General features: G+C 27.9%; 3 protein-coding genes across 3 annotated transcripts; 1 reads left to right on the top strand and 2 right to left on the bottom strand.

Annotated features, from left to right (window-relative positions):
- Positions 1–14,109: 14,109 nt before the first annotated feature.
- Positions 14,110–22,164, top strand: LOC132935284 (uncharacterized). Its single transcript, XM_061001780.1, has 9 exons — positions 14,110–14,369; positions 14,808–15,042; positions 15,133–15,240; positions 15,373–15,587; positions 15,710–15,803; positions 16,955–17,040; positions 17,147–17,308; positions 17,376–19,136; positions 22,123–22,164. The coding sequence occupies exons 1-9, from the start codon at positions 14,349–14,351 to the stop codon at positions 22,162–22,164; spliced, it is 2,724 nt and encodes a 907-aa protein (XP_060857763.1). The 5' UTR covers positions 14,110–14,348.
- A 5,525-nt stretch (positions 22,165–27,689) lies between these two features.
- On the bottom strand, positions 27,690–33,367 carry LOC132935275 (glucose dehydrogenase [FAD, quinone]-like). The gene is made up of 6 exons (XM_061001768.1): positions 33,175–33,367; positions 32,842–33,012; positions 30,146–30,864; positions 29,742–30,032; positions 28,730–29,231; positions 27,690–27,823 (listed from the first exon to the last, which is right to left on the bottom strand). Exons 1-6 carry the CDS (start codon positions 33,365–33,367, stop codon positions 27,690–27,692), a joined length of 2,010 nt encoding a protein of 669 aa, XP_060857751.1.
- Positions 33,368–43,740: 10,373 nt separating this feature from the next.
- Positions 43,741–51,551, bottom strand: LOC132935268 (uncharacterized). The gene is made up of 15 exons (XM_061001756.1): positions 51,489–51,551; positions 50,209–50,381; positions 49,962–50,100; positions 49,807–49,881; positions 49,599–49,696; positions 48,962–49,039; positions 48,692–48,900; positions 47,686–47,876; positions 47,372–47,482; positions 46,136–46,247; positions 45,809–45,949; positions 44,795–44,926; positions 44,154–44,362; positions 43,951–44,055; positions 43,741–43,881 (listed from the first exon to the last, which is right to left on the bottom strand). The coding sequence occupies exons 1-15, from the start codon at positions 51,549–51,551 to the stop codon at positions 43,741–43,743; spliced, it is 1,977 nt and encodes a 658-aa protein (XP_060857739.1).
- Between the last annotated feature and the right edge of the window lie 20,538 nt (positions 51,552–72,089).

The raw sequence follows: 72,089 nt of genomic DNA, 5'->3' as shown, positions 1-72,089 counted from the left end.
GGGAAACTATTGTGAATTTATATTTAATTTAGAACTATTATGAATTATTTAATTTTGGACACATTTTTTGACTATCATATTACTATTATGAATATATATTTAATTTAATTTTCGGCATATTTTTTTACTATATTATTAATATTAATTGTGAACATAATATATTTATTTTAATTTAATTTTTTGAACCACTGAAAATAAAATATTTTATAGTACCAATATTCCGCCTATTTCATTTCTTTTGTTCAAAACACAATCACCGTACCAATTTTCCGTTTACCAGAAAATAAATGTCCGTCGCCAGTTTACCTGCAACTCGACGGTTCCGGAAAATACGTCCCACGCTCAGCGTTTGGACCGCATTTTGTGCGTATTTTTATATCATTTTAATGACATATATTATTTATTTTTTTTTTATTAATAAGAAACCCGCGGCTACATATTGGCTATTGGGATATAAATTATTTTACATGTTAAACTTAATTCTAATGGTTAAATATAAATAAATATTGTCAATTTACAATTTATGAGGAATGACCAGTTTAATATCACGCTTTTCATTATCGGGCACAAATTCCATGCGCGGCGGCATCGAAATTACTGATTAAAGACAAAGGCCCCTAGACATTGCCTATTTCAAATGCCCTTATAAAAAGCCAGTTTGTGGTTTCCGTACGCGCTGACGTCTCCGACGCTCCGTGCCGGTTGCCGTTGGCTTGGTGCTATACGGTGGAGGGTTTATCGTCGTGGGGTGGAGGAGCGGAGGTCGCGGTTCTATTGTGGTGACGTTCAGTTGTGGGGTGTGGTGGAGAAGTGTCGAGGTGACCGTTGTATTGCGGGCCGAATTTTATGCTTATGAGTTATGTTTGTAGAGAAGCGTCGTTCACAAAATACTACAATATTTTTCTATACATTTGGGAATATTATAACCACCGCCGCCGGAAGTTAAAGGGTTATCGATAACCACACATTTAAACACACACACACAGACAATATGCTCATATCAATATTATGTACATCTATGGATATACTATGAATTGTCTATAATGCTACTTGCGATGTTTTATAATTATTATTTTTCTCATCGCTCATGCATCACGCACCACCAAACAATATTATATATAGGTACGATACACCTATGTCGGGCACGTGGAATAATAAATACGATATTACCTATCTACGTATTTGACCGAAAAAATGTGACATTACTAAACAATAAATATTAATAGTGGCTTGGCACGTCGCAATGGCTGAAATCAACAGACTAGCGATATATTATGTATATAGCTGTAGGTATGTAGGTAAATTATTATTAATAATTATAAAATAAAATTGTTCCCAATTTTATATCACGAAAAAATTACTATAAATAAAGAACTATGTTTGCCAACAATTTTGTTTGTTTGTTTTTTTTTTTTTTTGAGCATTTTAGATTACTTTTTTTAATTATTTAAGTATTTAAAAAAGTAGTAATAAGAAAAAATATTTAGCTTTTGTAATTTAGGTATTTCAGTTATAACCTATTTACGTGGTTATCTACAATCTATATAATATGTTCTTAGTATAATACCTAAGTAGGTTTGATAAGTGACAAGTAAGAATGATATGAATAATAAGATTAGGGAAGATACCCAGAACAAAGTGGACAGCAATTTTCAATAATTTGCTATAAAAGTTGAACACTTTATACATTTTTACAAGGCTGGGCAAGTTAATGATTTTTTTTAACTCAGCTAAGTTGAGTTAATATGCACCAATCACAAAAAGTTAAAAGTTAAAAGTTAATTTAAGTTTGGTTAACTCAGTTAAGTTAAAAGTTAAAATACACTTTTTGTTAACTTTTTAAAAGTTAAAAAAAAGTTAATTTGTTTATACAACAGCAGTGTACTGTAAATGCTTATAAAAAAATTGTGCCTGTGTATTTTTAATATCTTTAAACTGCTATTGTAACAATATAGTAGGAACATTGCATTCAATTTCCACTCATTTTTTTTTTATTTATATTGACCTTAAAAATGCCATAAATATTTTTTTATACAAATTGTAATTTATAAATGAGATATAATTACTATGTTATTAAAAAAAATTGAATATATGAAATATTGACTCCTATGATGCTACTATGATGTAACACGAACTGACTGATTATTTGTTATTTGACCGAATATGGGTGACGCTCCACAGTTATCATAATAAATTAAGATAAAATAAAAAATAAATCGAAAAAAAAAATTTTGAGCATTGCATTGAAATAAAAATTGACAATGTGTATGGAAAAACCCGATAAACCTTCTTAAATATCAAGAAAATATAGATATAGCGGCTATAGATAATATGTGGCCAATGTGGACATAGATAATAAATCAATTATTAACGTACGTTTCTCCAGCCCCCCCCCCCCCCCATATCGAATTTCAAACTTTTTTTCGGTTAAATATTTAGCGTGCAATTAGCGTGAATTGGCGTGACTGGTTTTGAAATTTGCGTGGCACTAGGTCAGGTTTAAAAATGTAAACAAAGTGGGGGGGGGGGGGCTGTAGAAACATTTCTACAGCCCCCCCTCATCCGAATTTTGTACTTTAAGTACTTTTTTTTGTCTCAATATTTAGCGTGCAATTGGCGTGAATTTGCGTGACCTATTTCGAACCTTGCATTCAAAGTACCAGGTACCAAGTACCAGGAGCGATACCATTTTTTAGATATTTCTCCGCCCCCCCCCCTAAACGACAAAAAAATTCTTGGGCTTTGCAAATACGAAATACGAAGAACATACGAAATAATTTACGAAAGTTATAAACTATATAAATATATAGGTAATTCGCACTCCCGCTTAAAAAGTGACACAACTGAAAAAATGTGATTTTACATCTTATCATGGCATACGTTAGGTAAATATCATACTTTTATTGTACAAAAACGTCACAAGTCTATTTCTATTTTTCACCAGCAGATGGCGCAAATGTCACTTTTGATAATGTAACATTTTGCTGATACAATATTATCAAAAGTGTCATATCTCACTTGCATTTTACCACTTCAAGTGAACGTTTATTATTATTTTGTTAAAAGTGTACTATTTCGTCTTGTGCCAGTTTTGTTGATGCAAAATTTTTCCAGAAGAGGACTATTTCGACTTGTGTCATTATTCACTAAGGTAATTTAAAATAATATTTTATTATGATATTACTTTTAAAGCATTATTTCGACTTGTGTCGTTATTAATTTAGGTAATTTAAAATATTATATTATTCTTAAAGTATTATTACGACTTATGTCGTTATTAATTAAGATAATTTTAAATGTTATTTGATTTATACAATTTTATTTTTAGTTGTGACGTTAATAATTAGTTAGCTATCATCCTTCTTCAGTTGTATTTCGAGTTATGACAGTTTTTAATACATTTTATTAAACAATTTTAAGTTATGACACGATATATGTTTCAGTATTTACAAGTTGAAAATATTAAAAAAATATTCTTTCAATGTCCAGTCGGGCTAAAAGTATAATGAATCTTCTTCAAACACAAATAGCAAATAAATCAATGCCTGACAAAGAGATAACGACACTGATAAATAGTAATAAAAATAAACTATTCGGTTTAAAGTGAACTTGATTTTAATCACACAATAATTTTAATTTTAATTAGGATCTAATGATAATCCATTAGGCTTACGTGATATGTGTGCTCCAGATGATATTCCACATTGTAGTACACTTCTTAAAAAACAAAGGGAAGACAAATCAATGCAAGGCAATGAGATATTGACACTGATAAATAGTAATAAACTTTTTTTTATTTGGTTTAAAGCGAACTCAATATTAATTACACAATATTTTAATTGTAATTAGGATCTAATGATGATCCATTAGGCTTACGTGATATGTGTGCTTCAGACGATATTCCACATTGTAGTACACTTCTTGAAAAACAAAGGGAAGAAAAATCAATGCAAGGCAAAGAAATATCGACACTGATAACTAGTAATAAACGGTTTTTTTTATTAGGTTTAATATGAACTCAATATTAATCAGGTAATAATTTATATTTTATTTAGAACCTTCTGGTAAGTTATTAGTCTTACGTGAGCGAGATGAAAAGTGTAGTACCGGAAAAAAATTATCAGTAAGCTACGAAATTTCACCATTAAACAGTGACTGCAGTGATTTTTATGATTCAGATGTAGACCCGGAGTACTATTGCAAAATTTTATCACCAAAAAAGATCAACAGACCTTCAACCGGCGATTCTTCAACTAGCGGTTCTTCAAGTAGCAGTTCTTCGTCCAGCGATTCCTCATCTTCGTCCAGTTCTATTGATAACCATGCAGTTATGTATGAACAAAATTATGAAAATGCAGGAATAAATAATAATAGCAATGAACGTACAGAAATAAATTCCAATGCAGAACTTGAAATTATGAGAAAAGGAAAAAAGAGAAAGGTGAATTCTAATCAATGGACTATCAAAAAAGCAAAAATTAACCGAAATTCTGGATTAAGCTATACTTCAGCTTCTAAAAGTAAAAAGAAATACGATGTGAGAAAATTGCGTCCTCCTTGCGGTAATCAGTGTAAACAAAAATGTACTTCAAAAATTGATGAGACTCAAAGGCAGAATATTTTTGAAAAATATTGGTCGTTAGGTGATTTGAGTAAGCAGCGCAGTTACATAGCAACCTGTATGCTATCCATCAAGCCCAAATACAGATATTCATCAACTGAAAATCATCGTAAGCTAAATAACGCATATTACTTTGAGATAAACGAAACTCGTTTTCGTGTATGTAAACATTTTTTTAAAGCTACACTTGATATAAACGATCGTCCAATTCGAACTGTAATCAGTAAAAAAGGAATCCCTACATCTCTCCAAACAGAATTACGCGGAAAACACATGAAACATAAAACAATTTCAGATGAATTAAAAAATGATGTCCGCCAACACATTGATTCCATACCTAGAATTGAATCTCATTATCTTCGAGCACAAACAACACGAGAATATATCGCTGGAGGATATTCACTATCAAGTTTGTGGAGAGACTACCGAGATGACTGTTTAACAGCTGGTCGTTCACACGTTAATCTTGTAATGTATAGTAAAATATTCAACGAAGAATATAACATAAGTTTTTTCACTCCCAAAAAGGACCAATGTGAATTATGCACTTCCTTCCAGAACGCTGTGGGTGAAGATAAAGAAAAATTTAGAGAAAAGTACGAAACACATCAACGGGAAAAAGAGTTGTCGAGAAAGGAAAAAGATGAAGACAAAAAGAAATCCAATACAAATTATATAGTATCTGTTTATGACTTGCAAGCAGTTTTGCCGGCTCCACGTGGTGACGTTTCTGTGTTTTATTACAAATCTAAGTTGAATAGTTTCAATTTTACTATCTCCGAGTTAAATACTGGTCAAACTGAATGTTATTTTTGGCACGAAGGAGAAGGAAATCGTGGAGTTGAAGAAATTGCTAGTTGTGTTCTTATGTATTTACAAAATACAATTAAAGATAAAGAAGATAATGGTTGCACCGATTTGTTGGACTTTGTTTTTTATTCGGATAATTGCTGTGGTCAGCAAAAAAACAAGTACATGATTGCTCTTTATGTGTATGCTGTTATGAAGTTTCCAAATATCAACTCGATTACCCATAAATATTTAATAACTGGTCATACACAGAATGAAGGGGACTGTGTTCATTCCACAATCGAAAAACAAGTTAAAAATTCATTAAAGTTCGGTCCCATTTATGTACCATCTCAGTATGCACAACTAATACGAATGGCAAAGAAAAGGGGAAAACCATACAATGTTAACGAGTTGACACATTTAGATTTTTCGGCAATTAAGGCACTGGTAGATGATCTCAAACTCAATTTCAGTCAGGTGAAGATTTATCCCGTGAAGGTGTGGAAGATTGAAAAGGATTCAATTCATACGTTTTATTTTAAGAATTCGTATTCGGAAGAATTTCAAACTGTTAAATTAAACAGGAAAAGTAAAGGGAACTCGACAATACAACCCCTAGCAGATTTAAAGCATGCATACAGGGCGCCATTAAAAATTAAAGAAAATAAAAAAACTGATTTGCTGACATTAGTAAAAAACAACCACATTCCGCAGTTTTATGCAGATTTTTATAATAATTTAAGGTAGACTAAGATTACATTTATTGAAAACAAGGTTCCTTATACCTAACTAAGTCAAGTTATGTTATTATTACCTGTAAGTTTAATTAATGAAGTTAAATGATTTTTCAGTTTTGTTTTTAATTATATTTTTATTAAGTTTAAGATTTTTTCAGTTTTGTTTTTAATACATTTTAATAAGCAAAAGACCAAGGTTCCTTATACCTAACTAAGTCATGTTATGTTATTATTACCTGTAAGTTTAATTAATGAAGTTTAATGATTTTTCAGTTTTGTTTTTAATTATATTTTTATTAAGTTTAAGATTTTTTCAGTTTTGTTTTTAATACATTTTAATAAGCAAAAGACCAAGGTTCCTTATACCTAACTAAGTCATGTTCTATTATTATAACCTGTAAGTTTAATTCATGAAGTTCAATGATTTTTCAGTTTTGTTTTTTATTTATTTTATTTTATTTAATCTTTACGCAATTTTATTATATTTGATAAAAATAATAAAGATTCAGTTTTAGTTTTAAATAATTGTCTTTCCTTAAAATAAACAATTATAACGACAATTTTAATGTAAATTATTGCATTGAAAACGTCACAACTCAAAACTTTATTTAAAAAATGACAAATTAAAAGTGACACTTGTCAAATAAAAATGGCGGATTAGTAAAAAATTAAAAAAATCTAACAATTTTAGGAAAGAGGAGATATGATAGGGAGTATAGTGAAAAAATCAAATTAATTGATCAACTTATGAAGTTACAAAACGTTTTACAAAATGTTGTACTTTTTCAATTAACTTTATTGAAGAATCACATTTTTTCAGTTGTGTCACTTTTTAATCGGGAGTGCGGTATGTATTTATTGTTTATTTATGTAATAATATGTTTTTATTATTATGTAATTATAATTTCGTTAATAAAACAAAACCATTTTAAATTTCAATTTCAATTGTACCTACCTAACGTCACTTTGCCTATCGCCTAAGCCTACGGGATAACCTAGCTAATCAGATGATTTTTCCTGCCAAAATTCGAGCATTTAAACTGTTTCTACTCAGCGTCGAAGACTAAATTAAACCTTATTTAACCGTTTTAATTCGTATGAATATTGTGTGTAATAAACCTTAAATCGCTTATTTGTACCTACGTATTCGGTGAATTACCATTTTTAGTATCAATAATATTATATACCTACATAATGTAGGTACTCAATTATATTATATCCATACACTTTTTAAATATTATTTATTAAAAGAAAATTAGTGATCTGACTGTTATTATATTGCATATAATTAACAAAATTGATCACAGAGATGACAATATTATGGTATGAAGAAAATACATTAGAAGTTTTGTTAAAAAATAAAATAAAATTGTTATTATATTATTATATACTAATATATATATGCATTATGCATAAATGTATGTATTAGATATAATAAATAATAAATTATTATATAAAATATAGTTTATTTCTTTTATATATATTATTATACTCATAAATAATATGTATATAGCTATATAATTAAGCTATATGCTATATAGTATGTAAATAAATATATTAATAGAGCATTATATACAATTGAACGTTAATTATTAAATGTAGACTGTAGAGTATATTAATCATTATAAAATCCAGTATAATATCATAGTATTTAGAATTATAATGGTCAGTTTAATATAATATTGTCTTTTATTTATTTATTATTATTATTATTATTATTATTATTATGTATGTATTTTTGAATAAATTAATTGAAATCATACTACAGAATTGTGTTTATGTTAGGCTATATACGTGAGTACCTATATTTATTAGTGTAGATTATAACATTATGCTAAAAAAAATAGCCGTTTATACCATTCATTTAATTTAATTATTTTAATGGTTATTGGTTACACAGTTTGTGTGGTTAATTCAATATTGAATGATCAATATGATAGAGTACTCATAGTAGTTAACTTACCTGTCAATAGTAACATTTATGTATATATAATATAGTATGTGTAGCAGTACAGTCAGACTGATGTCTGATACTAATGTTGTCGATGAACAGGTATATACCTATATAGTATACTATATATTACATTACATATTATAACATGTAAGCTACTCATGATGTAACTGAGTAGCTATTTAATTACCTCTTCTAATTTATTATAAAAAGTATTGTAGTACCTATATTATCTGTAGGAGTATTCGGAAGTTGTCACAGTTTTTATTTATAAGCTTTTAAAGTTCAAATTTTGACTAAATACTGAAAAATCACAAAAATTAGCAAATTTTTTTGAGTTGAGAATTCATAAAAATTTTTCTTTTTAAATCCAAGATTTCAAAATGTAATATAAGATCACTCATAAACTTGTCTACCTTTATCAAAAAAAAAATGTCTACAAGAAACTTAAATTAAATTTTTATGAGCGTCTGAAATTTATATTTTTACAACATTTGATATTCACTCGATTTCTCATGTAACAAATTTCTTATTTTATTATAATTAAAAAACGAATGACTGTAGATACTTGAAAATTTCACTGAATGTTTATATTAGCATTTTCTATATACCATAAAATTTATAAAATATTTTGACTATTTTTGAGCGGTTTACGGACATTGTCAGTTTTCAATTTTTTTAGTATTTTTTCTATAAATATCAATACAATTTTATTTGTTGGGTAAAAAAGCGTGAACATTTAATATAAGGCTCCTGATATATCGTTCTAATATCAGTTGAAAAATATTAAAAGTCCATAGGCACAATTTTTTTTTATAAGCATTTAAAATTCAAATTTTGACAACATTTATTAAGTTTATAATTTGTTAATTATTTTGTAGTTAAAAATGTATAAAACGTTTAACTTTTATGGCTAAGAATTGACAATTTAATACAAGGCTCCACGTTAATAGGTTATATATAAATTACTTTATTCACAATAATATCATCAAATATACTTGGTAAAATCATAGGCTGACTGACCGTTTTCGCTCAGAATCGTTTTTCTTATACAATGATATTATATCATTGAATTCAAATTTAACACCATCCATTACAGTTACCCACTTGTAACCTACTGTACAGCAGAGCGACATCCACTTATCCACCTTTTATTCTTTCGAATGTCAAAAAGACCAATGTCAAATCTAATTTGGTCATAATTTTATCAAAATGTGACATTGGGTCTTCTTGTACTAAGCCACAGAATGATATTATAATACAGTACATTAACATCGTATTTTGACCAGTTAATTCGTAAATAAAATAAAATAAAAATAAAAATTGTTTTCCGTTTTCCACGCTTACAGCCCGTCACTGCGCACACAAACTGATAATAATATAGAATATCGATAACAGTTTCGGGGTCAGGTGAACCGCATACAATTTTTTAGAATAGTATCTCTCTTGGTGTGATACGATGAAAATGTAGCATTGAAAAAAAGATATCATCGAAGCAGTCTGCGGCTATGGAATTGTACAAATGAATGTCTGAAACATTCCGGATAATTTTGATAACGACTACAAAAACCAATTGTCAAGAAAAAAAATAGTAGAGAGATGTTATTTCGTTATTAGAAAATGATTTTAAATTCATAATTAATTGTGATCAACAAAAAATTTGTAACTGCATACAAAATACAACAAATAAAATACATAATAGTTTATCAATAATACCATAAGTATAATATTGTAACCGAGTTTTACTATGATAATTAAAACAACATAGAAATAATACGTCATTGGTCATTATAAAATATAAAAATAATAATCGCATGCACGACGATGTTGACGCGGAATGAATGGCAACCAAGATATATAAATACGCCTCTGGTTATGCCTATATTGCACATAATAATTTTGTGTAAAATATAATAATATATCCAAACGAATTTCTATTGCAGGTCAGCGTCTGATTTGTACACCAAAAAAGAGCCGTGCGTACTGCGGTAATTGCGTAATAATACGTTATTATATTGTATGTCCATAATGTTATCAGTTCCACCTCGAAGAGTATTGAATTACCAGAGATTTCGATTTCCATTTGCATAATGAACGTCTGTTTACTTAAAGTCTCGGAAATTGCATTGCCATAAGACACTTTGTAGCAGGAATAAACCATATTTAAAATTAAAGAATAAAGGGTATTCTCGATGATTTTCGTAGAATGATGTAAATAGTGTGTCTACACTCAACACACAATGTTTTTATCTTTAGCCACATATTATTATAATATTATAGTCTACTGGCTTAATATTATATTATCTACAATATATTATGCCTATACTCTACGTTTCTGTAAACGAATAATATTTCAACATAAGAGAGCGGTGCACTTGAAATAGTTTCGAGTACCTACCTATATTGTGACTCGAATAATGCATTAAACTCTTCGAACTATAGACTGCCGAACTGGGGGCGCATACGCTACATATATGTCATATAATTGTTATTTCGTTCGCTGTACGTGTACAAGATAATATAATATATTTTAGGCTTTACACTCGCATAGTATGTATTGTTATAATATCACAATATACTTTCAGTCCCTATACAATAATATCGCTTTATTGTCATCTCGTACTGGCGTCATTCGGTCGGTCCAATTCTATATAGGTACCTAACGACGCGTTTTTTTCGTTAGAAAAAGGCTCTCCCCGAACAGTATATTATCGTGAAAGATAATCGATAAATTATTGTCTTGCAATCGGTGGCACAGCGATCTCATTTTGTACATACGTGACAATGTGACGTCGGAGGGCAGTTTTTTCATTATTTGTAGAAATGAGACATACATAATACAAAATAAATACTCGACTCGACTGATGATTTTTGGTTTTCGATGACCCGTCGTAAGTCCAATGAGAAAGGCCAAACATTTTGACTGTCCACAACACACACACACCCACACCACGTACATAATATTATATTAAAACATCTAATAAACTTAAATTATAACTGAAAATTATTTTCTCATTTCCCATCCACATAATATGAAAACGATGAAAATGGTCATTACGTCTAAGTGAATTTAAAACGAGACTGGGTGACATCGGCAACACCACCCGCTTACCAAATGAGGCCACCGCTATTATTCAAACACTATATTTTTAAATCGAAATGTTTGTAAAATTATCGTGCACTATGTACCCATAACAGCAACGCTACAACAGCGGGAAACAACGTAATTCAACACAACGTGCTTTTTATATATATAATTTACTTATATATAGGTACTTTTGCCATGGTTCCTACATAATATAGTCACTGTGTGCAGTGTTCGGATTAGATAAGTAGTTTTTTATCTAGATAAAGATAAAGATAATGCAACTCTAATATATCTAAATAAAAAAAAGGTACACATTTTTTTTAAAATATGTTTTAAATTTGGGTATATTTTAGTTGGGCACAAGGAACATAATAATAATAATCGTATAAATAAAAATAATTACATTATTTATAAACCATAAACTTGGTTTGAAAATCTGTATAAATATTTAAAATGCGTTTGTTCAATTTCGCGATTTTTATCAATAAAAAATGTATTTAGATGAATTCATTTAGATTAGTAAATAAATTATCTAAGACGTTCAGATATCTTGTAACTATTTATCTAGATAAGATAAAAGATGAACAAATAATTATCTAGCTGATATTCATCTAGATAAATTTATCGAGAAAAGTCCGAACACTAACTGTGTCTGACCTACATCGGTGTCTAAGACCCAAACGACACAATAGACATTTATCCTTTGCCATTGAGGGTATAGGTGTGTATATTTTTTCCGGACACGAAAACACGTGCAAGAACACAATTACCAAGACTGGAGTACTCATCCGATATTTTGTGCTAGTGGTTACTTGCCATGCCGTCGGATCGGCATACTTGTACAATTATATTATTTATCACTGTTGCCGTTCACTGTGAGGACTATCGACAAAATTTGACACGAGTCAAAGGAACGGTCAATATATTATGCATGTACTACTGATCGCGCGACCTGTCCGTGTAGATCGAGAAAACCAGTAGCATGCTAACTTTGGTCCTGAGGTGACAAAGTCAGTAGGTACCTATTAATAATAAATAATATTATATTATATGAGCAATACTTAACATTTTGTAGATCATAGTCCCTTGATGAATAATTTTTAGAAATCGTGGACCCCCTACCAAAAAAATAATAATACCTAAAAAATAATAATAATCCAACAATATTGTAATAATATATGCACACACTATTATTGATGTATGTTATGTGTTAATGCTGACACGGACCCCCGACATGAGTATTGCGGCACCTCAGGGGGCCGCAGACCACATATTAAGAACCGATATTAAATTTTTTAAATGTAGGTAAATTGTGATAGTTTTTTTTTTAATTAAAAAATTGACAATGTTTATAAGCACACATTTAAGATAGAACAGTTAAATAACGATTAGTATTTTTCGGTAAATCTACGTACTACTTATATTGTATAATGATACCCAAGTATACCTACGTTTATTTATTAAATTTATTCAAAATCAATTTTTGTGATTATAGATAATTATATTAATATAGGTAATATTATTTTTATTTAATTAATATCACAAGTTCTTTATTCATTGTCTAATTTATTTTCATAATATTATGTAGTATAATATCGCAATATAATATTTCGCTTATTATTTTTTAGTCCACCCACCATTTAAAAATGCATTTACAACTGTGTAAAATGTAATAATATAATCTTCAATTTCACGATAGGGCTATTATTTATAATTATATTATAATACTGTTTATCTGTCCTAAATAAATCCGTCATTTCTTCTGTTTTACTTAGGGATGCCAAATTTTTTACACAACCGTCGACCGATGTTTGGTAAGTACTTTCATAATTATACAACCTAGTACCGTACCTAGGCGGAGAATGTCAATACAACTGCGGGCCACGTATTCCTCCCAGGGTTGTGATGTTATTTTTCCGTATTATCGAGGACTGCGGGGATAACTGATAGGGTTATTATGTTTAGAACATGAATTTAAAACATTTTTTTTAAACATTTTTTTTCATTGATTTAAACAAATAAAACATAATAATATGTTTAAAACAGTGTAAAATCCATGTGATTGTTGTGTTTTTTTTTCGGTTCATTATTAATAATAAATATCCTTCAGAAAAAATGTTAAAGTATTAAAAAATTATATTTATTAAGTACTATCCATCATTTAAATTTTTTTTTTAATTTTATTGAAAAATTACCAAATTTAAAATGTGTTTACGAGTTAAAAAGTTAAAATTTAGTTTAAAAGTTAATTTTATTTTAACTTTTTAACTTAACTAGTTACTTTTGCTTTTCATTAGCTTAACTGTTAACTTACTAAATTTCTTTCTTAATTTACGTGAAATTAACGAGTTAATTTTTCTTTTTAAGAAGTAAGTTAAGTGAATTTATATTGTTTTAATTTTATTCACTATTTCAGTCTATTTCGTTTTCATGTCAAAAAATATGTATCATAAATTGTTTAAAGTTAAAAATGTATATCATTCGAATCTTACTTATATGGAAATACTGTATGAAGTACCCACCGTGCAAGAAACTGTTACAAACATTCCAGGAATATACATTTTAAGTTCCAATATTAACATAAAAATGGTACATTCCCTGAATGTTACTGTAATGTTCCACAAAAATATGAGTTATGTACATTTTAAGTTCCAATGTAAACATTACATTGAAACGTTCCCTACAGACCTACATTTATGGTTTTATAAAAACATTGCTTTGTAAATGTGTAATGTTCCAAATACGTTACGGGAACTTTACAGAAATACACTAGCTCTTGTCGATACGATGATAATAATGGGTAATTTTGTATCGTTATATCTAAAAATAAGTATTGGGATACACAATATTGTAATCGGTTATACGTAAAATACTGGTTATCGGTCATCGGTGACTTTCGAGTTGCGGGCGGCAGCGTCAATGCGTCATTTCTCTACTTCTCATTGTCATTTATCTGCTCTGTCTGTCTTTACTCTTTTAGTGTTCTCATAAGTACATAAGTACTTAATATTTGTATTATATTTATTATTTACGTTAAATTGTGGCGAGACTTGACCGGTGAGGATACTGTAAACGACGGCGTCGATTTGTTTTGTTTTAAGTGTTTTGAATCGTGATTAGTTAATTAAATAAACAATATACGTTCCGAATACTCCGGCTATGGCGAATGTGAATAAAAAGGTAAGGTCTATTTCATATTACATTATTATTTATAAGTTATAACAATGTCTTTGCATGGTTGGCAGGCACGCCACTGGTGAATAATACTTATACACCTAGGACTAACGTCTAAGTTAGGCGTGCATATAATGCGAGTTTTTTGATTTACAATATTTAAGTTCGTACGCGACGACGGCATGATGGTGCGTATAGTTTTAATCCGTCGGGACGTGCTAACCTAAATAATGTAAATCGAAAAACGCGCCTTTGGTGCCGCTCTTAGCTCGTGTTTTTGGTTTACATTGTAAAGTTCATACATACCATACTGACGAGAGAAACGCGCAATAGTAGTTAAAGTGATTGCGTAAACTGAAACACTGTGAACCATACGCGTACCTTTGTAACTTATTGGTTATTAGTGTAGTTAATGTAGTTAATCTTATTATCATGGAATTCTAGAATTGGTCAATGAAGTGGGTTGTTGCAAAATTCACAGGCACTAAAGATTATAGTGTTCTTCCCATAAATTGGCTGGTGGTAAATGAAAATGAAAAGTTAGCCACTAGCACAATCAAATTTTGTAAATGGCCACCAATAAGAACTGTGACTAGCGATGATTTAAAAAAAGCTATAAAACCAAACGATACATGGTCACAGTATCAAATTAAAATTCTTGGAGGTAACAAAACTTACGGTAAGAAAAAAAACCATATTTAATTGACAGTATCTTGATGAGTAAACATACTAAAAATATGAACTAATTAGTGCTATGTTTAACTACTAGAAAACTTTGGTAAAGCGTGGCATATACAAGTAGTGACATCTGACAATGAAGAACAAGTGGCAAAAAAAAGATGCAGGACTCCAGATACTGATACTACAGACGACGAAGGTACCTAAAGTGGATTATAGAATTTTTTTTTTTTTTAATGTTACATATTATTATTTACAATAATTCTCAAAAAACCATACAGTAACAGCACTTTGATAATGATTAATATTTAATTTAAATGTTTGTATCTAGATATTGGTTTTGTTATTGCTCCAGTTATATCTAATAGTTTATTGATTGGTTCTCAAGACATGAATTTTATGGATGATATACCACAATTATCTACTTCTCCAATATATACAGATATGTCAATAACAGAGCCACAAATATCAGTTGCTAAATCAAAATATTCAGACATGTCATTAACAACTGATCATTATTCTAGAGAAACATCCAGCTTAGAACAGGTAATTAATTTGTATACTTTAATAAATTATGACAATATATTTAACACAATATGTTATTACTTTATTAGTTATTACTTATTACTTATTGTTGTAAAATGTTATTGTTTATTTTTGTAAAACAGGTTCCTAATTTTGAAGCATATCCAAATGATTTTAGCACCTCGCAAATTGTAGCATCTTCAAATGAACCCAGCACAAGTACAAGAACATATGAAGGTAAACTAATAGTCAATAATATTTTATAGCTATAAGTAATAAAATAGTAACTAATAATAATAATTATTATTAATTTTTAACTAAATATCATCAAACACTACAACTTGGGGCGGGGTGGTTTTTAACTTATATATATTGTAATTTGTGGGTCACCATACAAAAAAATTTAAGAAAAATTGCTCTGCTAAATATTACTTTCATCAAATAAAATAGGAGGATATCCAGTCATAAATAAATAATTTTAATTCTTATTATATATCAGAAACCCAGCAAGGTATTTTAAAAAAGATCCTGGATGAGATGATAACTAATCGCTTAATGAATGAACGTATGCTGAACCAAATTAGTAGCTTAAGAACTGAAGTAGCAACTCTCACTTCTCAAATAACACCAGTTTTGTCAAACATTCCAGACAAAAATTTTTTAGATCAATTTCCGTTTTCTTCCAAAATAAGTGTTTTGGAATGTGAAAGCAAATTAAGTTCAGATAGTGATATCAATGAAAAATTTGTAAGTAGATATTAGAAAAAATTGCATTACAATATTTTTTTATTTGTTTTTATTGCATTCACAACTTATATTTGATAGCAATTGATGATTTGCTCTGTTGGTGGTGTTGATGCAAAAAGTAATATAAGAAGAATTCTCTCCAAATTATTTACTAACAAATTTGCGATTGAATGTTCATGGACAGGTAGAGCTTTTGAGAAGGATGCAACTAAGTTCAGAATTCAGGATTTAAAAATTATTGCTATAATGAAAAGTGTGTTGTGTTATTTTGGTGCTATAGTATTGTGTACTGAAACATTTTTTTTTGATAGGTTTAATCAAAAATCAGTATCTCCAATATTCAGATTCAAACTTTGAATTAGATGTCCAGTGTTGGTTTAGAACTGCTAAAACGAGATTTGACAGAGAAAAACAATCTGAAAATTTACAATAATAATTGTTTTAAACTAACTTTAAATTTTACCAACTTTTAAATTGTCATTTTGTAGTTTTTCCAACAAAGTAGTTCAGAATTTAATATTTTATTTTATACATAATAAAATGAGTTGTTTTATTATAATTTGTTGCATTACCTAACTAAATATTTTTTATGATTCATTTTATTTTTGTTTTAAACAAATACTGATGTTAATTTTTTTTAGGGTCGATAACACCTCGTAGAAGAGTGAAAAATATTGGATGCATATCTAATCGGCAATTTAAAAGGCGACTTAAGAATGAACTTGAAGTTAGTAATAATAATAGTAAAATTCTTAAATCCATTGTAACCCTTTTAAATTTTTTTTTGGTTGGTAAGTTAACAATTTTATCTCACAAGTACAATTTTCTTTTAGATTTTCAATCAAACAGTAGATCCAATTAAAGTAACAAAACATTTCAATGAGCATAAAAAAGTAAAACCATCCAATGCAGAAATTAGTTTGGAACCATTATTTATTGAACACTTACAAGAAGAAACTCTGTTACCTGTAATGGCAGCACGTGCATCTTATAATGTTAGTATTAATGTAGTTAATTTTTTTTTTTACATATTATTAATACATTTTTATATATTGTTTTTAGGATATTTCAAAAAAAGTTAAGCCAATTTTTGAAAACAAAGTTATTACTAAAGAAGATTTAAATCAAGACTTAATAAAACGACTTTGTAAATGGGCTGTAAACTTTAATGTATCTCATGGAAGTGCAAATGAAATATTATCTATTCTGCGTAGTATTGGTTTCAAGGTTCCAAAAGATATAAGAACTATTCTACATGAATATAAAGTTAATCATCCTATCATTGAAATTCAAAATGGTTCATATTTAGATATAGGTATATTAAATATAATTAAACCTCATTTAGTTAAACAGATACAATATATTCCTAATAACATGACAATTAAGTTAAGTTTTAATATTGATGGCCTACCTTTAGCAAAGAGCTCAAAAACTCAGTTTTGGCCTATCTTATTATCCTTTACTAATTTACCTATTTTTGTGAAAAAGATTTTTCCCGTAGGTATTTACCATAGTTATAAAAGCAAACCTGGCAACATAAATGAATATTTTAGACCATTTATAATTGAGTTACAAAACTTATTAACTTGCGGTATTAAAATTGAAAATAAACAAATTAACTTTGAAATTAATCATTTTGTAGCTGATGCACCAGCAAAAAAATCATTCTTATTAAATGTTAAGAACCATAATGGGTATTTTTCGTGCAACTCTTGTGAAGTAGAAGGAGATTATATAGAAAGAAGAGTATGTTTTTTAGATATGTCTGCTCCGCCACGTACTAATGATTCATTTAGATCTAAATCTAATCCTGAGTATCACAAAGATGGGTTAAGTCCTTTAATCGAACTTCCTATAGATGTGACGAGTACAGTTGTCCTCGATTATATGCATTGTGTTTGCCAAGGGGTAATGAAACGTCTTCTTGAGTTTTGGATACGGGGGAAAAAACCTGTTAGAATTATAGAAGAAAAAAAATCTAATATTTCTCTATCTTTATTCAATTTAAGAAAGTCAGTACCATCTGAATTTGCTCGCCTGCCAAGATCTCTTGATGACCTGGAGTATTGGAAAGCTACAGAATTTCGACAAATTCTTCTTTATACAGGAGTTATTGTATTAAAATCAAATATAAAAAAAGAATTTTATGAACACTTTCTTCTTTTAGTTGTATCAATTCGAATATTATGCTCAGATCAAATAAGTGATGAAAATAATAATTTAGCATTGAAGCTTTTACGACAATTCGTTGAAAACTATTCTTCGCAATATGGTCCTCAATTTATTAACTATAATGTCCATAGTTTAATCCACTTACCATTTTATGCACACTTGCACGGATCTTTAGATAATTATAGTTCATTTAAATATGAAAACTATCTTCAGATACTAAAAAAATCTATGAAGTGTTGTAGATACCCTCTTTCAGAAATTCAAAATAAAATATTTGCATCTGAAGGAGAAGAACTGATGGCAGTTTTGACTTATGATGAGAATAATTTAATTAAATCTTTTAAGATAAATGAAAATATTTCAAATTTTGGAACCATTTATTATAATCAAATTACTTTAAGTTCAAATAATTATGTTCTTAGCTGTAGTAATCCAAAAGATCAGTGTATTATCTTAGATGATGGTAATATTTCAATAATTAAAAATATTTATAAACAAAATTCAAAAATTGATAATACTATAAAACTAACTGTAGTAAAAATATTAACCATTAGCGATTTATTTATAAAACCCGTGCCCAGTAGACATGTTGGAATTTATTTAATTAATACCAATCATATATCAAGTCCTTATGATATTGTTTTAAATACTGTAAAGTATAAATGTTTTTTTTTCTCAGCTTGTTAATAATCAAGCTGTTGTGATTTCATTATGTCACAATGTTTGATATAGTTAGTAGTTGTACAATATATATAATATATAATGTTTAAATATTTAATTGTATGTCAACATGAAAATATATTGTGTATTATTTAAATTAAATAAGTGTAAAAATGTAAAACTAAAGTTTAAATTTAAAATCTATACCTATATTTTATTTCAAAATCAATTATTTTTAATTTTGTATTAAGGGACATACAATATAATAATATTATTTACCCAACTAATAAAAACAATAATGAAGTAGTTGAATTTTATGGTACCATAATATGTAATACACATAGGTACTTATATAAATTGTATATATATTTTATATCTAGGTTTTATATGGAAATTTATTTTAAAATAAACTTATTTATGGTACAAATTGGATTTTTTTATTTTATTTTTAATTATATTTCAACTAATCTAATAACTGTGTATATTTTATGTAATTGTTAATTATCTAAACTTAAGTGTTTCCATTGGTTACTAAATTGATGATAATTTATTGGCATAATGTGTTATTTATTTACAATTATTATAATTTATAATTATACTTAAGTATAAAATTATAAATGTATATTAATATGTTTCATTGGATACATATGAGGGGGGGGGGGGTCTGCAGCAAATGTTCCTATAAAGTTACAACAAAAACATATCGGGAACATAATATTTCAAACTATTAATCGATAGTACATACAAACATCCCGGGAATAGTTTTTAGAAAAATATTACTGTAGTGTTTCAAAAAAAACCATTCAGGTAACATAAATCTGAATACAGTTACATAATGTTTTATATAATGTTTCAAACAACATGGCATAAGGCGTTTCTGGAATGTATTTGGAACTCGTATGGAAGTTCCAAAGGAATATTCCATAGTTCCTTGGGAATGGTTCTTTTACATAACTGTAACGGTTTTTTGCACAGTGGGTATTAACACTATATCCTATAATTTAGTTTTGGGTTGGAAAAAAATTAAGTACGCTAGCGTTGTATAGACAAATTAACTTTTTTTTAACTTAATACGCAGACAGTGTGTGAAGAAAAAATTGTGTCATTGTCACTACCTATAGTCTCCAACTGAGCAAAAAATTGTAATATTTATGTTATATTAATACATACTTATTTCAAGTTTACTTAAAACGTAAAAAAATGATTGTATTAATAACGTAAATTTAACATTACATGAACTACAAATATCCTTGAAAATTAACTCACTAAAATAGTTATCTATACTATAAAAGCAAGTCCATATTTTTTGTAACGCATACAAATCAACACCGTTCAACGTATCGTTATACATTTTTTACCGTTAAACCTGAGATCTGCCAATCGGCGTGTACATATGAATTATTCCGAAAAGTAGAATTCAACAATCTAAATATATCTAAACTATATATATATATAATAATATATCTATATTCATATATTTACGTGCAAATATATGCTATATATATGTGTGAAAATCGAATCTTTGTGTCGAATGTACTCTGAAACTAGTCATCCGATTTCCTTGATTCTTTTTTTTTTTAATGAAAGAGTGCATCGGTGACCAGGTTATAGGCTTAATTTCAAGGTAATTTTGTAATTACCCACCGATGTGTGAGCCTACCTGACTGGTTTATTCATACCTAGACCGAAATATAATTCATATATATTTATAAAATAAACAAATCTGATGCACGACTGCACGAGCAACAGTCTCGCTATTTGCAAACAACTATCCAAAAAAAAAAGTGAACATAAATTTGATGTTAAAATAAAATTATGTTTCATCAAACGTCAAATACCGTTATACCTGACAGATCTACCAATCGGCGTGTACATATGAATTGTTCCGAGAAGTAAAATTCAACAATCTAAATATATCTATACTTCTGTATTCTGTGCTATATTCATATATATTTACGTGCTAAATATACGCTATATATATATTAGATATATATTATTATATATTATATATTAGACTGATATAACATATAAATATGTTATTTGGTAATATATTTTGCATTACAATGGTAAAATATTATTTCCATGTGTAATATTATAAAATATATTCAAAATACCTAATCTTCAAAAATAGTATTCGAATACATTATGATAATTGTATTCCTTTAAGGATTATATACAGATTACTGATCAAACTCACCGCACACTAATTTACACACAACACGCTGACAAGTGCTAAGTCACCTTGTTAAATTCCCTATGTCCTTAATACTATATTCTTATAACAAGATCTTAATGCAATCCCTATCCCTTTATAATTTTAAATGCAGCTCATGTTTATTATTATTTTTGTTCATAAATTGAAACTTTTATTATCAACTATAGTAGTATAAACTTTTAATAATGTTTGCCTTCTAATACATTGTCATAACTTGACGACGCCGTAGTCCACTCCGTCCGACCGTCTCCCTAATATATTATTATAATCGCACGAAACACGCATTATTGTTTTAATTGCTTACACAATATCTATAATGAAAAACTAGAGATTGTAAAAAAAAAAAACTCATGGCCTTTGACAATAAATTTTAAACCATAGATATTAAAAACAAAAAAATAATACAAAAACAAATAGAATAATATACGAATTTCATTTCTGTGAAAATATAGAACGCTGTTGAATGAATATTTTTAAATATAAATATATACGATATACCTAGTAAAATTATAATATTTAATTAATACGTTTTATAAAAATACAAAATAATATTTTATATAACATATTATCTTATAACAATAAGCAAATATATTTAGTAACAATATAGCTCTGAAAACTGAATATTTTAACAACAACTGCTGTACTACTCTAGACTCTAGAGTACTAGTAAGTGGTTGAAAATATCGGAAAATCACAAAAATGCTGAGTTTTCCGCGTTTCAATTAAAATACAATATTGACATGTTTATATAAACTGTTTTAGTATTTAACTCCCAATTTAATAATCAGGAGTGAATTGAAATAAATTGGAAAATACGTTAGCCGTCCGTGCTAAACGAAAAATAAAATTATCACCCCCTCACTATATTATAGGCTGGACCGAGCACAAACGGCTAACGTATTTTTCGTGATATTTTAATTCACCACTTATTATAGGTAAAATAGGGTAGAATAAACGAGGTTCAATGAAAAATGATTTATATACCTACACCCAGAGGTAACGATGCGTACCATTTGTATTTTGTATTTTATTTTTTTTAATTATGTACCCATCTATTATACCTATTTTACATTAGGAACATGGCATATAATATACTACGATATACACCAATGATGGTACCTATGGATGGTTTCAGTATGCGACGGTTGCTTTCAAGTAAGTGTATGATAAAAGTAAATACGATACAAAAAAAAATTATATAGATACCTATTGCAATATTAACGAACATTTTTGATTTATAATATTTACAAGTTCCATTAACGTTTGGAAAACAATATTTTTTTTCTTCACTATAATATATAATAATATTTATTACATTTATTACAGTCAAAAACTGGGTTAATCCGGCACTGAAAATAATATATTGTACAATAATAATATGTAAAATATTACAATATAGGTACCTACCAGTGATGACCAATATTTTGTTGATTAAAATTTACTAAGAATGTATTTTACGTTTGAGGTTTGAATCACGTAAAAAATATTTATAAAAAAAATTGTATTTGTAAGTCCTTACATAGGTTACTAATATTAATAATAACCATACTCATACAAATAATAAAATTAAAATGTCGAATTAAATAAATATTAGTGTTTCATGTATCACGTTAAATTCCTTAATAATTTCAAAATATTAAACAATATAATTATACTGTAATGAGTGTAATGTTGGCGTAGAAGTGTGGCAACTCATATCGTTGGTCAGTTGATTATAATCTGAAGAATAGTCAATGAATCCTAAAAAGGAAGACGTTGCTTTAATTAATGTTCATCAGAATGTATAGCTGTGAATCTCTCACGTAGTCGATATTCAGTTTTTACAACTATCATGTGAGAAAATACCATATCACATAAGCTGCTGGTTAATTCGCAAAATAATAAGTTCCTGGTTTGTTCCAACAAAGGGAGATCGGCTTTATAATCGTTCGAGACCAACTAGTCGATCTTGGTCGTCCATATTTACACCGATATTATATTATGTCTGTACCTTTGTGTATTATGCATACCTATACTTACATTAAGTTTAATGATAATATTAAGAAAAACCATTTAAGCACGAAACCTCCGTCTTACCCTAAAATTGTTTATTTTATTAAAAATAAGAAACCGCTATTGTACATGCATAATATATTATAAGCATTACTAGTATTAAAAATGTTAACTAGGTTCAGGGTTTAGATTGTACATAACGTTTGGAAAATGAATAATTTCTTTATTTAATTACTATAATGTTTGTTCTATACTATACTGTCTATACTACACTATTACTATGTCTCAGAAGGCATATAGCATACATACAGAGGTTCATAACAATATGACCCTCCCGCGGTCCCTGGCATTTTCATTAATAAATACTAAGATATCTTTGCTATACTAGATAGCGAACATTTTTACATTTTACATGAAAAAAGTGAAGCCAGTTTGAATCTCATAGTTTAGATATCTATGAATAAATGTAATAAAGTTATTAATATATCAGTTATCATCGACCAAATGATTCATTATTATCAAAGAATCTTCTACGTCTCTACTATCCACTACATTAGGTAGTAGACTATTTTTTTTTAATCACTTTGTAATCTATCAACTACTTCATTTATATACTTACGTTATTTCACGGTTGTAACTTGTAGATAATATTACATACCACTTAGGTTAGTTAAAATAATAATTACAAATAACGAATATTTTAGACCTAAAAAACAGAATATTCTTATTAGGTATCACTATATAGGATATTATACCTAACTAGTAAATAAAATACTATTATAAAGAGTGAAAAGAAGATAGCAGAAGAATAATCATTAAGGTCATTAAAGTTCACACTTTTTTTAAAAGTTGAATTTTGTCTGGAGTGACCCGTAAAATGGACACGTACCTATTAGATTTCATTAAAAACTGATGTTATAATTACAATGGTCGACTTCGGACAATATAGATTATAATGATATGCTCACACACCATTATAATAAATAAACTATAATCTTATAGAATAATAAATAACGGCCAGACTGTCGTTTGTAGAAATCGGTCACATCCAATAGAACCATTATAAACGACAAAAAGAGACAATCCGTATGATATGTCTACGGATTATGAAATCGGCACGCACTTATAACGGTAAAATGTAGGGTGTGTGACTTTATTATATGCCACCAGACTGCCAGAGAGAAGGAAAGGCAAAAAGTGTATCTGCCGCCAAAGAATAACCTAGTTCCGATGCTCACGATAACCTTTTTGAAAAAGCCGCCTACCACTCTCTGGTCAGCATATCCTTGTCGTCCCTAAAATCAGTGCATGATCACCAACCACCAGAGTAACAACCTCTCAAGTCTCAAAAAAACCAATTTCAACGAGCGACAACTGGACTCCTTATGCAAGCAATAATCAGTGCCAGTGCGTTCTTTAATTCAATTGTGTATTTGAAGTATTACTTTGTTTCATCTAAAACCTAAAACTCCTACAATATTATCTACAAACAGCAGTCTGGCCGTTATTCTATAAGATTTTAGTTTATTTATTATAATGGTGTGTGAACATATCATTACATACAACCTGCACTTTTTTGTGTTGTGCCCTCGCAACACCGCTCATGGGCGAGAGTGAGAACAATACAAACATTGAAATAGAAGAGAGATTTAAAGAAAAAAAAAATTGAAAGTTTGAAAGTTTTAAAGTCGAAAGTTGTAAGTTTGAATAACATTTAAATTGGACATTTATATATATTATTACACAATATAAATGGGGAAATGTGATTAAATTAAAGCTTACATATTACATAGGAAAAATTAGGAAGATAGAACTGAAACTGAAAGTTCGTACTACCTGCATTCCATTGTTGTGTTTTTAATTTTGTTAATGATTCTTATACCTATATCTTATACTTTAAGTACCCTATCTGGTGTTGTAATGATAGCTATACAATTTTTTTAAATGTAATATTTGTGTACAACGTATGTTGACATATGCATTTTCTTACATATTTTGTTTATTATTCTATATTTAAAAAAAAAATGTAATGAATTGAAATAAAAAACCCCATACATATACCTATCGCAAATATAACATAATTTATTAAATATTCTAAAAAAAAAATTATTTACTTTTCTATAAACATGCCAACTTAAAATTTATTTTTTAGTTTTCTATTTTTACTTATTATGTTGTAATTTTTTTATAACTAACACCATCAACGACATTTTAAATAACATTAGGATTATAATTCTTATATACGGACGACCTCCTACATTGTTGACATATGATCTGGGCCTGGTTAATGTGTAGTCCGAAGTCACCCACGTTTGGTAATAATTAAGACGGTTTAACACTACAGTGTGAGATCAAGTTACTTAACAATTTGCACATATAGTGTACCAATTACCATTGATTTTATAGTATATTATAAAATCAATGCAATTACCAATTAACACAGACAAGTTAACGGGTGTAGGTAATCGAAAACCGCAGTCAAATATTTCTATTTGCTGTTGTGCTTCAGTAGTCAATGTAGTTATGTAATTTAAAAATACAAAAATATTATATTTTGTATTTACCTCCATAACATGTAATTTGACACCATTATGTCATCAATAAATATTATTTTCTATTGAAGTTACAATAGATATTAACGTAGAGTATCAGTTTTCAACTTTTATTAAACGTGTGTTCTAAAATAGTTATAAGATTACTAAAAAAACATGGTGTTGTCCAAATTCACCCCACATGTCCGAAGTCACCCCTTTTTACGGTAGTCATAAGTACAAGACTCTTTGGTTCAAACATTTTAAAGGGGGCCCCCTGCGCACAAAGTCTGCGCACGCCTATGATTGTACCATATTAATTATCTTATGTACACCTTATTCTTTTGTAAAATTTAAATAATTTGTAATATGTATTTTGAAACGCTAATAACCCCGGTAGTTAAGGCGTATTTTTTAAATAATAAAAAAAAATGTTGAACTATTTTAAACTCCAAACTGTATTATAAGTTATATATGGCATTACACCACTTACTTACAATATATGTTAAAAATATTTAATGAACCCGTATTCAGTATGATTTGACTTGTCATATGTATGTAATAATCAATAAAATAATGATACCTAATGATTATACAAAATCTTATAAAATACGTAACATCAAATATGTATAATAATAATCAATATTAATTAATATGCTTAAAATAATAAAATAAATATAATAGGTTGCTAAGAACTTGTGTTAAATCTAATTATATTTCCATGATATATCGAATTCCCAACGCTGCCACTCAGATGTAGGTACAGTAAATTTATTGTAGGTGTCATTGTTATCGTAACGGATGAGCTAAATTATATACAATTATTTTATTGTATACGGAAAACAGTTATGGTATTACTTAGGTAGTTATGTGGTATCATTGTAACTAAAGTATGTTGAGTTAATTCTTACATCAAACATTGAATTCAAAAATAATATAGATTAAAAGTTTTAAGTAACAACGAAAGACATTTTTAAATTACAACAATATAGGTAGTTACAATAAAATACGATTAAACCTCATCATTGATCGGAAACTGTAAAGGATATATTAAATTTGAATTTGATTACATTAATCATTGAGTACAAAAAACGTCAAGGAAAAGACATATTGATATGTAGGTACATAATATAGTTTAGAGATATATTATATTTTCTATAAGGATATTTAATTATATATTTTAATATTTATATTGCCATAGAAAATTCGTAATTTACTTTTCTACTAGTAATAGAATACCTATAACGTAGGTTGAACTAATATTTTTTTCAAAAACAATTTCCATATTATATCATGTTTTATTTTATATTTATTATAATATTTGTACCTATTTAATATTATTTTACACAATGATATTTTTAGCAGAAGTGGAAGGTTTTAAGTTTAAATAGTCATATTTATACGTAGTGTATATAGTCATAAATTTACAACAAGAGATCATTTTTAAAAGTTGGTTAACATATCGAATACTAATAAATAGTAAATAAAAATGTCCAACAACGAAAACACGATTGATAAGTGATAAATTAACAGATGATATAATACCAATCATCGTTTATACTTAATTTATAAACATTAACATAGTAATTTGTAAGTCTTATTTTATATATTATTATATTGTTACTATAAAATATAATAATAAACTTACAAAATATTTACTGTTAAGACTACCTCCGTGAATAATATTTTAAAACTACAATAAATAACTTTAATCGTTATTCTATGTTTAAAATTTAAATAACTAATTTGCTATTAAAGTAATTTATTTTACTTTTACTAATATGATAGTTCGAACTATTTTTTACCTTAAATATCGAATATTAAATTGTCATCGTCAAGTGTACAATATAATAATATACGTACAAATTTCCAAGTTGCCACCAATAATCGTTCTTTTTCGTTGAAATATCTAATTTCGACCAAATTTGAAACCCAAATATCTATATAAAAAACAGTTTTGTTCATGTATACATTTTTAATGTTTGGGTTTCAGTAATAAACACTTATGAAGAACCTTGTATTAGATTTTCAAGCCTTAGTTACTTATTATACAATTAATTGAATACGTATTTTATTAATCTCTAACTACAAAATGATGTACACATTTTTTGTGAGGACACATTAATTATTCTAAACAATTTTTTGGTAAAAATGTATAGATAATTTAGGTCAAATTTATTTTAAAATTATGTCAATACATATAAAAAAAACATATATAATATATACAACTAGAAATCTTATTTTTTGAAATTACAAGTAAAAAAACAATCAGTTTTGGCTATAGTCATTACAAGATTATAAAATGTACCTATAATGGAATAAGTACAATATTTCATATGAACAATCATACAATTTGTAACAATATTATTATTTTTCTTATAATTACTTTGTCAATGTTATTTTATTTTAATGTAAGTTGTGATTTTATTTTGTGTTAGAAAATAATTTTATAATGTATTAAATAATTAATTTGACTGTCTACCACCAACAAAACTACACAAGTATTGCGAATAAAGGAATTAGATTCGTTGTAATTATAATAATGTTTAAATTTTATCTTATTATTACAATAAAAACGTTTTGAAAAATTAAAAATTAAAAAAAATACATATGGTAAAATGAACGTATATTTAATATTTATAAACTTAAATAAATTAAATTGAATCAAAATTATTTCTAATAAAAATAAAAAAGAAAGAACCACTACGGTAATATTAAAACGATTTCAGTGCTATTTTTTTTTTCATTCAAATTATTATAATAATATTATTATGCGTTCAAAACAAAAATAAAATATTAAAAAATCAATTTTTCGTATATTATTTTCGCTTTTCCTGCTGTCATACAGTCATAGAAACGGGACGGTTTATCATTACGCCATGTATCCTTAATCATATCCGCGGCCTTTTCAGCTATCATTATGACCGGCGCGTTGGTGTTGGCGGCGACCAGCGTTGGCATAATGGACGCGTCCACCACTCGGAGCCCATAGACGCCGTACACTTGGAGCTTTGGGTCTACCACGGCGGTCTTGTCACCCTCGGGACCCATTTTGGCGGTACCCGCTGGGTTGTACGTGGACACGGTGTAGTGCCGAACCATGCACTCCCAGTAGGCGTCCGAGTGCCGTGGAACCGACTGACAACCGGGGAACGGTACGTCGTGCAGACGGCTGTCGAACTTGCGGAGAGACGCGGTCTGGGCCATTTCCAACACAAAATTTACGCCCCTCACCAGCGTGTCAACGTCCTCTCGGGCCGTCAGGTAGTTGGGTGAAATCTTGGGAGAGTCGAACGGGTTGGCGCTCCGCAACAGTATTTCACCGCGGCTCTTGGGCTTCAACAATATCTGCAAATATACAATAATATGAAATGTTGATTATCTCCACAGTAATCGCCGATGGGTGGGAAAGTGTCAGGGTTCAGTATATACCTACTATTATTGCCTATCGGACTCTGAATATTTTCAGTTCAGATTTAGACCACTAAGAAAGTAAAACCAGTGAACTTATTTCCAGCTACAATGTAAGTCTATGAAATTATTATTTTATATTTCAAATATCTAAAAAATTACATTTCTTGAACAGCACTAAGTACTAATAAATATCAAAAACAATTTGTGCAATGAATAATACGTGTTCAATATATACGTGAAACATTTAATGCAAAACAAAAAAATACCAAAGTACCTAGCCATTATCGATATATAAAATATTTAAATATGAGGAATATGTTTTGATGAAGCACTTGTGTGTATAAAGTATAAGCCCTATTAGTTATTGAGTCAACTACGATATACTTTATGTAATTTCTATCTGATATTTTTGTTTTTCATATTTTTTCAATACATTTTACTTACAGGTAGAGCGGACCAAACGTCTTTGTGAAGAATCGATTTATACATCGAATCATAAAAAAAATCTTTTAGCCCATGAGCTTTCCAAGTGTTGTTTCCACCAAGACCAGTGATGGTGGAACCAGACACTAAGTTCAACCCGATGTCTGGTTGCTCAGTAGACAGATTGCCGTGTTTCGAATTTATAAACGCCAATCCTTCAACACCCGCCATGATCGTTAGTAGCCCTTTGCGCATCGTCGCATAGCTGAATGCCGTATTGACGTTTTGCACTCTGTTATGCGTTACTGAAACCTGTACAACAAACGAAAGAGCATGTAGTTATATTATAATTCACTGCATTGGGTATGTCATTACAATAGTTTCATAACATTCAAATAAAATAACTTTTTATTAAAAAATATCACCTCTCGGTTGGTCAAAAACGTCAGTCCTCCAAGTCCGATATGATCTTGAAGATTTTTTCCAACATCTAAACTAGAAATAATGGGTATACCCATTTCTGCCAGATGACTTTTAGGACCTATGCCGGAGACCATGAGTAACTGTGGAGAATTTATAGGGCCTGCTGACAGCAACACTTCTTTTTCTACCCGAACGTAGTACCTGGTGTTATTTTTTATCAGTTCAACACCGATCGTGATTTTCGTTACAGGATCTATGACAACTCGTGTGACAAGTGTGTTGAGTGTCACGTGCAGGTTTCTTCGCATCCTGGCTGGTCCCAGGAATGCCTTCGCCGTACTGCACCTTGAACCATTTCTGATGGTGCCTTGTGGTACCATAAAACCCGTTTGTCGTTTGCCATTAATATCGTGTACATCGTAGCCCATTTCTCTCCCGGCCGCCATGAACGCTTCAGCTAGTGGGGTATTGGCCGGCGCTTCCGATACCGTGAGATAGCCGCCAGCCGAATGGTACGGAGTACGCGCTAAGGACGAATCTTTGTTGTCCTCAGATTTTTTAAAATATTGGAGCACGTCATTGTACCCCCAACCTGTATTACCTTGTTCTAACCAGTTTTCAAAGTCAATTGGGTTTCCACGCGCATACAACATATTATTTAATACGCTGGACCCTCCTAAAACCTTGCCCCGAGACCACCTACACCTTTTTTCATTCATAGCTGAAATATAAAATAATAAATTAAATAAATTACGTAATCCACAATATTTAAATATGTTCCTATATATGTATATATGTATCAGGGCCTTGCACCCGAATCAGTTATTCGGGTTTCGGGTTTAGGGTGCTGGATGTATTTGGGTGTTCAAACACCCGAATAAAAAATTTAAACAAACATTTGGGTTTTCAAAACCGTTATTATTCGGGTTATTATTGGTTAATATGGGTGCTGAGAAGTCTGGATTAAACAGAACTTTTAATGACCCCCCTTCCCCCCCCCCCCAAAAAAAAACAGAAAGTGTTTTCATGTTTATGTTATTTATAATAAAATATAAAAGTTTTACCCAAATTCGCAACGTTTGTTTTTAACTAAACTAGGTTAATTAATGTACAGTAGTTACCTTTTTCTATGAACTATAAGAAATAAGACAATGGGAAACTAATTATTTAACTACCTATTCGTTTTATTATAGGCATTAGAGTCCACGTAACTCATTTTTTTTTAGTATATAACATGTCTAAAATCTAAATAGGTACTGGACTTAAATTACATACTAGCATAATTAAAAAAAAAAATTGTACTTATTAAAAATATTCAGAAAAATTTTATTTGATAAGCAAACAAAAAACAGTCATCAAAAATCAAAATGTTTACAAGGCTTTCTGTGGTCAAAAAATAGTTAACTTGCTAGAGCCTAATCCCATTTAAAAGTAAATACAAAAACATAATGAATAGGTATATTTTACAAAATCCACAGTTACAACAGATTGATATTTTAATTTTGCATAATGTTACGTACCTATATTATAATAGAATAGGTATTGATTATTTTGTGATGACTTAAAAATTAAAAAAAATAATCTTTATAAATATTATGAATAATATTATTATACTATAACTAAAAGGTAATATAAAAAATATATAGGTACTTATAAATTGTACGATGAAATAATAATACAAATGAAAATTGAGTAGGTACGTAGTGAGAGGCGCATCGTAGACTCGTAGACCGAATGTGATACAAATTACAAATGTACAATTTCCCACATACCAACGCCAAGTCGATGGATATAATAAATAATAAAATATTAAAATGTTTAAAATAGATGTCCATAGGGGCGTTGACTGTTGAGCCATAGACAAATAAAATAAAATATAAATTATGATTTCGTGATTACCGAAACACTGTTAAATAATAAATATAGCCGCGTATTACGATATTCGAGTTACTAAATTAGATATTATAGGACATAGGTAATTCCGCTTTGGAAGTTCGTCGCAAATAATGAAATAACACATGTTATTATTAGTTATTAGTGTTTGGTATTTTGGTCACGGCTGTCAATACTTTCAGTTTTGTTGAGACCACGTCTATTTTATATTGCTATTGGCTATATTTGGATTTATTTTACTAATAAAGTAATAAAGTAATAAATTATATCATATAATAGGTATAAGAAATAATTAAATACTTCGTATTTTAATCAGAATCAATTAAATTATTAAACATTTTAATGGATTTTATTTTCAAGAAATTACCTATGATTGTTTGTTAGATTGTTCCTGTTATTATTATTATTGATTATTTAACTCTACAAAATCGAACTCACCACAAGAAATACATACGAAACGATATGTCGCATGAAGAATGAGAAAAAAAAATTATTCGGGATTTCGGGTTAACCCGAATAGTTATTCGGGTTTTAGTTAACACGGGTGTTTTGAAAACAGAATCATTCGGGTTATACGGGTTTCGGGTGTTTGATTTTTTAAAGGGGTTTAGGGGTGTTAGGGGTTCGGGTTAAATCGGGTGCAAGGCCCTGATATGTATGCATGTAGATTACATTTACCTACTATATTGTCATGTTTATAGGAATACCTTGTATGAATGGGTACATTATGTGAAATGTATATAATGTTCACAAATGTCCGTCAATATTTCTTTATAGTAGGTATAGGTACTTAAGTATTACTCACCCAAACACGCTGTATCCTGAGACTCAGTTATATATTGCCAATCACTATCGGATAGTTGCTGGTGTACAGTCAACAAAGGCACGCCCGATAGTATAGTTTCGTGTTCTCCAGCTTCTATTACTAGTACACTCCAATGTTCGACTTCTGTCAGTCTATTAGCCAGCACCGCACCTGAGTAATTGTTGTATTTTTAATTCATATTAAGTGTGTTTTTTTAACTTTGAACAAATTATCGACACGATATCATGATAAAAAATATTACGAAAGTATAAAACGCATGTATTATACTATTATAATTTTATAAATCAACGATATAATATGTATTATTTTTACCTGCTGATCCACCGCCGACAATAATGAAATCGTAATTGCTGAGTATTGAATCCCCAGGCAAGTCTATGATCCCCGATGCAGTTTCATCAAGCAGATCGCCGTTGTAATAATAAATCATAGTTGCAAATAAAACGGCCAGGAAAGACATTTTCCTTCTAACTTGTGGAACAATTATCGCTTCTATCTCTAACATTTTTTTTTTTATGTCCACCCCACTGAAATAGTGTAATAACGCAAGCGCAAAATGAACACTCGCCTTGTCTCGATTGATAATTGTGTAGGTTTTCACGTTACGCTAAGAGGCTTCACTTCTATATGACCTAAGGGCTGTATAAACATATGTTAAATTAGGTTATCATATTATTATGATATTCAAAGCATTTATTTGCATTTTGAAACACTCGATCGGAACTTGGTTATTACATGATAAAAAAAGTAACGTCCAATCACAACACGATTTGTTCGACACGATACGACACTCTGAAATGCAGCCGCGAATCCATCTTTAGGTTTTAATATTTTACAACCATAAGTACTTTACTTAGTAAAATTACTAAGTAAAGTACTTATTGGTAGATTACATAATAAAAACAGATTTTTAAATAGGTAAGTACTTATATTATATTTATAAATTCTTACCGATCATTTCAAACTGTCGGTCTATAGATTACAGTTAAGATAAATTATATTGAATATAAAATCCAATACTATGGATAATAATTGTTATATGATATAACCTTTTATCGTAATATGTATTTTTAAGAAGCATAATACTTTTTATTTTTTTTTTTTATTGATCCTTAATTCCGGCATCTACGGCCATTAGCTGTTAGTATAGTTGTATTGTGGTGGCGGTAGGGTTTTGAAGTGGTGAGTGTTTGTGTTTGGCAGAATTTTTGATTGGTCACCCGTAGTTATCTGCCATGCCCGGGCGGGGGATGGTGGCACTTGTTCTCCGGACACCGTGACTAGCCCGAAGAAAAATGCCGCCCGTGACCAAGGAATCGAACCGACGCCGGCTGCGTCGCAACCGACGCTTTAGACCGCTCGGCCACTCCGTCCCCCAGCATAATACTATTATACTTATAATACACCTAATTAATATTTATTTTTTGATTGAAATGTGTATGTTGTGAGTTTTTGGTGCCAGAAACTACCCACGAGCGAGGGGGAACACCTCTTAAATTGTAAAAAGCTCAAAACAAGTCAAAATATTTTCAAAGTTGTATTGGCAATGTCAATTATAAACAGCCAGTGAATGTTTCATGTATCTATGGTAATTTGTTTTAGTGTAACAACACTAAAAACCGAAATTGAATTTGTCGTAAACCATTTCTGCGTAAAAATTCCCGTTTTTCCTTCATTTTAATTTGGTTTTTCCCTGTGCTTTTGAAACCTATTAGGAATTTTTACCCCCAAAGTACCAACTAGATTCACTTTCCTATCAAAAAAGATACCGCTGAAGGAAATCCAAGTATTTTTACTGTCCCAAAATAGATGACAGACATAACAAAAATAAATTAATTAAAAAATTAACAAAAAATAAAAAACACACATTATGGTAAAATCAATACATCCATCGTTTCGCTTAGAATATAAAACGTATTAATGATCAATTTTAAAATAGTAAATCTGAAAATACTCATAACTCGCTTTAAAAATAAAATATAATAAAAAATCTAATATAATTTTTAAACTAACGGAGGTACACGTGATCTGCCGAGCGTAAAATTTTTAATATTACGCACTTGTAAAACAGAGACAACACATACGGGTGTGCGACCAAATCTTTTTTACCTTACACACTTATTTGAAAAACATTGTTTACCAAAATATGTGATTTTAATGATTATTTTAAAAGTGTTTGAAAACATTCGATGACATAAAGTACCGTTCAACAGTCATTACAATTTATTTGATTGTAAATTGTACAATTTTAAATAATTAAATAATGTGATTAAACATTTTCAATTTCACCATACTGAAACATGTATTTGTAGAAAACACGTTTTTACCGTATATTTGGCTTGTGCACGATATACGAAAGAGCTCAGGACATTTCTACGGTTGTACGAGTAGCCATTACAATTATTTATTTGTTACAAAACATTTGCCGGACCACACAATAGCAGGTAGTTCTCTCTTTTATTACAATAACGATCACATATGGCCCAGCGGCCAGCACCGAAAATGCACGTACCAACTATTTAGAATGAAATTATTTTATCATTGAGGAGGGTCGTAAAATACCTTGTAGCATCTTCTGTTGAAGTAAAAATATAATGTTACTTTGTATTCTCTCTGCAGTATCGGACAGTGAATAATAGAAACGCCGACCATGCCCCGGACCAGAAGAGGCCGATAGACGCAGGAAGGAAACCATACAAATACTTTTAGAAGTAAAATGTTGCATTTAATTTTTGTTATTGAATTGAAATAAATCGTATCCTGACGTATACAGGTACCTACTATGAATTGTCGCAGAGGTGTAGAAGTGGGGGGTTAGTGGGGCTATATACGTTATGGTTATATAATAAAATGTAATATGTAGTATAGGAACACGTTGTTATAGGTTATAATGTAAATTAGTGTAGGTATTTGGTTCATATGTAAATACATATATTTCCTGAGATTAAATAATTATATTTTGGCAAGTGGTAAATTCGTTTAAAATGATTTGTAATAAAATGAGAAGCGTTATACTTTGTCTAGCAACTGTTTGACGATTCGGACCTTTATATTCTAAATTGTGTTAAGGTAAAGTCAATGAGGTCTTAAAAGGAACGGTAGTAAAATGTTGGTACCTCACCATAAGTTGACACGCCGCAAAGGCCAAATTGAATTTAAGATATTGAGATATTTTATACTAAATATAGTATAAAATGTGGGAGGTGGATTTGAGTAAAAATTTTAATTTAAAGAAATATTGATAATAAAATACTACGATATACCACTAGTCACCACCGGGAGTTGGCAAATGTAAATCGATACAAAACTACCAAATAATATTAATAATTATCAAATTAATTTATTTATATAATGTAATAATATAGGTACTTACAAGTCTTAGAGACTACTGCAGCTACAGGTTAAAGTTTGGATTCTGTGTGAACTGGCTATAGTGTTGCTGAGGCACTGGATCATTTCAAACAAAAAGTGAATTCTCGTCTGGCGATTCCCAAAATGTAACGGCGGTCGTAATTGCTCACTCGCGCTACCTGTGCCATATCGACCAACTTCGTTCATCGTGAAATGTCTCGTTTCCGCCAAAATTTGAAATCACCGTCTCTGCCAATCTATTTAACGAGTTGACATAACTTCTAATTTGACTTGATATCCATGATGCATAGGTACCTATTGTTGCCTCCCTAAACATATAAACTTCCTTCATTCTTATTGTAAAGTAAATGGTTTAATTCTTATCACTTATAATACCATAATTCCCTCCAATAAACAGGTGGTTCATAATCATATGCGAGTTGCATCACAAGAATTTATCATATTATCTAGATGTCTCCCATACAGAATTAAGTTGTGGCTCATAAACTTCACTATATGAAATACCACGTATCCAAATAGATGAATTTATGTAAGTACACACTAATTGTAATTAACGTCTAGCGGCGGACTGGCAAGGGTAGAGTGTGGGGCGATCCCCGTCTGGGACTGGCGAAAATGTTGGCTGCTTTAATAAATTTGGGCTGGTAACTTATACATAATTTATTATTATTTAGACAAATTGATATGTGATATGTAATTCCCTCAAAATTATTATTCACTATCTTTTTGTATTGGATAATTTTACTCTAAGATTACAAATGCGTTTTGTCTGTAATGCGCGTGGGCTGGAGAGAGACGGCAAATAGTGGGCTGACATCCTCTTAAACGAAAAACGATTCTGGGTCTAGACTATATTACTAAATAAAATAGAATAATATAAAGTATTTATATTGTTGTTAAAGACTAATGCAAATTATTTTACTCATAGAAAAATGATTTAATTTTTTTCGTAATCATTCTAAATAGTAGAACGTTGTAAAAACGTCCTAAGTGTGAAATACAACATACACCAAACATTTAATTAGAAAATGTCGTTGTCATCGTCTGTAATGTGTATACTATATAATACCCTATATTTGAAAAGTTTCGCATACATGATAGGTACATTTATAATTATAAATCACAACTCAATAATTAAAATTGATTTTTTTTATTTAAATATCTAATTTCGTCCAAATTTTGACGTAAGATATCTATTAATAAAAAAAAACTGTGATTATAAAATATAGGTATAGGTAGTTTAGTTATTTTTATTAAAGTATGAACTATTAATGAGAAATGTTGTTTTCAAATTTCAATATTTTTGATCTATCCAAAATATTAATAGATAGGAAAACAACTAAAATTAAATGAAAATATTTTGGACATTTTGAAAACTTTACTATTGACTTTTAACCAAATCTTTATTTTATAATTGTTTATAATAGATGATAACGTTTTGAATTTTTTTGGGATATTTATTTATAAAAATATGTACAAAATTCTTTGTAAATATATCTTTTTTTCAAATAATATTTTCTATATTCTACGAACTTATAACTTATATAAATAATATTTGGATAATATGAACATTCAAAATCAACTTAATTGTGAATATTAAGCATAATTTAAGTTAATTTTAAGTTAACGTAATTATAAATTAGTTAAGTTAATGTTAAGTTAATTAAAACAGCGAACTAGTAAGTCATATGTATAATATATTTGTGTTATCAAGCCTTGAAAAACGTTTTGTATATATTTTTGTTTTTTGTCAGTTATTTGCTTAATCAACATATTTCTTAACAATTATTTCCACAATTTGATGCCCATCTAACACCTGTATAGCTAAACTAGTGCTACATGCATAAACTAGTAAATGCATCCGATATGCCATTTTCACTAATATTTCAATAACGTATTCATCTGCGGGCTAATAAATAATAATAATTGTTCAAACTGTTTACTTGTATTATATTTTGTAGTTAATCTTCTTCTCATAAGTAATAAGTCAATAAATATAATATCATTGTAGAAGAAAAACGATTCTGAGCGAAGAAGGTCAGGTAGTCTATGATATTACTAAGTATATTCGATGATATTATTTTATACCTTCATTAAACCTTCATTTAACCTAACCAACATTTTTAATTACAAAATAATTTTTAAATTTAAACAAAAATACTTATAAAAAAAAATTGTGCGTATTATATTTAATATTTTTAAACTGCTATTGTAACATTATAATATTCAATGTATTCAATGTTCATGCTTTCTGGACAAACTAATTAAATTTTATAGATATATTTTATAGAAAACAATTTTAATCAGAAACGAGTCAAAATATTTTCAAAATGTTATGGTGTATAGACTAGTATCAGGCTTAGACCTGCTGTGAACAATGATAGCTATAAACTAACTAAGCTATAAAATTTAAAGAGGGTCTTGGTTCAAAATACTGCATATATTGTCCAAAAACCGCAAAACCTTGAATAATTCTTATACTACACGGGTTAAAGTAGCAACCCTAGCGTACTCAGCGCAGTCTGTGGTTGTTTAATCGTGTGACTAATTTCGGTACGTTTTTACACGCGGGCGGCCATACGAGTTTGGTCTCCTTATTATAGTCTTCGTGACTGCAGTATTATGTTTTTGATAACATTATCAGTAGGTATACTGATGTTCATTCAACTTTTTTTTTAAATTAATTTGGTTTAGATACCTAAAAGAAATAGTTATATCATAGTACTGTTGTAGTTCATGATTTACCTATACTTTATAGTATAGACATCTGTGGTTTACTAGAACGCATTCAAAACACCATGTCATACTTACTTTTACAGTTCTATGTATAATTACATTTTGCCCCCTGTAGATCTCATTCTATTTAGGTAATTGACATATTTTATAGAATTTTTATTTGTTACTTTTATTACAGTTTTCACAAGTATATAAAGTGCATGACTTGTGAACGTGAATATTGATCTTTTGTTCAACACATGTTAATAATTAATACTATATGTAAGTATTTTTGAATTATATTTTATTTTGTATATTTAAGTAAAATAAAATGTGTACTTTTTTTATTCAAACAATTTATTCATCAAAAGTACCTAAAAACTGAAGTCAGAATACCTAGCTAAATTAGTTGCCTATAAGCTGCGGAATAAGATTGTGTGAATAGGGCAAATCGGTTAACACAACAAATGTAAGAACTCAGTTTAGTGCGTCGGTTAGTTTCTATATTTTTCGGTGGTTCAGAGTTTCAGATGATAGAAAAACAAGATCCTAACTTATTATTTTTACAGTTATAAATTTATAGGAATTATTTGTTTGTAGCTTACTAGCAATCAGGATATAAAAATAAATAATTGTTTTAAACATGTTTTAATAGTGTTAGATATGTCAGGAAATGAAATGGATTCAACCTGTGATAATGTTTTGCAAATTCTGGAAACCAATGGATCTGAACAAATATATTATGTTACATTCTCAATACATAGGTAAGTATATTGATAATGATTTTATTTGCTTATGATATAAATATTATTAACACAACAATATTATTTTAGTTTTTAGAAATGGAGATTCATGCTTTATTGGATCGGTAACTGATGGTTGATCAATATTGTATGTTGAATGTGATTTTATCTGCTTATAAAATAAATATTAGAAGGTGCCTACCATAATAATATTATTTTTTTTTTTAGAAATGATAATTCATGCTTTATAGGATTGGTATCCCAGGGTGGATCAGTATTAAAAAGGCATACAATTGATTTAGTAGCAGCTACTCCATATTTCCGTTCTATGTTTAATAGTTTTGAGAAGAGTAACAATACAAATCTTGTTAATATGAGTTAGTTTTCACCGTTTCACTACTATTAATGGATTATTTTAAGTGGTGTATGTTCAAATTTTCAAAAACACAAATGGATACTTCAAATTATCTTTCTATAAACTATTTTGCCAACTTACATAATTGTACAAAGTACTTGTCAAGTTCTGAAGCAATAACATGTTTTTGTTAATTCATTACTTAATTCATTACATCTTGAGATATATATATATATATAAATAATGATAAATATTTTCAGATAAGTGGTTAAAGGTGATGAGTTCCTATCGTTATCTTGTGAAAAATGTATTGAGATTATTTCCTGTAGTGACCTTGCTGTTCCATTTGAGGAAAAAGTAAGCTAACTTAAATTGATAATTGTTGTTTAGGTACTTGTATTTTAATATTAAATGGATAATCAACTTACCTAATATTTACATTTAATATAATATTATAATCTTATATGTACAGCTACTGCTTGAATGTAATTGAATCAGTCGTTTGAGAAACCCGGTTAGTCCCAAAACCCAATGTTTCGAAAAAATAAAAATAACTTTTCTTACTAGTAGGGTTTCTAGAAAAGCCTTAAATATTAAACAATGTGAACTACTTTGAAAAATAATCCCAAATTTAAATGTTATTTTCATAAATAATCCTTCGTTATGAATTCATATATATTAATAATTATTGTTATAATTTATTTGGTTAATGATTTTGTATTAGAAGCATTACAATTTCATTTACAGAAGTCAGTTCAGCATTTCGTCATTCAAAATATGATTCAGTGCAGAGGTTTTTGATGTCAGTGTTCAAAAATGAAATATGTTTACTAATATGACCATTGACTACTAACAGAGTGATATAGTCTGTGGGTATATTCAATAATTTTTTTCAATAAGGTGAGCAAATATTTAATTTTTTTATTTAAATTTGTAAAATTTTTAATTTAATTTAATTTTGTAGACGGAAGTTTTAGATGGTTCAAAACATTTGAAGTCTGTTGAGTGTTATGATCCCACACATGAACTACCTAGTTTCAGAACTGTCTGTATGTCACAAAGGAGTTAGTTTAGAAGTTTAGGCGGCGTTATGTATGCTATCAGTGGTAGTGATGGATCAAAATTTAGAAAACAGAATTGAGGCCTGTAAACCAATGATAGAGTGTATGTTATTTTATTGATAATATCAATTTTTTCCAATACATGCCTGGTGAATATAATAATTATAATTTTATTAATTAATCTTAAAAAAAATATTGAATTTGAATAACAATTTTATATATGAGTCATCTCCTTAGATGATTTATTGTTTGTGAATGGTGGAGAAACCAATAAATCTGAAGAATTTGTTAATACTATAGAAGTGTACAACCCAACACCAATACCTGGTCAATGGAAACATTGTCAAGAAGTAACATTGACCTCTATGTTTTAAGTAGAATAGTTTTTAATAGGCCACTACATTTTATATCTAATTAGCATTGATAATAGTCTCATTGTTGGTAGTTATAATACACACATATTTATAACTTATGATAAAACATATTACAGTAAAAACTCAATTAATAATCACTGTCGGGAAAGGGACTATGATGGTTAACCAACTGATCATATTTTTCAATGTGTGTATATTTTTTCATACTAAAATATTACAAACATACATACTGTATACAATTTGCATTTGCCGTTTTTTTAGAGGATGATGCATGATGTTTTTTTATTTGTTTTGTAATTGTTTAATATACTTTATAGTTCAAATACAGTTGTTATTCAGTAGGTTTATTCGTATTAGTAAATAAAAGTTTTTACTTACTTAACTAAGATGCTAATAATATATTGTAGTTAATTTTTGAAAAATAAAAATTGGACAAACCATTGCCTCTCTTAAACTACAAGGATTTTATATGTTGTTTCAGAGTTCAAATAATTTTGTTTTAATATAATATAACTTTACAGTTAGTATTGCACAAAACTATTTTCAGTACCACCGTTTCTACTATCAGTATAATATATGAAATCAACTCAATATGTGATTTTAATGTACATTTTTTACATTAAAACAGACAATTGGGAACTAATCCAGTCACCCAGACTATAAATATGAAAGTGAATTAATTAATTTAATCGGAATAGTGGGAAATATAGCCATTTGATACTAGTATTTTTGTTTGAAATAAACAACTTCACCTATTCTAATTAATTCAAAACATAATGAAGTATAAAGCTATTTATATATTTTTCCTATATTTTTTTTTCTCAGAAATATGCAGGTAAATTTCTTCTATCCTGTTTATCTACTTGTAGGTCAATACATGAGGACATAACTGTTACACCAGAAGGTTATCATTTCCGTAGCAAAAATGTTGATTCTATTGGTTCTTTATTCCGTTGGTATGAAGAACATTTCCGAGATGTAACATCAGTAGCGTCTCAATCTGCAGGGCAAACGTATTGACCTTCTCCGCATAGAGGTATGTGTATACTGTATAGTAGCATTAATAATTAATGATTCATTTTTGGTTCACTAGTTTATTAACTATGGTCCTCTAAAGTTTAGTATAATATGCATTAATACTTTTAACTGAAATACCTAATTTACAAAAGCTAAATAATTTTTTCTTATGACTACCTTTTTATATACTTACATAGTTAAATCGGTAATCTAAAATGTTCAAAAAAAAAACAAACAAAATTGTTGGCAAACTTGTAGTTCATTATTTATAGTAATTTTTCGTGATATAAAATTTGAGAACAATTTTATTTTATAATTATTAATAATAATTTACCTACTTAAATAACTTTTAGATTCTGAGTGCCCCGATGAATGTATTGATTTTAAAATGATGTGTTTTTTATTTTTATTTTTTAGACTCTGAGTGGAACGATGAATGTATTGATTTTACAATGATGTGTGTTTTTTATTTTTTTATAAAAATATTAAAAATACATACGTTCAATTTTTTTTATTAGCATTTAAAGTTCAAATTTTGACAAAATGTATCAAATTTAAATAATTATTACCTATCTGTATTAATTGCGCGATAGCTTATAAATAATAATAATCATGCCAATAAAGGTATGTTGATCGACTAAGAGCCAATTGTAATAATTGTGGGAATGGGTACGTTCATAACAATAATAAAGCCTAAAAATTCTGTGATGTTACATAGTATATGATCTAAGGTTAACCCACATTTTGAAGTATCAAAATGACCAAATAAATATAAATATTTCATAAAATGTTATATTACAATATTATTTAATATAAAATAAATATTTCTACTATGCCGCAGATATAAAAATGCCAACCTTAAAAGTAAAAACTGACATCAAACGTTATTTGTCCTTTGCTTTAACATGCTTTATATAATACAATGGTGAATGATGTGTTCAAATATTTTTTAACGATACACCTCTTTTACATTCTTTATATTTAAAAATTATAAATTCAAATAACCGCCTACTAATGAATAATTACATATATAATTTTTATACAAATTGAATTTTGTTTAGGTAATCCATTTTAAAAACATAATCAGATAAATTGATAAATTTATAGATTTAAGATTTCATTTATTAATCAGTTTCATTGCAGTATCCTTCAAGGAGGGATACAAAATTGAAATTCATGAATATCATAATTAAACATTTTTAAAAATATAATACATTATTAGTAATACTTCTTTTCAATCTTCACCACTGAAGAATAGTCTCTCTAGGAGAATCTTCATTATAAAATAACTTTTGGATTTCATCATTAAGAGACACACTTCTATGTAATTCTTTTAATACAACTTCTTTTCTATTCCTTTGTCCAGGTTTTTTATCATGTTTCTATGAATACAAAATATTCATTTTAATTATTAAAAATAATGTACTGGTATACTCATAAAATAAACATACCATAGCATATATTTTTCCTTTCAATGAAGATAGATATGTTTTAATATTAATATTTGAGATATTGTTTAAACCGGTAAGGGAAACTCTACGAACTATTGTTGGTATCTAAAAAAATATCATTGTAATTTTTACAATAAATTTATTTAGCCATATTATTAATTATATTTTTATTTACTATTAGTATTAGTATATTTTATACTCACTTTGTTTAATGAAACATAGTTTGGCAACGCAAATATATTTTTAGATGGAATCAAATGATTTTCCCCAAAATCGATTAAGGTACATTTTACCATATTTGTATTGTCATCTGGTATCAAAACCATAGCTCTATACACCCCTCCGTTATTCTTTGTAGAATATACTGCCACAAAATCGCAATATTTTACGGCTATTGGTTTGTAATGTTCGCCTATAAAAATAAATATTAGTATACACTATACACATCAAAACAAATTCAGTTTAATATTTACAAGAAGTTTATATACCTATTAAATACAACAACTATTAAAAACAGTACCATTTTTATTTAATAATAAAATATCTAAAATATGGTTCATTACCAATCTTAGATCTGAACAAATTTACACCAGTTTGGAATCATGTTTACATAAAATATTACACATCTACTTATTCCAAAATTGTCAATATTAAAAAATTATCACAAATAAGCAAATATAAGTAGGTACTATTTCTAAACCATTAGTTTTAGTTTTAATCGTTATATCCTTGGTATTATAAACTTAAGTAATAGTTTACTAAATTACTTGAATTTTCTTTGTTGGAAAATTGCTTTTTTTTTTTGTTTTAGAAATAATACATTTTACTGAAAATTGAATCTTACTATTTTCTCCTTTTAGTTGGTCCAAAACATTTTTAAATTTTTCATATAATTTTATGTTTCTTACAAAAATATTCTCAACATTTTTTCCAAATAAAAATTCAACATGATCACCACTTTGCCATTTATTTGAACCTGAAAATGGAAATACACATTTTATTAATAATTTTGTATACAATTGAAAGATACACTATGAACAATAAATAAAATATATTTAGATAATTGAGAATTCCAAACGTATTTTTAGGTTCCATCTTACGGTAATAGTTATGTATTTAGAACACTATAATTTTGGAAAAAAGGTTTCCACAAACTTTTTTTAATAATTAAGGAGCCCTGTATATGTTTTTCTTTGAAAATGCGGTAATCAGAAAATTTTTGGGATGGATAAAAAGTTTATTCATTAGTTATTTGATAAAAATAGGGATATTTGATATCGATTAGTATCTATTATCTATCTATCTATCTATCTATCTAAAATTCCCATCCATATCAGAGGTTATACAGATGAAATATTTGGTATTTTTTAATAACAAAATTAATGAAACACATGTGACATATGTGATTATAACCTATAATAATAATTATAAAATATAACTGAAACAAGTATAAAACTCATATTGATGCAGTATTTAACTGTAAAGAGGCCCAAATTTATTTGTCCTTTCCTATATTCATGCATAGGTACATCAATATAACCAATCAATTAGTCAAAAACAGTTAATCGATTAAATTGAAATTTAAGAAAAGTTGCCATGTAAAATTATAATTTTCGAGCTTTCCAAGACATAAGTAAGACAATGTAATGGATTGGTTGAATTTGCATTCAATGATCAAGCATTGCATAAAAGATATGATTCCAAGCAGAGATAGGATGTCAACCTCTAAATTTCTAAGAACATTTAGTAACATTACTCAGAATCTAAAATAGCTAACATTGGTATTAATTTTAATATTACCTATACACAATTAAATTAAGTATCTTAAATAAATATTTCATTAAATAATTTATATAACTATAAATGTTATAATTACCATTTGTACAAAAAACGGTATCGTCAGTTCTCAATTCAATATTTGGTATAACTTCTAGTTCTGGTGTGTTTATCAACACTGTATCGTTTTCAGTAATATTTTTTGGTTTTTGAATAGATTCTTCTACAAATCAAAAATATTATTATGAATTATTGAAGTATTTTTTTATTTATTAATAGAGTCGTAAGTTTTGATTCATTAAGACGTGATAAAAATTTAAAAATATATTATTATTTATGCAACAAATAAAATAAAAGATAGATACTAGATATTAGATAATAATACTATAATTATATGAAAAAATATTACCAGTTTGTATTGATGTACATTTCATTAAATAATTAGAATTAATATATGATCCATTTTCTATATCTTTTAATTTCACATTTTCTAGACAATTTTTAGAGTTTTCATTGAACTCCTAAAAAAAAATAATATATATTTACATTTAAATAACATTTTATTTTAAAATTATAATCAACATAAATATAATATCTATAGGACTGTATGTAAAATACTATTTGAACTAAAAATATTTGTATTCTTATAAGTATCAAATAGTAATAATACATTTGTGTAGCATCCTTGTTATTGTGATAGATTATTAACATTATTTCTACATTGAACTCATTTGAATAAATTATTTTTTCTTATTAGTTGATTAATAATAATTAGGCTTAGGGACATCCTCTTTTTAATAATTCTTAAATATAGCAGAGTGCGAAATAAATTTGTTTCTCCGTGCCATAATATCAGATCTAAAATTTAAATGTGCATATCTTTGCATATTTGATAGATTTTGCAGAAAAGTTCATATTTTAAAATTATTATTATGTCCATTTTGCATATTTTGACAATTTTTTCAAATTTTGAAGATGTCGATAAAGATAATAGTTGATATAGAATAATAGATTATTTATTCAGTGTTCAGTTCGGTCGACAATTATCCGTCGTTGTTTTTGCATCTCGCAACCACACAACGTCAAACCATAGGTAAAACATTGTACGAGTTTATTTTGTAACATTGTGTAATGACAAAAGTACAACTGTCTACAAGTTGCCAAAAAGTTTTGTTTCGGAGTTTAAAGATACATTTACATCCGATGGACACGTTTTGTTTTGTGTACTATGTGAAGAAAAAGTGAGAAGTGATAAACGATTTAATGTGGTCCAACACCTAAAAACTGACAAGCATTGTAAAGCAGTAAAACACAATGATAATAAAAAAAAAAGGTAACACATCAATTAGTTTCAAACTCAGACTTAGGTAACAAGAGTTCTTTCAACAAAGGTTTATGTAATTTTTTGCTTTTATCAAATATTCCATTAAATAAATTATGGAACAACAAGTTCAAAAACTTTTTAGAAAAATATACGAATGAAAGTATACCTAGTCAAACCACTTTACGTAAAGGGTACATTGACAACATTTATCAAGAAACTCTGTTGAAAATTAGGAACTATGATATAATTATAATTTATAAAATTATTAGATATATATCTATTTTAAAATAGTTTTAAATAGGTATAGTATACATTACGTACAATAATAAATGGTTTTCCAACGTCACAAAATGTTTGAAACATATCTTCAATTTGTTCAGTTGTTTGAATATCTTTTAATTCACCGAGTCCTATTTTTACAGCTATTCCAGGCTGAAATTGTACAAATAAAAATAAATAGAAATATAGATTATACTGTACATGTATAAAAAGTAATTGTATTTGTATTATTAACTGAAAAACAGACTTGACTCAAATTGTGATAATATTGATCAAAACCATTGAAAACTTGATCATAATAATACATAAATCATTAAAAACGAAATATTATAAATTAAAAGTATAAGAAAAAATACCTTATTCAATTCATCAGTCAATTCATAAATAACATTTGATGAAACTGTTTCAATGTTTCCAAAATCAATGTAGAAAACATCATAACAGCCTTTATTATTTTTTAATATTTTCGCTCTATATAAACCATCACTTTCAGATGAATAAACTTTGACTATGTCTCCCACAACTGGATTATACTTTAATATTTTATCTAGTTAAAAAAAATACATATATAAATTAATTGTTTTGTAGTTTATTACATAAAATAATTAAGGTACATATTGGTTATCTCCAACTACCTACTATTGCATGAGAACTAAACTAGTTAGTATGATTACTATTTTGACTATCAAATAATATATTGTTTTAAGGTTATACTGAAAATATTTGTAAAAATAATAATAACAATCACTTATCAGTTATTTTTTCCCAAAATAATTGGACGGTGCCCGGGCAAAAAGGAATAGGTCCATTTTCACTATTTTTTTTTTTATTCAATATTCTTGTAGATTATTATGAACCACATCAATTGGCATTAAACAATTTAACAAATTGTAGGTTATTTTTTTTATAAAACCTAAGAGATAAAAGGAATAAGTTATCAGTCATTGTACAAATAGGAACAGTTTATTGTAGTTTTTTCAAAACAGTGTTTTATACTTCTTCCCTTTTTCCCGGGCACCAACCATTTGTTTAATCGAAAATGATTGATTTTTTTTTAACATTATGCACTTTACAGATACTTGACTAAGACAAAAAAAGATCCTATGAAGTTAATATGTAAATAGTCGTTGAAGCGATAAATTATCATCATGTTCAGGTGAACTCTTTGAATATTAAAATATACAATTTGTGGTTAATAAAACACCAATTGTCAATATCACAAGACAAGTAGTCTTAGATGATTAAATTAAAAATCAGAAAATAAATGAAAAAATAACAACAAAACTCAACTATTTTGAATTTTTAAATTTCTTAAGTTTTTTTTAACGATTTGACCAGTAAGAAATATAAATTTAGTTTTACCTATACTCTTAGCTGTGTTTAATAAAGTATCGTAATCAACAAAATTGTAACTGCCATTATTGCCACATTGTATAGCTTTTCCAACATACAAACAAGTAAAATCTTTAAAATAAGTCAAAATGCAATAATCCTCATTTTTTAATGGCACATTGTTCAGTTTTTCTTTGCTAATGAAGCTCCCTTTTCTGAATGTTCTAGATACATGTAAGCTGAAAATATAAATTTTATTATGAATCAAGTAGTACTTTGACAGAAGAAAATTATATTTACCTTGATTCGTTAATATCATGACCATGGGTTATATTATTTCTTACACTTATAATTTTTGAATCATTAGCAGAGTTAAGGCTAAGACAAATGTAAAAATTAATAAATTAAAGAAACTTGTAATTACAATAGAGGCATAATGTAAACTGAAAATTAGTTGTAAGCCCAAGAACCTTTAGAACAGTGATGCCTAACTTTCTTTTTTTCATTGGGCAAAATTCATAAAATGTCGACATTGATCCCCAATTATAAACATTTATAAAATACATAGATTATATTATTTATACATTATTTCAGCTTAAAATGGATGCAGTTTTTAATAGAGGCTTTATTGCTGTAAACCTTTACCACAATTAGGACATATATGCAATTTAAAATAAACTAAGGTTATCAACAGAAGTACCTGTAGAGCATAATTTAATTATTTTATAAAGAAAACAATGAATAAGGGGCTCAATTAAAATTATTAAGATAAGACGTCTAGAAAACATACCATTCTAAAATTGTATAAAGTACTAATAGAGTTGAATTCAAAATAAGGATATCTATACTATACAATTTTAACTGTGAATTGACTATCAATAATAAAAATAATAAAATATACATTCAATAAAGAATATTATTAAAGTTTTTAACTTACTCTTTTTTTGATTTTAATAACTGTTTTTCATCAACACAATTTTCCATTTTTTTATCATTACAGTGAACATCAACAAGAACAGCTCCTTCATATAGATTCTAAGAATAAATAAATAATTATAACAATAATATTAAAATATACAACAAAAAATAAAAAAAAACTAATTAGTATAAAAGATATTTGCTATAACTTATAACTAAATATTTACACTCTCTGACAGAAGGGGTTTTATAGAAAATGTTGTTTTCTTCGGAATATAATCTTTGAATATAACTGGTAAAGCCTAGAAATTAGAATACAATAGTTGTTATACATTAAGTGAATTAAATTTAGTCTTTTAAAATTTAAATAACTTTTACTTACTAATGGTTCATACAAAAAAAAATATGGAAGGACAAACAGATTTTCTAATTTAGTTTCATAAACAGAGCCATAATCAATTAATTGAATCATGGTATTGTTAGTTACAAATTCATTGAAACTAATTAGTTTCCCTCTGAACCTTAATAAACACAGAACAAAATTTATAAAAGAAGACACTTGTTGTATGTTGTGTATAATATAATTAAAGTACCTACGTTATTTCTTAATTATATACCAAAAAACTTACCATTTGCCTTCAATTTCAACAGCTACTATTTTGAATCTTTCAAATTGTGTAACTTTATCATAATATAAGCTACTCGCTAATGAAATTGATTCCATGTCTTTCTTTCGCTTTTCCATTTTTTCCTTAGTTGTCACTACGTACCCATTTTTCAAATCACTTTCAAGCAAATGAACCTATTAAAATGAAATAAATATTATAATCTTTAATATTAAAAAAAAACGTATTTTCACTGGTAGGTCGTAGATATGATTTTACTAATATTCAGTTCAGTCTTAGGCATGTATGTGGTATTTATTTCATACTATGTATTATTGTTATTAGATTTATCTAATGTTTAACATATACTTATATCGGTCTTATAAACTATATAACTAATATGTTTGTGGGTTTCAGAATTAATTATTTCATAAAATTTACATTAATAATAGTGAAAATATAAAATAAATAGCTCTTTAAACTTATTAACCTACTTCCCTATTGGTTAAATATAAATGTATTCTTTATGATTATTATAGGTTTTTTAGAAAAAATAGATCTATGATTTTATCAGAAAACACGGATTAAGGTATAATTGTGACGGACTAGCATAAAATGTTTCAATTCATTTTTTTAATTTAAAGAATCATAGAGAATGACAAGCTGAAAGAATCAGGATATTCACCTTCACCATACACAGAATGCAGTTGAATGCATTGTTGAACAGTATGCATTATTTTAATAATTGCACATTAATATTTAATTTATGTTATAATTTATTGTTTTATAAAATAAAAAAGGTATGATTGTAACACTAGATAGTTTTATTATTTCAAAACTGTGCAGAATATGATAACATAATTATTGTTTCCAAACTACAAACGCCAGCCACTGGAATATGATACTCAATAAAAATAATGAAAATAACAACAAATGCGAGGACCCACTAGTCTTGCATATTTGCACCATCAACGTTGTGCTTAATTATCTGACAAGTGTAAAATATAATTTCACTTTTATGAATACATGCGCAAATGTATAGGTATTTGTTTAATAAATGGCAACCAAATATTGAAATATTTATTATTGTCTATTGGTGTTTGGCAGAGAGATTGGGAAAAAATATTAATATATTAAAGAAAAAGTTTAATATATAATTACTATGAACTATTTGGAATAATCCTTGTACGTTAATAATAATGACCTACACAAAAGTAAAAATTTATAATAAATACCTAATATAAATAAAACAATATCAAACATTCAAAAGTAAAAAGCATAGCTATTATAATCTATGAAAATACCTCGGTCCACGTGTTCAAGGGCAAGAACTCCAAAACTTGTTTGGACGTAAGAGTCAACGCCATTTTTATATACGTTTATACTAATTAAAATAAACAATAATGATATTTTTAACAAAAATAATCAGAAAGAAGTTCACAATAATCGTAAGATTCGCTCGTTCAAAATTCAAAATTTCGAAAGACTTGGCTAATCAAACAGAACATTTCAAACGAAAAAATTAAAATGTTTAGTCGTTGTGACTAATTGCTAGAATAAAAAACGCGAGTTTACTGCGGTTATTTGAAATATGATAAGGATTATGAGTACCACGATTTTTATCAGTGATCCAGCAGTAACGCCAACGTGAAAAAACATAATACATTTTTACAGTGATGTTCACGTGGCCACTTTCTTGCTGTTTTGTGCACGGACAATAAAAACGATTTAATTGTTCTGATTGTTCAACTCCTTTTTGGTGAAACACGTGCTGTGGAAGCAATGTCTTTTTAAGTATAAATTATAGTATGCTTAAATGTTTAGCCATCCCGACTGGCGTCGTCCGTGAAATTCGCAGCAGTATATTATCAGTTAGGCAATCTACCTGCGGTAGATCGTAGATTCCGTGTGGTTTGTGTGTAAGTGTATAATTTAACTCTGGAGTAACAAAGTTATACAAAGTTGGTCGTTTGTACTTAATTCGACCTAGGTACGGCTTATTAATAAAATCAATAAATATAAAATCCTAACCTAACCGTATTAAAATCCGACGAATAAAAATAAACCAAACATTTGTTTGTATAGATAATGAAGAAAAATTAAAAAAAACAATGAAAAAAATTTGCCCAACGGAACCGTGGTTCGAAGTTGAGGCATTCTGTACAAACAGGTGTATCACTTTTATAATTATAATGATTATTAAAACCAATAGCAACCATTTACAAACAAACATTTCCAACGTAATCTATAACATAAAATCCCTGTTTGTGCACCTCCCTGGTTTGGGCCTCTTATTCTTACCCTTTTTAAATTAGCATATCTTCTTCCCAGAGGTCTAAACTATATCTGTAATAAATTTCATAGCAATCGATCCATTTAGGAATGCATAAAAGAAACACACACACAAACATTAATTTATAATATATATATATATTCATTGTCAAAAGATTAAGTCAAATGTTTAATATTGGTTTTAACTCTTGAAGAATGATATTAAAATTTACAATGTTTTACTAAAGGGTGGATTGCATAAACGTGCTGTAACGACTTACCGAACTGTTATTGCAATAACGATTATATAAATATAACTGGGTGTTGCTTGAACGATCGTTAGGTTTAAGGGCCCAGGGGCCAGTTTTTCAAATTTAGTTTTTTGGATATCATTATAGGTAAGTACACCTCAATCCCTATTGCAGAGTAAGTCGAATGTAAGACTATCAAAAATCGTACAACATATATGTGTATTTTATATTTATTTTAGAATTTCGATGTAAGAATTACTTACGGTGAACCTTGTATAAAGTAATGATAGAAACTCATTTTCTAATTATAAAATAATATGCAATTTTTTATGATTTTGAAATATTTTGTCAAATTTTAATAACAGACGATCAAAAAAAATATAATAAAATGATAATAATGATATAGTAACCTTGATTGTTATTATTTTTACGAATATGATTATTATAATATAGACTATATTATAATAAATTACAGTCTTGTAAAGTACTTCTGTAAAAGTATTCAATTCATTTTAAGTACTCAAATACGTATTCCAAATACATTTGAAAAAAAATTACTTAGGCACAGTATTTGTATACTTTTTTGAAAGTATCTGTATTTAAAATCAAATACTACTTTTGAATACTTTTTTCGTCTTACTTTATTTACAGGGACGCTAAATTTAAACAAAATATTACAAATTTGAAATTGTACAACATTTTTATTTATAGAGCGTTCATCGTTGTATTTTGGTATATTGTAATATTTTTAGTGGTTTATACTAGGTAGATATCCATTTAATGGATTGCAGTGGGGGCTCGTGGGTGTTTGTGGTTGGGGTATGATTTTAAATATAATAGCGGTAGCCATAGGTATAACAAATTATTTAAATAAAGGAAGACGTTGCTTTAATTAATGATCATCAGAAAGTATAGCTGTGAATCTCTCACGTAGTCGATATTCAGTTTTTACAACTATCATGTGAGAGAAAACCATATCACATAAACTGCTGGTTAATCCGCAAAATAATAAGTTCAAAAGAAATTTTTATTTTTGACCCCCCAAAGTACTAACTAGATTCACTTTCCTATCAGAAAAGTTACTGTTGAAGAAAATTCAAGCACTTTTAATGTCCTAATATGTGATGACAGACACAAAAATAAAAAAAAAAATAAAAAAAAACACACATCATTGTAAAATCTATACATTCATTGCTTCGCTTAGAATCTAAAATGACAATTTTTAAAATATTTACTTAATAACAAGAACTGATAATTTTTTAATAATTTATTAGGATAATTTATCAGTTGTTGTTTCTCAACGTTTAGCTGTGTTGTTGTAGAAATAAACGGAGCGTTTAGAGTTAATCGAATTTCGTACTAATACGTATTCTGCAGTTTAGTGAACGTTTCATTTTTCACATTGATAACACAAATATTCGGTCGAGGTGACGTCGAAGTAATGACTTGCCCGATTTTGTAACTACTTGTTTATTATTTTTTAAGATAACATTTTTGATGGCTCTTCTGTATAAATCTATCCGGGGCCCTTTAGGTAAGTACCAGGCTGACACTGCGATACTCGATACTTCGATAATAGATATATCATTGAATTCAAATTTAACACAATCCATTACAGTGACCCACTTGTAACCTTCTGTAGAGCAGAGCGACATGCACTTACCCACCTTTTATAAGCTAAAAATTACTCATATTATTTGTATCTATTTAACTAATTATATTGTATTGTAAAGTAAATACGAATTAAAATAATAAATAAATTACTTTATTCACAATAATATCATCAAATATACTTAGTAATATCATACGCTGTCTTACCGTCTTTGCTCGGAATCGTTTTTCTTATACACTAATATTATTATATCATTAAAATATTTAATGTTAATTATTGCTAGGTAATATATTATGTGTGCCATTCAATTATTAAATATAAATAAACTACAATAATTACAATTTGAAAATTTAATTTAATTTAATTTTTGTATCATTAACATTTATGAGTTTTTCTATTTTATTGGACATAATTGATAATTTTGATATTCCTATATTTATATTATTATAATATTAAAATGATTAAAAATATGAATGTATATTTATTGTATACAAAATTTTTACCAGAAGGAGTGTTTCGATTTCAACATAATATAGTACCTTATCTTTTAGCAAATTGGATCAAGATGGTACTTTAGACAGTTCATTTTAATTTCTAACGTTTTGTTTATCAACATAGTAACGAATAAAAAATAATAATATTATAATATTAATTCAACTTACATGATATAATAAATAATAACAATAAAACATATCCTGACTGACAAACCGTCTCCGCCCAGAATCGTTTTTCTTATACAATGATATTATGTCATTGAATTCAAGTTTAATACAATCCATTATACAACGACCCATTTGTAACCTACTGTACATTAGGGCTACATCCACTTACCCACTTTTATGAATTTTGCTTTTTATTTTATTTTTATCAGTTAAGTGCTGTATAAGAAATTAACATATTAAGGACCTCTAGGTACTGCATGTACCACTGTACCTACTTGTATATCAATTGGGTCAGGATTTTTATGTATTTTTATTTTTTAGTTATTAATGGACAATGATAACATACAAAAAGTACTAAAGTTTTAGATATAGCCATGGTGTTAGTAATCAATATTTATTTTAATTTATATTCAGAAGAATATCTCTTATAGTTTTTACTTTGTGTAAAGCAAAGTTTTTGGTGAGTATGTAGTTTAATTTATAAATCACGTTCTTTACTGTTTCTGACAAATAAATCTGCATAGGAATAAATGTATAAAATGAACCACATGTGGGTTATGGGCTGATCAGAAAAATTGACGTGACCCACATATGGGTCAAAGGACTGATCAATTTTCATTTAATTTACCACATGGACAGTGAATCGTATATGAAAACTATCCAAGTCAGACCTTAGGCTTCAATATATTATCCGAAGTTATAGGAATAAAAGATATTAAGTTGTTATAAAATATTAATGTTATTAATAAATTTCAGGATAGCCTAACCTAACCTAACTTGGCACCTATTTTGAACTCACTTATTGTGTCATTGAAATCAACAACTAATGCATATATTATAATACTGAACTTGGCTCTCATTTTACATACATAATTTGGATCGGATATTATGTTTCAACAACCTAAACTGAAAATTGTCATTTGATGGTGATGTTTCATAATATCTTTAGTTTTTATGGGGATTTTACTTTTAAACAACAAGTTATGTTCTTAACTTCATAGATTCATAGTACACTGAAATGAGATGTACATATTTATTTGATTTTTAATTTCTCTGAATTGTAAGTATAATAATATGATGTACTTTTTTAAGAATAAAATTCTTATAATTTATTATATTATATATAACAGCGTTCTGGATAGGCATTTTAGGTACACCACCGTCGTTAGTATTCGTTTTACTGATGATATCTTAAAATTTATTGTTGTATTTTTTCGATCATTATAATATATGATATAAACATAGTGTTGTTCATTGAATTTATTGGAATACCTATTTTGTAAAATGTTCTTTTTTATAGTATTTTGTAAATGGCACATTTAAAAAATATTTTAATTACGAATCGTCCACGTATTATATGTGTATTGTGTATGCAGTTTTATAATTTTTGACAAATAAAATACATACAATTAATAATATAGTTTATAATTACAGGTACCTACAGTAGGATAATTGATTAAATTTTCTAAATTTAAAAGGATGATTAAAATGGAAATATGTTTTATCAAAATTAATAATATTATAAGAATGCATTTTTATACATTATTTTCCCAAAATTGAGCCTCAAAATCAATATTGCTATATTCTTGAATAAACATTATTAAAACTCTTGAGTTATTTTCTTGCGTATGCACATAACTTAGGACAAATATTTTTAGAGCATAAATGTTGATAGTCATATCTGACTTTTCAGTAGTTGTTGTGAAAAATAATTTGTATTTTAAAACAGTTTGGAACAAAGTTTGAAAATTTAATTATATTTAAACATAAAAAATGTAATTTTCTATAAATACTATTGAAATATATGCCCATTATATATTATATTTAAATACATATATTTATAAAACAATTTTTATTTTTAAATAATTTATAGCCTTGGAAATTGTTGCTATAAATGTATTGTTACGGACGTCCCCACAACCGAGATTGTTCGTTAATTAATATATACGTGGTTTTGAGTTATCACTTATCACTATACTTTATTAAAATAATCAATTACAAGACTTTAATTAAATAGAATAGTTATTAGACTTAAAAAATAACAGAGGTTCTGCACGATGCTCCGACAGTACTACACTACTTTACTATACAGACAGTCAGACACGGTAGGGGCTCGCTCGGGCTTAAAACTGTCCACACAGCGAATTCCCTTAGACCGTGCGACCATGTCATTCTGTATGTTTACATAACAAAATGCTTACATTCTATACCAGGGATGGCAAACCTTTTGAACACTGCGTGCCCAAAATCAAAATAATTGAATTCAAATTTAATACATTCCATTACAGTGAGTAATTGTAACAATATATTATCAGGACCCTTGTATTACGTTTTCACGTTTTTGGCCTACCAAATAAATAACATTTTATTAATATTTATAAAAAAAAAAAAATAAAAAATTGAAATTTGAAAATGTCCATAACAAGCTCAAAACAAGTCAAAATGTTATGGTGTATAGAAAATGAAAATATAAAAATGTATTGAAATTTTCATGTATTAACAGTTATTCGTTATTGAATTACAACAAAATAACAAAATCGCTACATGAGAAATCGAGTAAATATCCAATGTTGTAAAAATTTGAACTTCAAACACTCATAAAAATTTAATTTCATATGTTACGATAAACTATATTACTATATATCAAGGCTAGGCATTAACGAGTTAAAAAGTTAAAGTTAAGTTAAAAAGTTAATTTTATTTTAACTTTTTAACATAATTAGTTACTTTTTTCTTTTCATTAATTTAACTGTTAACTTACTAAATTTAATTTTTAATTACGTGAAATTAACGAATTAATTTTTCATTTTAAGAAGTAGGTAAGTTAAGTAAATTTATTTTGTTTTTAATTTAATTATATTTCACTATTTCAGACTATTTTGTTTTCATGTCAAAACATATTTACCGTGAATTGTTTAAAGTTAAAAATGTATATCATTTGAATTTAACTTATTTGGAAATCCGAAAAACTGTGTACAGTTAAACACTATGTCTATAATTTAGTTTTGGGTTGGAAAAAAATGAAGTACGCTAGCGTTGTGTAAACAAATTAACTTTTTTTTAAGTCAATAAAAAGGTAATAAAAAGTGTGAATTAACTTTTAACTTAACTGAGTTAACCTAAAGTTAAATTAACTTTAAACTTTTTGTTATTGATGCATATTAACTTAACTTAACTGAGTTAAAAAAAATCATTAACTGGCCCAGCCTTGAATAGACTCCTTACACAAATTATCGTGTCCATATATCTTAAATACTTGTAAATTGCTATTATAAAAGCTTGTATAAAGAAAAACCTTGTATCAGGTACAATTTCAATCATTTCGACCCGTTGAAATAATGTTTATCGATATTTGAAGAAAAAGCTAAAAATCAAAATCAAAAATTTCTCACTGCAGCTTAGTGTCAAAAAATTGATTTTATTCGGTAAAAATATCAAATATCTAAGGTTGTTGGTGTTCGATTTACAAAAAAATAAGAAAATCGTTCCTCGAGGTATCGCGTGTCGAAAAATGTAAACTTCAAACTCTCGTTAAGGACTCAATTATAATCGAATTAATCAAATATCAATACAGTAGATATATAATAATACTAGCTGATACCGTGCACTTCGTTACCCGTTAAATGTACAAACTTTTATATGACTCAAACTTTGTTCAATGCGTTATTAAATATTCGGTGTTTGATATTCTATATTTATCTTAAATTTTCTGCTGCCCGAGATAAAAATTCTAATTCGCAGCAGTTATTATCAGGTAGGTAATCTACCTGCGGTAGATCGCGGACCCCGTGCTGTTTGTACGTAAGTGTATGAATTAACTCTAAAGTATCAAAGTCATACCAAGTTTGTGGTTTTTACTTGGTATAACTTTGATAAAAAAAGTAAAAAGTAAAAAAGGAAATTTAGCCCTTTTTAAAAATTAATCCTTTCTTAAAATTCAACTATTTCTAAAAATAATCATTTCTTTAAAAAAAAATCAACCCTTTTTAAAAAATAAATAAATTTTTTATCTATTAATTATTTCTTCTATAACCAATAACGACCATATATATAAACAAACATTTCCACCGTAAGTCTCAAAATTCCTGTTTGATCACTTCCCCAAGCTTCTATTAATTTATCGGTATTGTCCGAGTTGCGGTCGCAATAGACGAATTGCGGTCTTAATAATATTGAAGGTAAAATTAACGTCTTAGTTGCGGTCAGTATCCGGTTATCGATTATCCGATGAGCTCTTATCCAATTTTCGATAATATGCGATGTTGCCAAAATTTTGTAATTTAATATTTTCAAGGTCCATTTCAATGCCCCCCCCCCCCCCCCACTTTCGAAATTTGAACTTCTGACCACTCCAAACGTTTGTGCATCGTTTGTGCAGAAATGTGCACCAAGTCCAATCGTTTGTGCATAAAAACTGAAAGCTCTATCCCTAAAACAAAATGGGGGGCTATTGAAACGGTAGCCCCCCCACATTGAATATTTGGATTTTTGAATGTGCCAAACGTTTGTGCATCGTTTGTGCAGAAATGTGCACCAGATCCCGACGTTTGTGCACAAAAACTCCCAGCGCTATCCAAAAAACAAAGTGAGGGGTATTAACACGAGGGTCCCCCTTTTTTGAAATTTTAAATATTTATCATATTAATAAATGTTGTTTACGTACCTAATAGGTTTAATAGAATTTTACTATAGCCATGTAAACGTATGACAAATAAAATCTTCAAATATTTTTAATTTATCAAGAAAGCATTATCTTGTTCTAATGTTTTTGATTTCAAAATTGTATGAATAAATACAGTTTTTTCTTTATGCATTTCTTTACTTTATATTTTATATTCAAAATTTGTATTTTGACAGTTTCATTTTTGTATTTAGCATAATAATATGTAACTATGTCAATATTTAAAACATAATAATTATTAATCATATTTTTTTACCGCAACTAGGATTTTTACCTATTTTGATATTTAACCTGTTTTGATCCCGACCGCAACTCGGATTTTTTTTTTTTACCTGTTATAATCTCGACCGCAACTCGGTATCAACCAATTTATCGTAGTGTGGTGTTCTATAGCCTTCCTCGATAAATGGACTATCTAACAAAAAATTAATTTTTCAATTCGAACCAGTAGTTCCTGAGATTAGCGTGTTCAAACAAACAAACAAACTCTACAGCTTTATAAAATAATAATAATAATATATAATATAAATAAATAATACAAATATCTATTTATTTTATCATTAATGCTATAAACCCGCTCCCCGACATTCTCTATCATTTAAAAAAAATTTTAGCAAAATCGGCCCAGCCGTTCTCAACTGATACAATTTCGAATTTTTTGTCTCCATTTTTATATATATAGATTGTGACTACATAGTCTATATCTACCAGCGTTTCTTAAACTGTGTGAGATCACTTCAGAGTTTCACGAAACTGAAGTACTTTTTTTCAGTGAATGATTTATATTTGTGAAGTCCTGTTTGTCTGTTATTTAAAATATGTATTGTTGAAAATACAGTATATTATACATTATTATTATATGAAATAATTATAATTTTTAATTCAAATAGTCCTTACATAAAATGATGCATTAAAACTATTGAAACAAAGTAGGGGTTCTAATTGTCGAACTGTAATAACTTATTGTTGAAAGCTTAATATGAAGTTCCGTGATAAAAGTGGATATAAAATAGATAAAAATAATAAAAAAAACTAATTTTATAAAAAAAAAAACTAAAAAAATTAGAAACTGAAAATAACCATAAACTCATAAACAGCTCAAAATAATTCAAATATTGTTAATAATAATGGTTATACACAAATTAACGTTTTGTAATATCAGAATTTAAACACAAAAAAAGGCCGAAGAAAGCAAGTTAATCATATTATATTATACCCAGTGACCGGTGTATAAAGCTATTTATTTAATTACAGCTATTTGTATGTAGAATGAATTCAAAAAAGTGGGTAAGTGAATGTCGCTCTGCTGTACAGTAGGTTACATGTAGGTCACTGTAATGGATTGTGTTAAATTTGAATTCAATGATTTAATATCATTGTATAAGAAAAACGATTCTGAAAGAAAACGATCAGTCAGCCTATAATATTACCAAGTATATTTGATGATATTATTGTGATTAATGTAATTTATATATAACCTACTTACGTGGAGCCTTGTTTTCAATTTTCAATCCTTGCTATAAAATTTGAACATTTTATGCATTTTTAACTACAACATAATTATTAAATTTAAAATTTGATATATTTTGTCATAATTCGAACTTTAAATGCTTATAAAAAAAAATTGTAGTTGAGTATTTTTAATATTTTTAAACTGCTATTGTAGCAATACATCAGGAGCCATGCATTAAATTTTCACACAGTTTTACTCAACAAATAAAATTGTATTGATATTTATAGAAAAAAAAACAAAAAAATTGAAAACTGACAATGTCCAAAAACAGCTTAAAAAGAGTCAAAATATTTGGAAAATGTTATTATTCTTAGTTCTAATTATTCTTGAAAATACAATTATAAACAAATTCATTTGTGTTAGAGTTACACCAAAAACCAAAACTAATTGTCTCAAAACAGATTCTGCGTAAAAATTCCAGTTTTTCCTTAATTTTTCTTTTGTTTTTCACGGCGCTTTAGAAAGCTACTGGAAAATTTTTACTTTTAACCCCCTCAAAGTACCAACTAGATTCACTTTCCTATCAGAAAAGTTAGAAATGTTGAAAAAAACCCAAGAACTTTTACTGTCTTAAAAGATGATGACAGACAAAAAAAAAAAACACACAACATTGGAAAATCAATACATTCATCGCTTCGTTCAGAATCTAAAATGAAGAAATCGGTTGAATTTACATGCGCTTATATGTATACGAAATACAAGATTTATAATATTTAAAAATAAACCTTTTACTGTATATTTCCATTATAAGACGTTGTTTTGGTGGATACGGCTAAAGGTGGGAACGTCTTAACAGTCTGTGTCAATTCAGATACTAGGTAAAGTACTTAGACATAGGTATTAGGTATAACACTAATATTTATTTAATTCGATATTTTAATTTTATAATTTGTATAGGTATGTTTACTATAGTTACCTATGTAAGGACATAAAAATACAATTTATTTTTATAAATATTTTTTACGTGATGACATCCTCAAACGTAAAATACATTCTTAGTAAATTTTAATCAACAAAATATTGGTCATCACTGGTATTGTAAAATTTTACATATTATTTTTGTACAATATATTATTTTCAGTGCCGGATTAACACAGTTTTTGACTGTAATAAATGTCGCTTTTTTCCGTCCTGACCAATCATCTACATACTTAGTATGTTTAATGAGCATACAAAAAAAAGTCTGTTTATATATTATTTGTGTGGGTACCTACATAATACGATACTGGTTTTCAGTATTTTCAGAAAAGAGGAATAGGTAGACGCTCTGCGTTAGATTTCCGAATCTCATTCTATATTTTATATAATTTATATATTCAACCTACCTACCAATCTGATAAATTCTGACAATTGTATAAAAAAAAAAAATGTATATTCATACAATATGTTATAGTCAAGAAAAAAATTGTTGTTTTCGAAACGTTAATGGAACTTGTTAATAATATAAATCAAAAATGTTCGTTAATATTGCAATAGGTTAGGTATCGTATTTACTTTTATCATACACTTAGGTACTTGAATGCGACCGTCGCATACTGATACCATCTGTATAGGTACCATCAATGGTGTACATCGTAGTATATTATATGTCATGTTCCTAATGTAAAATATATATAATTGATGGGTACATAATTAAAAAAAAAAATTCAAAATACAAATGGTACGCATCGTTACCTCTGGGTGTAGGTTCTAGTAATTAATTATTATAATGTTTTGTTTATTCATTAAAATAAATCATTTTACATTGAACCTCGTTTATTCTACCCTATTTGACCTATAATAAGTGGTGAATTAAAATATCACGAAAAATACGTTAGTCGTTCGCGCTCGATCCAGCATATAATAATGTGAAGGGGTGATAAATTTATCTATCGTTTAGCGCGGACGGCTAACGTATTTTTCAATTTATTTCAATTCACCACTGATTATTAAATTGGGTGTTAAATACATTTTATAAATATGACAATATTGTATTGTAATTGAAACGCGGAAAACCCAGCATTTTTATGATTTCCCGATGTCAAGTTATGACAATGTATTAGAAGGAAAACATTATTAAAAGTTATACTACTATAGTTGATAATAATAGTTTCAACTTATGAAAAAAAAATAATAATAAACATGAGCTGCATTTAAAATTATAAAGTGATAGGGATTGCATTTAGATCTTCTTATAAGAATGTAGTATTAAGCACATAGGGAATTTAACTAGATGACCTAGCACTTGTCAGCGCGTTGTGTGTAAATTAGTGTGCGGTAAGTTTGATCAGTAATCTAGATATAATCCTTATAGGAATACAATTATCATAAAGTATTCGAATACAAAACCAAATACTATTTTTCAATATTAGATATTTCGAATATTTATAATATTACACATGAAAACAATATTTTACAATACATAGATATTATAGATACTCGTTTCTTAACCTATAGATGTCGTTGTGGCTTAGCAAGGATTTTTTTAAGGGGGGGGGGGGGGGGTTGTATAAAATTTAACTTTTGAAAGACTTCACACTCTCTGAAATGTAATTATAAATTGTTTGAATAAATTATTTATACTACCAATTATGTATTTAAATTAAGTTGTTTTCTTTTTTTATAAATAATTATAATGCAAAATATATTATCAAAAAACAATAGTATTTATATGTTACCTATATCAGTCTAATGCGGCAACTCTTTCTGGCCATATTTTCGATAACTTCTTCAACTGCCATTTCTAAATCACGGTGAATTTTCATTAATGCTAACCCGTTCAGTTGATTTTAAGTTATTGTGTTCCTGAGATATATTTTCAACCGCCAAAGTGTCGAAAATGATCTTTCACTAGTACCTAACTGGTATAGAATCTAAAATAATTAAAAGCCTGTATATTGAAGGGTATATGTTTTCGTTACATTCAGCTAAAGCAGTTACAACATTTTTTATGGGTTTTCTTTTTATTTCTTCTTTGAGACTTGCGTATGTGCATCAACATCTGTATAAAGTTCATCCGATTTATCTTTTTTATGTTAAATAAACTATACACATAATATAATACTTATGTTATATTTAAGTATTTTAAAATTTGATTGGAACATTAACAATGAATTGTATTAATGTTTCATGTCTGTTAGGTGTCAGATAAATCACATTACTTTTCTTTGACGTTTGATGAAACATAATTTTATTTTAACATCAAATTGATGTTCATTATTTTGTTATAAATTTTATATAAATACTAGCTATGTCTCGCGTGCTCCACACCTGTCGATAGTTGTTTGCAAATAGTGGGACTGTTGCTCTTGCAGTAGTGCATACGATTTGTTTATTTTATAAATTAAGCACATAACCTAGTCCGCGATGCACTCTTTCATTAAAAAAAAATCAAGAAATTCGGATGACTAGTTTCAGAGTATATTCGACACACATATTCCATTTTCAAACGTATATATATAGCGTATATTTAGCACGTAAATATATATGAATATAGAAGTATAGATATATTTAGATTGTTGAATTTTACTTCTCGGAACAATTCATATGTACACGCCGATTGGTACATCTGTCAGGTATAACAGTAAAAAATTTGGTGACGTTACGTTGAACGGTGTCGATTTGTATGCGTTACAAAAAACCGGGACTTGCTTTTATAGTATAGATAACGTTGTTAGCTAGTTAATTTTCAAGGACATTTGTAGTTCATGTAATGTTACATTTACGTTTGGAGACTATAAGTACCGATGATGATACAATTTTTTCTTCACACACTGTTGGTCGTATTATACATTTATACTACGTGTAAGACGTAAGTCCAATATATAAATAATAATAATATATTATTATATCGTGTCGTCCTTGCGAAGTTCATTCTACCTATAAATAGGTTACTATATATTCGTTTTCACTGCGGAGTTGCACTCGTCCACGAAACCGTTTTCACTAGTTTCCGTATATGTACGATTTCGGGAAGTCGATTAAAACCCATAATAATAAGACCAGCACGTCTTGAACCATCATAGACGATTACAATCCAATCTTTATGTAATCGATGAAAAACACGCATCGAGATGTACTTATATTCTATGCGTTTGCCCGACGACATAGATCTAGGTAATCTACAAAATATGTAACATATTATATACCTATAACTTAAATATACTATATTTGTCAGCTGATACATGCAAACATTGGATCATAATATATTATATCGCGATGATAGTCGGACGCGGGGTTTTACGTGGCTTCAATATATTAAGTACAACGGTTGAATATATGGTTGGTAATTACAGGAACCATCGTGTAATTATATAGGTAATCATAAATTCACGAAACTGCAGAGGAATCAGAGTGAATCAGAAGAATCATAGACCAAAAACTGTATTTTTGGTTTTAAACTGTTTTTTTCTGTTTAAAATATGATGCTTTAAACCAAAGCTGGGAAAGTTAATGATTTTTTTTAACTCAGTAAGTTAATTTAATATGCACCAATAACAAAAAGTTAAAAGTTAACTTATTTATAGGTTGACTCAGTTAGGTTAAAAGTTAATACACAATTTTTATTAACTTTTTATTAAGTTACTAGCGTATTTAATTTTTTTTCAACCAAAAACTAAATTATAGGATATAATGTTTATACTTCATACAGTATTTCCATATAAGTTAGATTCGAATGATATAAATTTTTAACTTCAAACAATATTCGATACATATTTTTTAACATGAAAACTAAATAGACCGAAATAATGAAATATTATAAAATTAAAAACAAAATAAATTAACATAACTTACTTCTTAAAATGAAAAATTAACCCGTTAATCTCACGTAAATTAAAAAAGACATTTAGTAAGTTTACAGTTAAGTTAATGAAAAGCCAAAAGTAACTAGTTAAGTTAAAAAGTTAAAATAAAATTAAGTTTTTAACTTAACTTTAACTTTTTAACTCGTTTATGCCCAGCCTTGCTTTTAACCAAACAAATTGTTTGAGTAAAATTGTTTAAATAACTTAATTTTAATTTAATATGTTATTTACTTAATTATATATAATATGCCAATATGTCGTGTGCTGATATATGTTTCACTGTTTACTTATTACTTATTGTAAATCTTAAAAGTATTTGAAATGTATTTTAAATATTTCTGAATACATGTTTTATGTGGACATCATAATATTAATTATTAAGTAAACATATTATAGATTTGGTAATTTTTCAATAAAATTTAAAAAAAAAACTGAAATGATGGATGGTATTTAATAGATATAATTATTTAATACTTAAACGTTTTTTCTGAAGGATATTTATTATTAATAATAAACTGAAAAAAACACATTAATCACATGGATTTTATACTGTTTTAAATATATTATGTTTTATTTGTTTAAATCAATGAAAAAAAATTGTTTAAACAAATGTTCTAAACGTAACAACCCTATCGGTTATCTCTTCGGTTCTCGATAATACGGAAAAAACCATCACAACCCTAGGAGGAATACGTGGCCTACAGTTGTATTGAAATCCTCCGCCTAGGTACGATGATACGGTGTTTTATTATGAAAGTACGTACCTATAAGTAGGTATATACTTATACCTAATATTGGTCGACGGATGTGTAAAAAATTTGGCGTCTATAAGCGAAACAGAAGAAATGTCGGATTGATTTAGGACAGATAAACAGTATTATAATATAATTAATAATAATAGCCCTATCGTGAAATTGAAAATTATATTATTATATTTTACACAATTGTAAATGCATTTTTAAATGGTGGGAGGACTAAAAAATAATAATTGAAATATCATATTGCGATATTATACTACATAATAATATTAAAATAAAATAGACAATGAATGAAGAACTTGTAATATAAATTAAATAAAAATAATATTATATTAATTATTATCTATAATCACAAAAATTGATTTTGAATAAATTTAATAAATACAAGTAGGTATACTTGGCTATCATTATACAATATAAGTAGTACGTAGATTTACCGAAAAATACTAATCGTTATTTAACTGTTGATCTCAAATGTGTGCTTATAAACATTGTTAATTTTTGAAGCAAGAAATATCACAATTTACCTACATTAAAAAAACTATTATATAATACATCTGTCCTTAATATGTGGTTCGCGGCCCCTGAGATTCTGAAATACTCATGTTGGGGGTCCATGTCAGCATTAACGCATAACATACGTCAATAAGTGACATGAGTGCATATTATTACAATATTGTTGGAATATTATTATTTTTTCTCATATAATTTATCTTATTAGTTATTATATAAGAGATTGACCTATTTTATTTTTAGAACTCCAATGACGAGATATAATGGAATTCGATGCAATTATGTATTTACAGTGTTAGATACAAGGTGTAGATTCTATGCCAATTAATCTTATCATTAATATTTATTTATTAGAATATAATATTATGTACGTGGTGTGGGTGTGTGTGTGTGTGTTTTGGACAGTCAAAATGTTTGCCCTTCCTCATTTGACCTACGACGGGTCATCGAAAACCAAAAGTCACCAGACAAATTAGGTACCGTATATTATGCAATTATAAAAAATTAATTATAATTAAGTCGTTTTCTCAATTTTTGACCACCCCCACTCCCGAGACGATTGACCTACGCGGCTTGGACACCGACACGGTTGGACACTCTTATATTATTATGATGTGTAGTGAAAAGTGCTAAACTCACGGCACTTATAATTATAGTAATATATTTACGACTAAGTTTAAATTAATTAATTAATAATATTTATAGAGGGCAGTGATAGTCACTTCCTCGTGGTTCCTTATAGTTAATGCTAATATGATGATCGTGGTATTGTCAAACAAATTGAAAAGGAAATATTAATTATATTAACGACTTCAGTTTGTTGTTTGTAATAATAAATGGATTGTAATAAAATATAAATACGCTACACGAAAACCAATTCGTATTTCTTATAAGATTATAAAAATATGTATATTTAATTACATGATATATTCTTTTATATTAATAATTAAACCGTTTTTTTGCGTGTCATAATAATATACGCATTCGTTTCATTGAAATCGATTAAAACACACTGTATTATTTATACGTTTGTCATAACAATAAGAGTCATTCTTTATTACGGTAATAAAAAATGAATGAAATAATGTCAAAATTCAGATTCGGATTCAAAATATGGTTAATGGCTAAAGAAGTTCAAGGAAAGTAAAAGATACATATTCACTTTAAATGACATTCTCCTACAAGTCATATATCAAAATATAAGTTGAAGAGCCGTCTACAACACTGCACGAACCATACCAATGAGCTGAATCAAATACATGATTATATAGGTATTTATTACATAAAATAGGTACCTATATTATAAATGTAAAAATTATATTATATATTATAATATGTACATAATTATTTTCTAAGTAATATCTGTATTGTAAAAAATTTAGTTAAGCAGTTATATATTATATAGTAATTAGACTTACATCTCTGTTGAATATGATTTCATAATAATTGTTTTATCAACTTTTATGTAAGTATACCTATACATAATAATTATATACATTTCAAATATTTTTTTCAGATTATTATAATCCTAACCAACTATAAAACGAAAATGAAAAATACTCATTCTCTCAGTTATATCGTGTGTACCTATAAACCCAGATTAAAATTGCGTGTATATATCGTATACCTACCGAGTACGATTGGTAAATGCTAGTTTTAACTAGTAAAACCTAGCTTTGTCAATTCGGCTGCCTAATCATAAAACACAGTAAGCGACATTATTACCAAATTACGTTTTTTTCGTTCATTTTATTCCAAATATGTTGCAGTTATTGCCATTACCATACTACCATGTATAGATAATATAGGTACATAGCAGAAAAATATTTTGACTGTGTGACCAATAAATATGTTGTGAACAAATCAGGGCTTACATTAAAAAAAAAAAAATTTGTTTTATGTTATTTACAATTAAAACGCTATTCAACTTTTGTGTTTATTATTATTCAGAATTAAAACGTTACCTAACCAAGTTTTGCGTTTACCGTTATACAGAATTAAAACGTTATCCAAGCTTAGTGCTTATCGTTATTTAGAACTAAAACGTTATACAAGTTTTGCATTTATCGTTATTTAAAACATCTATTAAATTTAAAAATAATAACTAATGTGTGTAAGTAATGACCCGGTTTCGGAATATAATATTATAATCAATTCTTAGATTATTTACATGAAATAAATGTTTCCATGAAACCAATAGACCAATAGACAGGTAACTGCGTATAATATCAAAATACAGTCTGTGGTGGGTATAGTTCACTATACTTTGTAATTTGTATAGTACAAATAAAGTGTAAAAGTTTATGATTCGGCTTGTATTTTCGTTTCACTTGATTTTTCGTATTTTCGTATGAATATACCAGATATGAACATACCTGATACCTACTACTATATAATAATATAAAAAGTACCTATTTGTATTATAGAAATATTTAATACCTATGCGTAGGTTGTTATAGTGGAATCAATTGTGTGTCGTTAGTTTTAATATTACAGTAAATTGACCTGTTATCAAACTTGAATGTATAAATAGGAGGAAAGAGGTATTTTCGTATAGAGGTTTTTAAATTCTTGTGCATCATTTAAATAAATTTAAAATAATTCTCAAACCTAGCTCGCTTTAAAATTTTGAAATAGGTAATGAAAAAAATATTGTCTGTAGAGCACATAATAATAATTAGTAAAATATTTACAGTATAGCTAGCATTAAAACTAACGACGCAAAATGTACCCATATATGCTCTTAAATGCAAACTTCCGATGCTGTACGCGTTTGTTAGACTGAGTATACGGAGACAACATAATATGATAAAATGTAATTTGAATTTATTCCGAACAATTTTATATTATATTTTGGGTCTCACGTAGTTTCAGTTGTTATATAAGGCGCACCATAATATAGTAACTACATGTTATTATTAGAGTGTGGATTTAAATATCCTAAAAATAAAAAATAAATTACAACTGTTAATTATACGATTGTATTAGACCCTAAGAGGTCATCATATTTAGGTATAGGTATTATTTCATAACTTTTTCCGAGGCCTGCAGACTAGCACCAATAATACAATTTTTTTTCAAATTTATCAAATATAATAGAAAATTCACAAAATTCGAAATTTGTAACTCCAAAAAACTTACTATGGGTACCAAACCAATTTTTTTTTTTATTCAAGATGTATTTCTTTGGCTTTAACCAAAGTCTGAACACGCAATTAAAATATATGATAATGCGTTCTTTGTAGTGTTATATTATTATAATATGTAGGTACGTGCAAATATATATGACAGCAAATCATACGGCGTACCTACCTAATTACATGTTATAATTAAATATACGTAAAACTATTAATTTATGTCAGTCTATAAAAAAAAAAAAACTTCGGAGTTCGGGTAGGAAGCTTGACGACGAGGACCAACATCTTAGACATGCAATATTTTAAAGATCGGATCCATTCGATGACGAATCCACGGTGATGAAGTTAAAATATACACTTGGTAATTTTTTCTTAAATGTATAATATTAATAATAATAATGCATATAATAGGTATATGCAAACATATAATTATTCAAAAAGGCATCCGTCGATGTCTGATCTATCCGTCCTTTTCATAAACGTTCTTCTCGGGGATATAGCCGGGGAAGACATAAGCTGCCGCTACTCCATAATATTTTAAAAGAAAAACACGCCAAGAAATATAATAATAATAATAGGTTGGACGTCTGTTGCGTCTCCGTAGGCAGCAGGAATGAGAGAGAATGAGTACATAAACCGATAGGTGGGCGTAAGCCGGTCATCGGTCGTGGAGACCATTGGTGGGCTGCAGGTATTAGACATAATATTATAATTAAACAAACAAAATAGTAAAATGTGATTTTGGGCAGAGGCCCTTTGCATATAATATACCAAACAATATAAAATATGTGTATTGAATTTATACAAAAACGAATAAACCCAACATATATAAAACGTTACAAAATGTAGAAATTATAATATAATATTTTATAATAATAATAAAACATGTTCATATGTCTTTAAATATTATTATCTATTAGGTGTACCAAAGGTATATATAGGTATATATAACGATTCAAATAAGTCAATTTTTCTCCAAAAACGTATAGTATTTCCTTCCTACTGAATGATAATTTTATTTATTTATTTTTTGCTGACAGTTGACCTAATAATTAACAACTTTGATTAGAATTAAGTTTAACCGTCACTGCAGTTGGCGATTCGTGCGATAATAAATGTCAAATGATAATCATTAAAAAATGTTCCTGTGTGCGTTTAAAACTTAGCGTCCACTCGATTTGTAGCACTAGATAAAACGTCTTAATTTCGACTTTCCAACCAAAATTAATCATAGATTTGCCTGATAATATAGGCACTGTTCACATAACCATAAGCGAGTCCACCGGGCAACGCCACGCGGCATGGCTAAAAATTGATATTATGATATATCATAATAGAATATTATAAAAGTCTGTAAGCGTTTGCAAAACGTGTATCGTCCGAAACCTGTAGATCACACATACCGTAATAATATTATAAATACGTTCAAGTGATATATAGTGTAGGTATAATAATAGATGTATATTGAATCGACATGAAAGCCTGAAACAGAAAATAATGCACACAATATATTCAGCGGTAAAACGGATGGAACCGTGTCGAGTCGAGTATTTATTTTGTATTATGTATGTCTCATTCCTATAAATAATGAAAAAAACTGCCCTTCGACGCCACATTGTCACGTAGGTACAAAATGAGATCGCTGTGCCACCGAGTGCAAGACAATAATTTATCGAATATCTTTCACGATAATATAATGTTCGGGGAGAGCATTATTCTAACG

The sequence above is a fragment of the Metopolophium dirhodum genome, chromosome 1 (genome assembly GCF_019925205.1).
Source record: "Metopolophium dirhodum isolate CAU chromosome 1, ASM1992520v1, whole genome shotgun sequence".
NCBI lineage: Eukaryota > Metazoa > Arthropoda > Insecta > Hemiptera > Aphididae > Metopolophium > Metopolophium dirhodum.
This window is presented reverse-complemented; position numbering and strand designations above follow the sequence as displayed.

Bases quoted from the DNA above. Each gene is read 5' to 3' on its own strand.
- LOC132935284 (XM_061001780.1), top strand. From the start codon at position 14,349: ATGGCGAATGTGAATAAAAAG. The intron at 15,241-15,372 runs GTACCTAAAGTG...GTTTGTATCTAG, and splicing joins TGATACTACAGACGACGAAG to ATATTGGTTTTGTTATTGCT. The intron at 15,804-16,954 runs GTAAACTAATAG...AATTTTTTTTAG, and splicing joins AAGTACAAGAACATATGAAG to GGTCGATAACACCTCGTAGA.
- LOC132935275 (XM_061001768.1), bottom strand. From the start codon at position 33,367: ATGTTAGAGATAGAAGCGATAATTGTTCCACAAGTTAGAAGGAAAATG. The intron at 33,013-33,174 runs GTAAAAATAATA...ACAATTACTCAG, and splicing joins TGTCGGCGGTGGATCAGCAG to GTGCGGTGCTGGCTAATAGA. The intron at 30,865-32,841 runs GTGAGTAATACT...TTTATATTTCAG, and splicing joins TCAGGATACAGCGTGTTTGG to CTATGAATGAAAAAAGGTGT.
- LOC132935268 (XM_061001756.1), bottom strand. From the start codon at position 51,551: ATGGCGTTGACTCTTACGTCCAAACAAGTTTTGGAGTTCTTGCCCTTG. The intron at 50,101-50,208 runs GTAAGTTTTTTG...GTGTTTATTAAG, and splicing joins GTTGAAATTGAAGGCAAATG to GTTCAGAGGGAAACTAATTA. The intron at 44,056-44,153 runs GTGAGTATAAAA...ATATTTTTTTAG, and splicing joins ACTATGTTTCATTAAACAAA to ATACCAACAATAGTTCGTAG.